Here is a 68,560-nt window from a genome sequence, read left to right as displayed (position 1 = left end):
CTCCTTTGTCTTTCCCCAGCAAGTTTGGGCACCTTGGTGTGTCCCCTTGTGTGACAGAGGGTGGGGATCTGCCTGGCTCCCATGCCCCTGTCCCTGCCCCACTCCTCCCCACCCCACAGGAGGGGCTGCAGGCCAACTCCCTCCCGACTCCCCCTTCACCAGCTGAGCCCCGTCACCCCCTGGCTAGGGGACCACCTTTGCCCTGGGCTCAAGGTGCTGAGACAAGCCACAGACCGCAGGATTTTGGTGGTACCTGCCTGGAGGGGACATCTGCAGGTTACTGGGTATTTGAGTTCACCAGCCATAGCTGTCACACTCCTGGCAGGCTTGGACCTCCGGCTCCCAGGGGCCAGCTTACCTGTCGCCCCAGGGATCCCAGGCCCACCTGTCCATCACCAGGCTCACTGTGATGCCATCCAGGTCCTGGTGGGATTGTGCTGTCTCCCACTCACGTTTACATCCTCAAGGGGGCTCTTCCCACACCCCCAGGTCGGAGTATGGTCAGAAACTGACAGATGCCACTGCTGGCCTTCCCAGGAGGTCATGGCTATTTCTGGCTGCTGCTGCTTCAATCTTCATTCTTTCTTGTTTTCTTGATAAACCTTTTCCAATTAAGATAACAAAAGTATGACTCCTTATTTGGATCCCGGGGTGGGGGATGAGGGGGAGAGAAGGGTGGAGCCCTAGTTGTCCCTGGGAGCAGCTGGACCAGATTCTGAGGTCGTGATGGGCACAGCATTCACTCCAGAACCTCAAAAGTTGGCGGGGGGAGGGCCGTGCTGGTGGTCAGGGCTAGCTGGGGACCTTTGGGTGGCCATGGACCCCAGCTCAATGCAGACCCTTCCGAGACCTCACTCTCCTCTTTTCTCAAATGGGTGGAGTCCTGCCAGGGGTTTGGCTCTGCTGCTCTGTGATCCAGGACTGAGAGTCGCATGAGGAAGGGACAGTCTAGACAGGGGGTTCGTCTCTCCAGGAGAGCAAATCCCAGCCTTGCCCCCAGGAAAGCCCAGTCCAGGAGAGGGGGTGGGACTCACCCTGTGTCCTTCCCCGGGCCGTCCAGTACAGGGTGCCTAGCCCTGCAGTGGCTTCCTGGTTGGAAACTGAGGTGGACCCCCAAGCTGTTCCCTTGGGTATGTCCTAGGCAGGATGGACAAGAATCTGTTTGCACACAGGAAAGAGGAGGCCTGGGGGGCTGAGGTTCTCTTGGGGGCAGTGGAGACTGGGTGGAGGGAGAGCGGCTGGGGTCCAGGCATCAGGGGAGGCTTTGGCTGGGCTGGGGGCTGCGGGAGCTCATGGCCGTGACATGGAATAAGGGGTGGCAGGTACAGCGGGTAGAGGCAGCAGAGGCTCCCTGATTGGGGCAGAGCGTCCTCAGAGGAACTTCTGGAATGGGCCCCTGGCCCTGGGTCAAAATTAGGTCAGATTTGGGACTTTCTGTGGAATTTTCCCCTCTCTCCTCCCTGCCCTCCTTCCTTCATTTTCCAGTCCATCTGAGGACCTTCCCACCCTTAACCTCTTCTCAGCTTCAACCTCTAGGCAGCCTTCTGTGCAGTGAGCTCTCTGACCATGGGGAGAGGTGGGGGTGAGAGGGTGGGCTTCCCAGGGCTCATCTGTGTTGAGTGATGGGAATGCTCTTAACACCAGTGCCTGGAGAGTCCCCTTGTTCACGCTTCCTGCCCTGGGAATAGCGTCGCCTCTTGTGTATCTTAAGAGGGTTGGCTACCTCCCACACCTTCCATCCTCAGGGTGAGGGGGCTTAGTCTGACACGTTTCTCAGGAGGGGCTGTACATAGGAAAAGTATCGAGATGTGAGCTAAAGGAAGGGAAGGACGGGCCAAGCCTCTGAGGTCTCTAGGCTGGGACAGACATCTGTGTGGTGGAAGCAGGGATGTCACAGCCCTTCCCTCTGTGTGGGTTGGGGTGCTGGGGGAATTTGAGATTGATTTGGGCTGACCAGCCTCTTTCAGCAAGGGCCGGGGGACCAGTGTGCATGGGGGGCCAGTCTGGTAGTGGCTGGGCCTACTGGCTGGCCTCAGTCACACGCCAGGCAGATGTTCCAGACTGAGCTGGACCCAGCTGCCTCCAGTTTCCTCCCTTGGGAGGAGGGTGGAAAACAAGGCCTCTCTTTCTGCCCTGGGCAGCTACCGGGACTTGGAGGTGGGGGGCAGGGACCCCGAGCCTGTCTTGGCCCAGCCCAGGGAAGGAGTCTGCTTTGTGGCCTCATATGGGGGTTGGAGAATGGGGATGGCTCTGTGATCCTGCACCCAGGTCCAGGGGCTCACAGGTGCATGGGCACACAGGTCACACCTGGCTCCACACACACACACATGCATGGTCACACGCTGACACACCTGCACTCCCAGCCACAGTGCAACAGTCACACATTCCCAGCCACGTCCACACTTGCCCACACCCACATGCATGTTGTCTGTCTCAGTCACTTTGTCACTCATAGCCCCACCATAGTCCTGTGCACGCAGGACTCATCCAGTGGCACACACACTCAAGTCATGCATGGCCACAAAGTCACACATGCACATAGCGAAGGTGCATACACACAGATGCTCTAGAGTCGGCCTGCATCACCTCCTGGGGGAACCAGTCCGGATCCTTCATTATCTGACACCACCAAGTTCAATTCCTCGTTGCACAGACGGTAAAACTGGCTATATCACCCAGTGGGGATGGGGTATGCTCTGGGGTCAGAGACCAGTTCCCAGTGGGCTCTGTGGCCTGGCCTTGGCCACTCCTGGGCAGTCCCTGGGGCCAGGCTGCCTCTGAAGGCCCCTGGCTGAACCCACTCAACAAAGCTCCAGGCATCTCACATCTAAGAGCCAGGATGTGGTGGGCAAGTCCCAGGCCTGGGCGGGAGGAACATTCCTGCACCATCTCCTCCCCAAGCCTGCAAGGACTGGGCCCGCCCTGCCTGCCCGCCCGCTGACTCAGGCCTCCAGGAGCCAAGCCGGCTTGGCTCCCTCACCCACCCCAACCCACCCCAACCTGCTTCCCCACCACTGTGGCTCTGCTCCCTCTCTCTGCTGCTTGGGGCAAGAGGAGATGGTGAGGCCTTGGCAAAAAGACGATGAGGAAGCATAAAAATTCACCTCCCCCAGATATAGCTCAGAAGGGCTGATTGTGAAACCCCGCTCCGGGCTTTGGCAAAGCTTTTTCCCTTTGGTTTTGTTTGGTTAGTCAAACCCCAGTGCAGTCTAGTCTGTTTAAAAAGCAGTGTCTCACACAGTTGAGTCCTCTTTGGTCCACATGGCAGCCCTGGTAGGCAGTTATGCCATTTCACAGACAAAGAGACTGAGGCTTGGCCCAAGAGAGGATGCGACCTGGCTAGGGTCACACAGTGGGTCAGGGGTGGGATAGACTTGAACCCAGCTCTCTGGCCTCATTCCCTAAAGTCACCTTGATTAACTCCAGAGGGGTTGGCAGATCTTAGCTCCAGAGGTGTGAAAGAATGGGAGGCTGGCAAACTAACTGCTGAAATGTGCAGGGACTTTGAGGGTGGGGTGAGTCCCGCCAGCCCCCCAGGGATGAAGAGGCTGAGGGCAGCATTGCACAGCGAGGTCTGCAGTGACTCAGGGTCTCCATTTACAAATGAACATGTGTGAGGAACATCACTTCATTTTTCTGTAATGACCTGAATTTCCCTTTTGCTTTCTCGTTAACCCACCCAATAGAAAAGTAATCTGAAATCAATCTTGGGACCCTCCTTTCCCCAGGGAGGCATGTAAGTTTTGGGGCTGGCACATTTGAAGACTTGAGGCAGGCCCCTGGCACTTTGAATTTTAGAAGCTGAATCCCTGATCCTATCACTCGTATGAAATTTTGCCTGCATTCTTCATTAAAGGTCATTCATATATACCTACTTGAGTTGGGTTCAGTTAATTACTTGACAATGTCTTGTCGTGTAGATATTTAATTAAATTTTATTCATTTTGATTTTGTCTTTATTTTCTTTTGCTTTTTGATGTTTTGCTACTTTTTGTCTACCTGGCTACAAACATTGTTGTAGGTATTGCAGAGCCCCTGGACCCTGGCACTGGGCCTGTGTGCCCACCGTGGTCCCAGGTTAGCACTGGACCTTTGGCTCATTTTCCCCAGTCTCCTGCCTTCTCACCACCTGCTCCTTTGATCCCACCCTTAAGCCTCCGTGTGTCTGGCCCTTTTTCAGTCTGGGGCACTCCAGGTTCCCTCAATTGTCCCTGTACCTTGTGGGTCTCAGGGAACCTCAAGCAGCTGGCAAAATCATTCCACAGCCTCCACCACACATTCAAGCATGAGGTGCTCTGGGAAGCTGCTTAAAGACCCTGTGGAATCCTTTGTCTTCTGAGGTCTGGTTCTGCCTGGGAAGGGGTTCAAGTCCCCACTGTGCCTGGATCTCCCAGCATCTGGGCCATCCACCATCTCCTGGGCAAGCAGTACCGTGGTGGACAATGGATGGCCAGTGTTTCACAACCACCCAACATGCAAGAGATAATCAGCATCATTTCACAGACCGGGAAATAAGGCCCAGTGAGGGAGGTGCAGAGTAGCAAAGCTGGTGTGAGTGGGTCCCAGGGTCTAGGCTACCTCTGGTGGGGAGGCAAATGACTGATGCCCGAGGTAGGAGCTGGGGGCTGGCTGGTGCCTGGAGGTACCTGAGGCCTCTCCTGGGCTGACTTAGTCCCTTGGCTGCCATTGGAAGGAGTGCTCTGGGTGAGGGTAGCATGAGGCTCCGGCAGACAGCCCTGCTGCCCCCCAGACACAAAGGCCCTTTCCCTCCACCACTCAGAGGCAGGACCGACGTGGCTGAGCCTGAGTACAAACCACTCCACACCTGCTTGTCGTCGGGATGTTACTTAATGCTGCCATGCTTCCGCTTCTCCATTTATAACAGGAATTCCAGATGGCTGTTAGGAGGGATCTATGAGCCAAACACGTCAGCCGGACAGTGCCTGCACATAGCCAAGGGCCCAGTAAGGAGAAGCTGGGATTACCAGCCACCAAGCAGCCCTAGAGACAGGCAGGACCAGGAATACCGTTACCCCACTACATGAGTGAGAAAACTGATTGGACGAGCCCTCTAAGGCCACCCAGTGGGTGTATGTCAGGGCTGGGCCCGAGTGCACAACAGCAGCCATTGAATGGCTGACACGTGCTGCTCCGTGCTGGGCACTGGCCTCAGTATTCCCGGGAACTGTCTCCTTGCTCACCATGGTCTGGAAGGTGAGAACCACTTCTGGACTTCTCCAGCAGACGGAGACTCAGAGGCAACGAGTCACCTGCGTGAGACGGTGCAGCTGCTTGGTGGCAGGCAGGACTGACTTCCAAGGCAGGTGCCCTTCCAAGGCTGGCAGGCTGGTTGGTGGGCTGAGGTGAGTGGGCAACTGTCCTGTGGTAGAGCGAGTGCAGGAGTGCTAGGAATCGAGGGGAATCAGTGGGGAGGTGGTGGGGATCGGTAGAGGTGACTGTGCGCCTTCAAGGCAGCAGGTGGAAGGGCAGAGGGCTTGGCCCACGGTGAGCGCTGAGCAAATATTTATTGAGCGATAATTTTCTGTGGGCTTCTCTGATGGCTCAGGAGGTAAAAGAATCTGCCTTAGGGTGGGGTATGGGAGCAGAATCTGGAGGCGACTGGACAGATGAGGCCGGGGGCAGGGGGCTGGGTTCTGGTGTCCAGGAAGAAAGTGAGTCAGGAGGCTCCTTGCTCGAGGGGCTGACATGGGAGGCGGTGGTGAGGGTTGGTAAGGAAATGCTAGGACTGCGGACCCTGTGGGTGCTGAGGCTGAGGTGGAGAGCACGGGGGCTGTAGTCCTGGGGCTTCTGTGTGGGGCAGGGTGGGGCAGGCAGGGGTGCTGTGAGGGCTCTGTGCCTGGTGTCCCACAGTGTGTGCATCCCCCTGTGTGCTTGCTGGGGGGCTGACGCTAGGTGTGAGGTCCCCACCCGGGCGCTCTGTGCCTGTAGTCAACCGGCTACACATGCTCCCCACTGTGTCCTCAGCCCTCACTTCCAAGCTTAGGTCCTGCTTTGGAATCACGCTTGAAAGTGAATGTGAAAGTCGCTCAGGGGTGTCCGATTCTTTGCGACCCCATGGACTATACAGTCCGTGGAATTCTCCAGGCCAGAATAGTGGAGTGGGTAGCCTTTCCCTTTTCCAGGGGATCTTCCCAACCCAGGGATTGAACCCAGGTCTCCCACATTTCAGGCAGATTCTTTACCAACTAAGCCACAGGGGAAGCCCAAGAATACTGGAGTGGGTAGCCTCTCCCGTCTCCAGGGGATCTTCCTGACCCAGGAATTGAATCAGGGTCTCCTGCATTGTAGGCAGATTCTTTACCAACTGAGCTATCAGGGAATCATGCTTAGCTCCTCTCTTTTTCTCGCTTCACATCCACCTGTGAGCAAAGTTCCTCAAAAGAGATCCCACACTGGATCTGTCCCACCATCTCACCATGAGTCCCAAGCCAGTGCTATGCTTGCCCAGACTACTGTAGTAGTCTCCAAACACTTCTGTTTCTCCTTCTCCTGAAGATCTAACAGGAGCCAGAGTGAGCTGGTTTTTTTTTTTTTTTTTTAATATTTATTTGTTTGGCTGTGTTGGGTGTATATATGTGTAGCTGCCCCATGTGGGCACCTCCTTGCAGCTACTACAAATACTCTAGTTGTAGTTTGTGGGCTTACTTGCCCCTCGGCACATGGGATCTCAGTTCCCTGACCAGGGATTGAACCCGCGTCCCCTGCATTGGGAGGCAGATTCTTAACAGTTACTGGATCATCATGGAAGTCTCCAGAGTGCTTTTTAAGACCATATTCTAAATCAAATCACATCTGTCCCGTGCTTTCAACCTCCAGGGAATCCTGCTGTTCTTAAGAGAGATTCCTAACTCTTATCACAGCCACAAGGCCCCTTTGATCTCACTGTGGAATCCTGTGTATTTTGGTCACAGAATTCCAGACCTACTGAGCTGCTATTTCTCAAGCTTGTTATACCTCAGGACCTTTGCATTTGTGGGTCCCCTCTGTCTGAAATGTTCTTTTTTCTGCCTTCTAACAAAAAGCTATATTTAGCATCTAACTTGGGCACTTTTAAGTACTTGTAGAGGAGACTGTGTGATATCTAGAGTTTGCTGGAAGCAAGGGATGCTGGGAGTAAGACACTGGCCCAGGGTTGATAATTGTTCTTCCTCCCAAATGTCTTGTGTATTTTGAACCTCAGTTAATTCAGGTCTTTGCTTAAAACGTCATCTCCTTGGAGAAGCCTTCCTTGACTTCTTAGTTCTAATGCTTTGTATCTTTACCCTGCCTTTCCCCTCCCTTCATTTTACTTATCAATTGCCAATAATATATGTACATGTATTTAACTTTCCATTTTGGAAAGTTCCCAGCATATGCAAAATAGAGAAGCTAATACAGTATCATGGATAGCTGTGTGTCCATACCTGAGCTTCAACAGTTAGCAACCCTGGGCCAGTATCTTACTCCCCCACATTTGTTGCTTCCAGAAAACTCAAGCTATCACACCATCTCCTCTGCAAGTTAGATGTTAAATGTATCTGTTTGTTAGAAGACAGCCTTCAGGGGACCTGGGGTCACTCTGTTGTGCCCAGCATGGTGCCTGGCTCATAGCTGGTGACCAGACATGGCTGTGTCTTGGGTCTCTGGGGAGAAGGTGTATGTGGGTTCTGGTTAGCACAGGTCGGCTGCTGTCAGGGAGTGGATCGGCACATGTCTGCGTGCACGGCCTCATGTGGCAGTCCCTTAAATTGTGTGTGTGTGCACACACGTGTGTGTTGCCGCAGCAGCTGATGGCTGAATGCATTCTTCTCCCCTGATGTCATCTCCCACACCCCCTAGGAGCCAGTGACTTGCTCTGGGGAGTCGTTCCCTCTTCCTAAACAAAGTGTGGGTGCGAATGGGTGGGAGAGATCAGATCCTATCCCCTGCCCCCACCCCCACCCCACCCCTGCTTTAGAGGGCTGGGTTCAAGGCCAGAGCAGAGAGCCCCTCCCTGTTCCTCTCTGGTTAGCGGGAGGCTGTGCTGTCCTAGCCGGCAGAGCGCGCAGCCTCCTTCCCTCTCTGGCACTGCAACCCTGCCCTGTTGGCCTTGGCTGGGTGGGGTGTGGGGTGCATACGTATGCGGGTGGTGATGTTTCAACCTGACCAACTCTTCAGGCTCCTCGGGTGACTCCTGGGTAATTGGGTAAACAGGGCCACTCACACTGGGGGTGACTGGGTGCAGAGCTCTGGTCCAGGTCTCAGAGCCCCCAACTTCCTACCCTGGTTCTGCATCATAAGGGGTGGACCCTGGGGGCACGGGCAGTGGGAAGGAGTGCTTCCAGCCCAGCACTGGGCTTACTCTTGGGGGCTGCTTCTGCTCAGACCTGGCTTCCACAGGAGCGTCTCTCAGTCTGCTCCCAGAGCTCTGTCTGCTCCAGGGCCTGTGTCCTCCTTGCTCAAGCTCTGCATCATCTTCCTCCCTCTTAATGCTCTGACTTAACCTCAGGTAAGTCCTCTGACTCAATGGGGAGGCGGGAGGTCAGAGTGGGGCTGCTGGCTTCTCTTACCCAGAACCTGGCCCCTTGCTGCACACCTCACTCTCCCTGCCCAAGCCCAACAAAGCACACGCTCCCACGTCCATCTTCTTCAGGTGGGGGATGCATGCATCTGGCCTTCCATGAAGACCGAACATTTGTTCAGCACCTACTGTGCACCAGGCACTGTGATGGCTGTGATAAATGACAAAGATCACAGCAACACCAACCTGGAAGCACCTACAACATGCTGGATCCACGCCAGGCAATCCAACAACAACTGCTGTTACAACAGAGACTCATCACAGTGTCGACATTTACTGACTGTTTACACACGTACTGAGAGTTCACTGTCCAGGGCTCTTCTAAGAGCTTTGCAACAGCCACGACCCTTTGAAACAAAGCCTTGGTCAGTTGCTCTGCTAGGTCCTAACTCAGGCAGAGGAACGGGAGCTGGCCTGGGCCTCTGGCTGGACACATTGCACAGATGCTGGAAGGGATAGGAGATGGGGCAGAAATGAAGCAGTGGGGCTCTAGGCAGAAAGCGGGCGGCCTGCTCCTCCCAGCTGGCTCTATCCTCTCCAGTGTCAATGATCCCATCATGAGTTACAACAGGTGGGTGGACTTGTACAAGTTTATTGGGCGGGCACAGTCACCATCTCTGCCCTCCCTCCTTCAGTTCATGGATTCTGCCCCCAGACTCTGAGGTCCTCACGGCAGACCGTGGGGCAGAAGGGCAAAGGTCCTGAGGCCTGGAACCTTCTCAGAGTCCTCAGACCTTGCCCCAGCCATCTGTGCAGGTGACACCCTCACAAGGCAACCTTTTAGCTGGGTTGACTCAGAAGGGGCCTTTCCGGCCTGAGTCACCGCCTTCCAGGAGTGCCCAGGCTCTGCCAGCCTCGCCCACCTGCCTGCTTGCTCAACAGCCCTTTACAATAGGCTCCACCTTCCTCAACAGGACCCAACAGGGTTCCCCCTGCCGCTCTCTGGTTCTTGGCGGTCTCTGCCCTGGTCAGCATGGCTGGCAGCCCTGGCCCACCTGCGTTTGCTCTGCTGCCTTTGTGGGAACCAGGAATCCCACTGCTGGGAGAGGCATCCTTGGCACCTGGAGGGGTTTGGAGACTCGAGGAGGCCCAGCTCTGCCAGCGGATTGCTGTGTGACTGTGGCAAGGCACTCCTGTGAGGTTGGGACTCTGAGCCTCCAAGCTGAATGCAGGCGGTCTCGCAGTGGTTAGACCAGCTGGGCCAGGAAGGTTCTGGCAAGGGGCTGGAGTAGCAGGGGAGCCTGAGTGTAGGGGTTCTAGTTTGTCTCCCCCTCCTGCCCTGTGTAATCCATTTTGACCCTCTTCGGTGGGCTTCCACATTTAACTTGGTCAAAGTGTTCTGCCCATGAGATTCTGAGCAGATAGAACCCAGGTGTCTGGGTGGGAGGGAGCCATGGTTCGGGTGTGGAGGGACAGAGAAAAGTCTGGGAGGGAAAAAGTCAAACCTGCCCCTTAGAAACCCGAGGTCTGCCTGGGCTCAAGAGGGGAGGCGGGAGCCGGAGCAGCAGCGGGGAGCCTTATTAGCTCTCCTGGGGGATGAGGGGAGCTGAGAAAGGAGGTCTGGGTGGGACTGGTGTGAGAGACCTCTGGGTCTGTGAGGAGGGGCTGTATTCTGGCAATAGATGTTTCCTGACCATCTTGGCATGCCTAGCATTGGGCTGACATGACCCTGCCCCGAGGGAGCACACAGCATTGAACTGTTTCCTACAAGGTGTAGACCTTCTGCAGGGGCTGCAAGGCTGGGACCTTCTCCCAGGCTGGGGGCCTCTGAGACCTGGGAGGGGAGGGGACCTGGGTGCTCCAAAGACAGTCCCAGTAGCAGGGAAGCACACAGGCTGGAGGTCAGAGTCAGCATTTATTTTGGTGGGGGCAGAAGAGTTAGCTTGGAAGCCTCCATCCAGCCCCTTCTGCTCCCCACCCTCTACAGGATGGAGAGTTCTGGGGAGGCCCAGCCCCACTTCCTGATTAGGCTGGGAGGTAGCCGGCTAGCGGCTTCTTCCCTCTTCTCCTGACTGCTGTGTCCCGCCCTGGAGGAGACCTGATGCACTGACCCGTAACCCTGGCTGGACACCTCCCTTCTTCGTCCCTCCTTCTGCAGGTGGGGAGGGGCCAGGGAGGGAAGGACGGGCTAGATCACAGACGGCTAGGTGCGTGAGCTGCTGCACTGTCCAGGGACCTGTCTGTCGCTGGGAGGTAAGAGTGGGAGTGGGCAACTCCTTGCCGACTCTCTTCGCTGGATCAGACCTCCCTGCCGGCCTCACCCTCCCTTGCTTCAAGGACTTAGACAACCTAGCTAATTTGGACTTCAGGACTGACACCTGAGCCCTTCGTGACCTCACAAAGCTTCAGAAGGAAGCCTTGGGTTTAGCTCCAGGCTAAGGGCTACCTGAGCTGGCAGTTCCTAGGTTGGGGGCCAGGGGAGCCATGTTAAGGCAGAAAAGTCACTTCTGGGCCACTGGTTGATTTACACAAGGGCTGCTTCTGTCTTTAGGGACTCCCAGGACATCTGAAGTGTGAAGGAACACAGTGCCATCCACCAGTTATCCTGGTGGCCACAGGGGGCTCTCCGAGGAGTTGGCACCTTTTATGACGACAACAGCTGTCTGTTAAATACTGTACCTCATTGCACTGAGAATGGACATGTGAGCAGGAGGTGGGTTGGGCATGCTCGGCATTAGCACTGCGTGCCTACTCCTGCCATGGAAAGACCCGGCGCTCTGTAAGGAGAAATGAAGCAGCCAGAGCCGGAGGCCCTCCCACTCTGGGCTTCCCCGCACCAGCCAGCTCACGCCACTAGGTTAGGGCACACATGGTGTGGTAGTTACTCACTGGCATGTCTGGGGCTCTTCAGGAAGGGCTGGGTATATTTCTGTTTGCACCTCCCACAGGATTTTTGGCACCAAATGCCCTTGCCAATGCCTGACTAATCCCAGCGGTGATTACCCAGGGATGACAGTAACTATGAGAGGACCTAGGATGGGACAGGGGCTACAGAGAGAGGGGTCCAGCACATCTGGTCCCCGCATCTTGGTTCCACTCACTTGCCAGGGCCCCCTCACATGTGCCAGCCAGGAACAGCAGACCCAACCTGAGAAGTTGGGGGAGGCATTGCTGCCCAGGGACCTCCAGCCCTTTAAGATCTGGAATCTTCAGGGCCCAGAGGAAGATACTAACACCCTTAGCCGTTCCCATTGGTCAGGAGAGATTGGTTGTGGGGAAGGAGGACGATTTCTCTTGTTTCCTATTGGAGGACAATGGTTCCAGCTCTGTGGGTTCTACAGCCACCCCAGCAACTCAACTTAAAGGACCAGCTCATAGAATGAGGAGAGGGGCTCAAAGGAAGCCCCCCTTTTTTTAGTATCTAAGAGGCTAAACCACTGAGGGTGGTGGGCAAGGCTTCTTCCAAGCTGGGGACCTGGGCCCCTCTGGTAAGCCCTACCCTGCTCCCCACACCCCTTTCCACCATCTTCCGCACTGTGCGGAAGTGAGTTTGGACCTGGTGATGGGCCGCATATCCCGGGTCCCACGTGGCCAGCTTCTGGGACTGTGGGAGGACTATAGGCAAGGGGCATTCAACTCTGGAGTTTGTGTACCTGTAAGTGCGTGTTTGTGTGTGTGTATAGGGGGTACATAGGCAAGTATGTATCTCTGTGTTGTGTTTCTGAAGGTCTGAAGGTGCACAGCTGTGAGCACAAGCCCACATTGTGTGTGTGTGTCTAACAGGGTCAGAGGCTCCCAGACATTCCTGAGTGCTTGTACACAGGCTGGCTACTATTCTCAGTGCCTGGGAGGAACCAGCTCCTTAAATGAAGGAATGGTGAGTTATTTTGTAAAGTGGGTAGCAACCTCCTTAAGTTGGGGGTGCTTATCTGAAATCTGCAAGGGGGTTTACCTAATAAACGAGGCCCCGCGTTTAGAATGGACTCTGAAGATGGTGTGCCAGTCAAAGACCCTCTCCCAGGTCCCGGCAGAGCCGCTGGCACAACGCCTGGGTGGCAGCCCACTGTCCAGCCCAGGCTTGAAGGAGCAAGAGCAGTATCGGCCTGTGCCAGCTCGCTGGGGGCAGGGCAGGCTGGGCCACGTGAACAGAGAGGGTGTCATCAGGCCTCCTGGGGGAACCCGAGCCGAGCCAGATCCTGCCTGGCGAGTCCGTCACCTTCATCTCAGCTTACACTCCCAGGGAAACTGGCTGCTCTGGGTGGAGGCTGGCCCCAGATATCAGGGCCCCGAGGATGCAGCCTAGAACTCCGGAGAGAAGCAGACCAGAGAGAGGGGCGTGGCATGGAGACGCCCTTGGCAAGGCCCCTGGGTGAGGCTGGAGTGGGGTGGATTGGAGAGGCCAGGCTTGAAAAGGAAGCTGGAGCCAGGACTTTGAGCTCCGGGTACAGAGGGATCTCTGCAGAGCTGCTACTTATGGGTCCTGGCCACCTTCCATGAGGGGGAGGCTTTCAATGTGGCAAGAGGAGCTGGCTGTGCTCAGGGTTCTGGTCTACCCAGTGCAGGAGACATGAGACACAGGTTTGAGCTCTGGGTTGGAAAGATCCCCTGGAGTAGGAAATGGCAACCCACTCCAGAATTCTTGCCTGGAGAATCCCCATGGACAGAGGAGCCTAGTGGGCTACAGTCTGTAAGGTTGCAAAGAGTCAGAATGAAGTGACTTAATACGCACGCATGGCTGCCTGCTGTGCGAGACTCTAGACAAGCCTCTTGCCCTCTTAGTCCCCCTGGGTCCTCTGGGGGCCCTTCCTGCAGTGACCTACCAGGATTCCAGGTTTCCTTCCCAAAACTTCTGAGAGTAGGGGAAGTCCTAGGAGGCTGGATGCTGAGATGTGAAGGGCATCGTGGGGAGGGGTGGTCCAGGGACAGCAGCGTGGTGGGGAGGGAATCTCCTCTCTTGCCCTAATTCCTGGTTCAGATGCTACAGATGTGGAGAATAGCAGAGAGGTGATGCTGCTGAGCTGCCAGAGGCTGGCTAGGGCCCTCACCCCCAGTGCAGCTGTGCTCAGGTCCCAGACGCCCCTCCCTTTACTCTCCCCTCGCACGTGCCCCCAGAGCTCAGACCACTTTCCCGCTGTTTTTCTCCTGAGGACTTCAACCTGCTCCCAGGGCCTGGGCTCTTCTCTGGGACCTTGAATCTGTCTCCATTGCCCACGACCCTGGGAGACCCTCTGAAGAGAAAGGACCAGAGAGCGGTGGCTCCTCGGCAACTCATGAAAGACCGTCTGAGGATGCTTTGTCTCAGATCTCTCTCTGGCTACAGGGACAGATGACTTTTTGGAACGCTTGCTGCTTGCTCTGCCTGTGAAAAGAAGCACTCTTGGTCCTCTCGTTAGGTCCTCTGTAGCCTGCCAGGCTCCTCTGTCGATGGGACTGCTTAGGCAAGAATATACTGGAGTAGGATGCCATTTCCTTCTCCAGGGAATCTTCCCACCCAGGGATTGAACCCTTGTCTCCTGCATTGACAGATGGGTTCTTTACCCTTGAGCCACTAGGGAAACCCTGTTGGAAGGGCAGAGACCAGCAGAAACCTTCCATGGGAAAATCTCCAGGGAACCGAGCGGAAGCACCTGTGATGGTCCTTCTCTATCCCTCTATCCCTCTATCCTCTCTATCCCATGCCCTAGCCTTGGGATCCCCAAGTCCCCCTCTGCCCCTGGCCCTGTGCCCCAGCCTTGGGATCCCCAAGTCCCCCTCTCCCCATCTTTGCTGTTCCAACCTCTTGAGAGGTGGACAGAGAAACAAGGCTGTGGAGCCCCAAACTCGGGCTAAGACATCTACAGCTGGGGCTCTGAATGTTTCTTGTTTTTGTTTTTCTTTCCTTCAAGCTCCTTGGAGAGGGCCTAGCTTATCTCTACTGAACCAAAGCCCCATCCCACAAAGACTGGCCCACCTGCCTGCACAGGTGGAGGCAGAGGAGATCTGAAAGGCTCCAGAAGGTGGAAATTGAGGTCCCATCTATCCTGGTGACAGGCCTGGGGGAGTGCAGGCTAGCGTGGATGGGGGCCCAGTGCATGGTCAGACAAACAACACACAGCTGTCCAGAACCTCTGAAGCACCTTTTATCCAGGCCTCACAGAGCCCAGTGCCCACAGGCATTGCAGCACTCCAGGGCCTGAGACCCTGTATGCTCCCCAGCTCAGCCCTCTTCAGGGCCACAGACCCACTCTCGCCTAGCCATCACCCATCAAGCTGGGGCCTTGGGAGTGAGCTGGCCTCAGACCTTTCTCCATCCCTTACTCCAGGGGCTCCATCAGTCTGGGCTGGCTCAGCACCATGTTAAATAGCTTCCTTGCAATCCCCCTTAAATAAAACCATCCCAGAGCAACCCACCCACCTGGCACCCTGGATATATGATTCCACTGCTTATGCTTTTGAGAGAGTAGGGGGGACCCTCTCCTCCTGCCCTCTGCTCCAGGGAATAGCATCTCCCTGAAATACCAGGGGAAGAAGTTTTCCTCCCCATCCTGGGGCAGAGATGAGGGGAGGCCTGGCACAGAGTGGAAAATCCAGGAATCCCCATCTGTCCCCGCCATCCCTCTCTGCTCCTTGCCCTCTTAGCAGCCTGGGTCAAGTGTGACTTACCCAAGGTCACAGACCCAGGACTCAGAGTCCTGTTCATCTAGGAGGTCGCTCTAGTTTTGATCACCCACACTAGCTCCAGGGCAGGGGACTGACTCCGAGCCTGCCTCTGTTCTCGGTCCCTTGCAGTTGTCTTGGCCAGAAGTGAGCTGGAGAGGTTCCAGCTCGACTCCACTCGGTCCTGGATCCCTGGGCCTTTCTCCCAGCACCCTCCACACCCTGGTATCCCCAGGACTCTCTGGCCCTGGGGAGACTCAGACAGCACCAGGGTATGGGAGCAATGGGACCGGGGCCCGAGCAAGCCTGTCCCTGGCCCAATCAGCATCTGGGCCCAGGCCAGGCCTCACACCCAGTACTGGCCGTTCTTGAGGGCAGGGTTGGCTGTCCGGCAGAACTGCAGCAGCTCGGGGTCAGGCTGGCCCCCTGGTGGGGGCCCCTGGCCAGGCACCGCTGTCAGTGGGATGGCCTGGCCTGGCTCCACCTTGCGGAAGGTCTCGGCGTCACTGGCCAGGCCATTTCGGGGCTTGGCGGTCAGCACCTGGACGTGGTGCTTGCCTGTCTTGTTGCGTTTGCGGAGGTAGCAGAGCAGGGGCACGATCAGCACCAGGAGCAGGAGGACCAGGCAGATGGGGATGATGACGCTGAACATGTTGGCCTCCAGGAAGCCCAGGAAGCCCCTGCTGGCCACGGGGGGCACAGGGCTGGAGGTTGCTGGGCTTGGCCCACCCGTGGGGTTGCCGCTCTCTGGCTCCCCGGCTTCGGTCCGAGCAGCCTCAGGCAGACTGAGCAGAGCCACTCTGTAGGTCCGGGCTGCGTTGAAAGGCTCCGTGGCAAAGTCCAGCGAGACCACAGCGGGAGGGACACCCCTTGCCCACAGCTCCAGAGTGAGACTGTCGCCCATGGGGCCGGGAGAGCTACCCTCTGGCCTGCCCACCTCCAGCCCCAGCCGGCCATCCTCAAGGTCCTGCTGGGTGAACTGCTCCACAAGCTGGCCGCCTCGCGGCTCTGTCCTGGCCTGGGGTACTCGTACCACGCGGCCGTGCCGGGGTCCCGCCAAGAGCCGGAAACGCGGCACACTGCCCGTGCGGTTGGCCAGCTCTCCCGCATCTAAGACAGTGGGGTCCAGGCGCAGGGTGGCACCCTGGGGCCACGGCCCACCTGTCCACACGTGCAGCAGAGCCCTCACAGTGACGTTCACCGTGGCGGATGCGTTGGCACCCCTGGCCAGTGCCAGGATGCTGAACTGATCGTGAGAGGAGGAGAAGTTGGTGAAGGCAAAGACCACGTCTCCCTGGTCTACCTGGAGCTGGCTGAAGGCTGTGGCAGGCTGCCCGCCCACCAGCAGACGCCCGTAACGGGGCCCCTGAGTGAGGCGGTAGGCTGCGTCTGGCTCTTCCCGATCGGAAACCACTCGGAGCTGCTGGCGGCTCAGGGAGGAGCGCCCTAAAGCTTGGGGCACCTCCAGGGGTGCCCGCAGCTGCACCTCAATGGCTGAGGGAAGGACGTCCACTGCCAGGGACATGAGCAGGGGCGGGCTGGCCCCGTCGGACACGCTCAGCTGGAACACGCCCACCACGCTGCTCCCGTTGGCCACGAATGCCAGGCGTCCTGCGTCCACGTCAGCCTGCGTGAAGCGGGTCACCGGCCCCGGGCTGGCCCCTGCCAGGCTCAGGAAGCCGTTGTGGGGGGCCCGCTGCACCTCATACTCAATCTCCCCGGGAGCAGAGTCTGGGTCCACCACGCTCAGCTGGGCCCGGGAGACAGGGCTACGGGAGCCCCGGGTGAGCCGGAGCGGGACGGAGGCCTGAGGCTGCGGCGGCCGCTCATTCACATCGCGCACCGTGATGGCGAAGGCCTCTGAGGTCTGGGGTCCCGCCACGGAGGCCCCCGCCGGCCCCTGGAGGTGGGCGCGGAAGCGGAAGCCATCCTGCTGGGTGCCCCCGCCGCCGTGGGCGTACACCAGCTGCCCTGCGGCCAGCTCAGACTGCAGGAAGTGGGGCCGCCCGGCGTGGAGGGGCTCCTCGGACACCAACAGCTGGCCGCGCGTGGGGAACTGCGTGATCTGGAAAAGCACGTCATGCTCCAGGCGCCGGGGCGATGGGACACTGGCCAGCAGGTTGGCGGCGTCAAGGGCTGCAGTGGTGATCTCGGCCCTCTGGCCTTCGGAGACCCAGAGACCTGGGGACGGGACACAGGCTGTGAAGGTCCCGTCCACCGAAGGGAGAGCTGAGGACCTTCAGACCAGAGTCTTCAAGGCCAGGTTGTCCCTCCCCGCTCAGACCAGGCACCCCAGCCCGGGGCTCTGGGTCCCAGTGGGATACGCCCCCTGCTGACCCCACCTGCCCATCCTCCCTGTAATGTACCAGGCCCTCAGAGGTGACATGAGCTGCTGACCTTTGGCCGTGTGCCCCCCACCCCCAAATTTGCCAGCCCATCATGCTGTTCACCTTTGTTCCTCCAGAGGCGGCTGGGGCGCTGGGGACAGGCAGCCTCGAAAGTCACGGTCACGGCAAGGGTGGCGACCATGTCAGGGGCAGGGGGTGAGGACAGCTGGAGCTCCAGGGTATCATGGGCCTCCCAGAAGGGCTCGGAGGGCATCTCGTGCTCATATAGAACGTTCCCAGCATATACCTGCAGGGACACCCCACTGGTTGGATGAGATCCTGCAGGGCCTGGGACCCCCTCCGAGGCTGGCACCGGTACCAGGCACTGGGGTCTCCCTGGCAGACGCCCAGAGCCCAGCCACCCTCGCGGCTCTCCCCAGTGTGCCTCGCTCTATGTCTTCTTCATCAACTCAGGGGGTCGCCATAAAACAGTCACACGACAGTGAAGAGCTAGGCTCTGGATCTGGACGCCTCTGTCAAATCCCAGCTCTGCCACCTCATCTCTCTGAGCCCCTGGGAAAGCAGTACTCTATCTGTGCTTCTCTCCACAGCAGCTTGGTCCTCTTTGGCATGAAATCCCTGTCCCTCTTCCCTACTGAAGCCACCGCTTCTACCAATGCCCATCTTTTTCCCACGGCGTCAGTGTCCCCCCAAACGGATCAGTCCCATCATTAGGTAACTATGCTATCCACCCATCTTAAAGAATAAACTTCTCCTGACTTTACTTTTTACACCAACATATGTTCTTTTAGGCTCTTTGCAGCAAAAAGCCAGAAGGAATAGTCTATACTCTTCCCCTGTGTAGTCTTGAGCACACTCTCCCCAGACTTTGGTTCCTGCTGTTGCCAAGGGGACCGTGGCCTCCATGTCACTGAATCCAGAGGCCAGTTCTCAGCAGCACTGGACACAAGTGAGCGCTCCTTCCTCCGGCCCACCCGATGGCTTCCGAGCGGTTCTGCTCCCTTGGTTGACCTCCAGCCTCACTAGCTGCTTCTTCACAGACTCTTCTACTGGGCCCACCCCTTCCCCGCCCGCCCGCCCCGTGTCTGTGGTTTGGCTTTGACACTCTGCCTACAGGCACTACCCATGCGCTCTCACTGGGTCGCACGTCCTCAGACACCAGCCATGAGACGACCCCTTTATTTGTCTCTCCAACCCCAGGCTTCACTCTCCTGAACTCCAGGCTCATAGCTACCTGCTTCCTTGGCAGCTCCACTGGGATGTCTGAAGGACATCTCAAACTCAGCCTATCCGAGACGACCTCTGACCTGCTCCGCCTCTCCCAGCCTTTCCACTGCGGAGGGCATGTCTCTGTTTGTCCTGTGGCTCGGGTCCCCAGACCCTGAGTCACCCCTGATTCCTCGCTGCCTCTCTTACAGTGTCATCTCTGGCCTGGATCATTGCTGGAGCCTCCTAACTATGTACTGTCTCTCTCTCTGGCCCCCACACATGTGTGCTAAGTCACTGCAATCGTGTCCAACTCTTTGCAACCTTATGACCCTAGCCTGCCAGGCTCCTCTGTCCACGGGGATTCTCCAGGCAAGGATACTGGAGTGGGTTGCCAGGCCCTCCTCCGGGGGATCTTTCTGACCCAGGGATTGAACCTGCATCTCTTAGGTCTCCTGCATTTGCAGGTGGGTTCTAACACAGAAGTCAGGGTGAGCCTTTAAAAATGTAAGTTGGGTTCTGTCAGTTTTGCTCAGACAGTGCAATGGCTCACCACCCTTTGGCTTCAAAGACCCTGTGTGACCTGTTACCTGTGACCTCACCTCCTCCCTCTCCACTCCAGCCACGCCCGCTATTCTCTAGGGCCAGCTGCATGTTAAACACCAAGGAATAGTCTCCACTTCCATCAAGAAATCCACTCCCTCCTCTTCTAATCCCAATGTGTCCTCTTGGCTTATCTTTTGTTTTCCCCTTTTAGAAGACACAGGGAACTATTTTCCTTCTCGTGGAAAAACAGGACTTGTGCAATAATGAGAAGGAAGCCGACTGGGGTCACAGTGTGGGAGGGTCTAGGCTTCCATCTCACTGTTGCACCGGGGTTGTGGTGAAGTGTGGCACCCTGCCCGGTCAGGAGGGGGAGCAGAGCTGGAGGTGCTCTTCAGAGGCTGGCCGGGAGAGGGGAACACAAGCTTTTTAAGAAACTGGAAATCAGGTTGCGTGTGGGTGAAATACCCCAAAGGTTATATCTTGACCACTAATTTAAAACCATTAAATGCATGCGCAAGCCAAATAAAACACATCTGTGGGCCAGCTGTGGTCCACAAGGACTGCCAGCTGTGACCTCTGGCCCGGGGCTGACCAGTGAGCAGGAAGGAAACAGAGACCCTCAGGAGCTGGAGTCTGGGTACACGAGGTGCTTGTGGGTCGGGGGGCTGTCCGGCTGGGGACGAGGCAAGTCACAGGCAAGGTGAGGAGGGGTCCCTGACCTCTGGGAACCAGCAGCATCCTTTGCTGAAAGAATCTAGGACTAGCAATCTGAAGGCACAGCCCCAGGATGGCTTCTCACTAGCTACGGGATCTGAATAAAGTCCCTTGACCTCTATAAGCCTCAGTTTCCTTATCTGCAGAATGGAGACACCTGGGCCCTGTCTCCTCTCCACCGCCCCCAGCTCAGAGTCCTGTGCCACCATGGCGCTGTCGGATCCCACCCAGTTCTGCCCTGCCCCCTTCACCAAGGGGAGGGTGTGTCTGCCTCAAGGCCTCCTCCAGCTTCCCTGGGTGGCGCTGCCAGCCTGGCCCCCTGGTGGCCATTCAATCTAGTCCGCAGGGTTGGGGAGGGGCCTGAGGTTCTCCTCCTGCTCCACCCTCCTCCCTCGGCATCCCAGGGATTCAGGGTGCACAGCTGGCCTGCTGAATATTTAATTGTGGGGAGGGCTGGGAAGCAGGGCCACAGCAGATGCTGGGAGCACAGAGAACTCCAGCCTGGGGGACGGTGATGTGAGAGAACTGAGAACCTCTTCCCACCCTCATTAAAGTTCCTTCCTGCCCTCACATGGAAGACATTCCCCCCACCACCCCCTGCCACCACAGGGAGAGCCTTCAGGGCGAGCCAAGGCTGCCCTGGAATGCTGGGCACCTAATGCACTTACAGGGACCTAAATTAAAATGATGGCTGCTGGCCCCATTGGCCCAGGTAGCACAGAGCGCTCTGGGACCCCAACAGAAGCAGCCTGGTGGTCTGCCTCTTCCCGTGGCTAGGAGTCCCAGCTTTCACTGGGGGCCTCTGCTGTCCTGAAGCTGCCCTGAAGCATGGGTGGCAGCTTCAGCCCAGCTCGACTCACTCAGCTGCCTGTGTCCACTCGTCTGCTTCAGGACCCACCCTGCTTCTTTCTGGCTCTTCACCTGAGCCCCGGGCTCACATCTCTGCCCACAAGCCAACCAGCTGCCTTCATCCCAAACTCTATCCCCCCTCAAACCAAACACTGTCCCCCACCAGCCACTGGGGTGTCTAGTGTCCCCTTATCCCCTAGGGTCCAAGTGCAGTTCCTCCTGGAAGCCAAGTCTGAGAACCTGATCCCTGCTCTGGGCCCCTAGAGCCCTGGTCTCCTGCATCCTCCTTCCTTTCCCTGGAACACTAAGCCCCATCCCTCCCCCATCCCCCAGCCTGGCGGCTTCAGAAGGTGGGCCATGCAGGGCCTGGACCATGGCGGGCCCAGGGAAGCTGGGGCTGGTACCCGTGTCCACAAGTGCGTCCAACGGGACAGTGGGCCTTAGACTGGATGGAGTCTAAGGCTTGAGTGGCTGAAGAGAGCGGCCCTTACCTCTGCCTGAGTGAAGTTCTCCAGGGCCTCCCCGGTGCTGCCCTGCTGGGTGTGGATGAGCCGGCCAAGCTGGGGGCCCCGCAACACCCGGTAGAGCAGGTGGTGGGGGTCAGTGCCCGAACTGGAACTGGCTCTCAGGCTCTGGCTGCTGAGCGGCTGGACGGACCCTGGGAGAGGCCAAGGGGGACTGTCGGACTCTGACCAGGAGCCAGGGCCAGACCTGCGGCCGCAGGGGAGGCAGAAGGGCCCTGGCATGGCTCACCTACCTGGGCAGACGGTCAGCGTCTGGCTGCCCTCCAGGGAGAGGAGCAGCTGCTTCTGGGCCATCACCCGGAAGAAGTGTCCCGCGGAGCTGTGCTCGCCGTCAGACAGGCTGAAGTGGAAGCCTCCGTCCAGGGCTCCTGGGACAGGAGGGGACTTGAGCCTCGCTGACCCGCACCGGCACCCAGCCTCAGGGCACCCCCACCCCTCGGCACCCACCTCTGTGTGAGAACAGCACAAGCCCGCCGTCGAGCTGGGCCTGGGTGAAGCTGTGGGTTTCGATGCCCGGCGCCGTACTCAGCACCACCCGGCCATTGCTGGGCCGCTCCAGGGTGTAGACCAGGTCCTCGGGTCCAGAGTCGCTGTCTGTGCCCCTAAGGGCCTCCGCTGGGATGGGCACCGTGGCCCCCTCCCACATCTGGGGATACAGGCCTGTGAGGGATATGATCCCACCAAGCCTACCCACTTCATTCCCCCCTGGCCTGGGGGTATCATCAGGGCTCCAACCGCATTGCCATCCGGGGCTCCCCCACACAAAGGGGCCCTCCACCCCATTCACTTTTCCCTGTGGGCCCAAGGTTCCCACGCCCAGGCTCCCTAGGGCTCCCTAGCGCTCCATCTGCCCTAGTCCAGCTTGTCCCTCAAGGCCAGCTCATGTACCCCTACCCCAGGAAGCCCCCAGCTTTCACTCCTCAGAGTCTCCCAACCCTGACCCACAGTGCCACCTCTGTGGTTCACTGGCAGGGCAGGAGTCTCCCTTCAGACCCTCCATGGTGAATCTGGGCAGGGGCACAGGATGGGAATCAGATCAGGATACTTAGGATTAGGCTCCTCTTCCGCGTGAGGGATGGGGAGGCAGGCTTGGTGAGCTGGAGAGGCTGGTGCCAGGCCGCTGCCTTGCAGCACCTGATGGGGGCCCAGGTGCTCCCAGTGCAATCACGAGGCCCCAGCCAGGTGGGCGAAGGCTTCCTGGGTGCAGGCAGCCCCTCCCCACGCTCAGGGGAGGGGGGACCCCACAAGCCTCTCTCCTGTCAGCACGACAGGATCCCATTCTGAAGGTCCTATTGGGTCAGCAACTTATGAGCAGTATTGGAGAGGGGGTTCCTAGAAAACCAAGCACTCTGGGATTCCCTCTCCCAGCCCAAGGCTGACCTCAGCCAGAGGTCTGGAAGGAGGGCCATAATGTATAGACCTGGCCTTAGCACAGGGCTCCTGGTACAAACACAGTGGACAGCACCACCTGGTGGCGAAATGGCACACAGCACCATCTGACTGTGGTCTGGCCGCCCTCTGCCTGAAACCTACCCTCTGCAGGCCTCCCCGGCACCAGGCTGTTCCCCACAGGCACATCCTATACACCAAAGATTCTCATGCCACAGACAGCCCACATCGGCCCTCTTCTGAAACCTTCCATAGCTGCTGCTGAGCCAGAGGCTATACCCTAGAGGTCAGCATTCAGCGCCCTGCCCGTTCACTATCCTGCTGTGTGGCCCTGGTCAAGCCACACTCTTTTCCATCGGTGACTTCCACTGTGACCCTGGAGAAGTCCTGTCACCTGTCTGGGCCTCAGCCTTCACCTCTGCTAGATGGGGACCCCACTACCCTGCAGTAGTGTAAGAGTCAGGGGATTGGGGGGTCCAGCTGTGGCCTGCACTTGCTGGGGGTGGAAGTGGGGAGCAGTTGGAGTCCACCCCTTAGGGTCTGAAACAGTTTTCTTCAGGAGTCCTGGTGCTGAGCCAGAGCAAAAGCTTCCTGCTGAGGGTGAGTCCAGGGAGCAATGGGAAGCATGTCCATTCACAAGGCTGTCTGCTGCACTTGTAAGTGGCCAATTACAGAGCCTCACACCTGTGTTCTATTTCCGGTGCCGTAGCTCTTCTCTCCTCCCAATAACCTAGGGCAGCATGGGGCAGGATCCCCATTTTACAGAGGAGGAAAGTGAGGCTCACCGCAGGGGAGCTTGGGGCTGGGCCTCTCTGGGGGGGACAGGGACAGCGGGAGGCGGTCCTAGATGCTCTCACCTGCAGGCCTGTGTTTGTGGTGAGGATGGGGGGCTGGTCGTTGACAGGCAGGATGGTGATGGTGAGGACCACAGGGTGGCTCTGGCGGTCCATCTCTGAGGCGTTGGCCACCAGGACAAAACTGTCTGCCAGTGTGTCACTCCCATCATGCACGTAGCGGATCAGCTGCTGTTCCACCTGCGGGCAGGCCCCGGGCCGGAGGTCAGGCCCCAGCAGGCCTGAGTCCCCTGGTGGGTCTCAGGCCCAGCACCCTTCATGCCCTGCCTTTGGCTATGGGAGACTGACTCCTTCAGAGCCTCTGTTTCTGCGGGCGGCAAAGGGGACTGTCATTTCTCCTAGAGTGAAAGAATGATGGAAATGGGGACACTCATTTCTCTCTGCCGGTGAAGGAGGGTGAGATGAGGTGCTCCGTAAATGTGGGCTCCTGCCTCCTCTCCCTGCACACCCCCAGACTTGGCCCCCAGAGCTGAGCAGCACCCTGGGCCTCCCTGACCGTACCTCTCTCCAGGAGAAGGCGCTGAGGCTCCCATCTTGAGGTCCCTCCTCTCTCTGCAGGGCCCCATGCCGGGGCGGCTCCAGCACCTGCAGGTGGAGGGCCGGCAGCGTGGGGAAGTAGGGCCCAGCGATGCGGAGCAGAGGCGGGGCCAGGGTGCGGGCTCCGCCCTCCGGGACACTGAAGTTCTGTGCTTCCAGGGGGATGGCGGACGGCAGCACCTCCAGCTCCAGGCGGACGCCCTCGAGGGGAGCACCCAGGCCTGAGGACACATCCAGGGAGAAGGTGTCGCTCCAGACCTCAGGGCGGGAGTGCAGGTACAGGACCCTGCCCGCATCCACTGCCTCCTGGGAGAAACGGTGCACGGGGTCCAGGCTGGGCGGCTCAGCTGCCACGGCGCCGGGGGACAGCATCACCAGGTAGCCGGCGCTCGGCGGGGTCTTCACTGAGAACACAATGTCCGCTGGTGGCACAGCCTCCTGGGCTGCCTGGTTATCAGAGGGGTCACAGGGGGAGCCTGTTGAGGCCTCTGAGACACACATACACTCTCGCCGAGATTACACAACCACACGGCCTCAGGTTCACTGACACGGACATACAGTCTTACCACACGCCAATGTGTGCACCCAGACACACGTATGTCACATACGGACATACACACTGATTACCCGTGACATGCTGATGCCACCAGAGGGCGCCCCATCCTTCTGAGCGACCTGGATTCCTATACTACGGGGCTCTATGGAGCTGGCAGACCCGAGGCCAGTCCAGGGCCTGGAGGGAAGGTGCTCCCTCATCTGATGACCCAGCCATAACAGGCTACACACCACCCCAAGCTTACATGTCTTATTCTGTCCCTCTGCCTGGAAGACTGTCCCCCTGCTCTCTGCTGTTAAACCCCAGACTCTTCAAAGCCTAGCTCTTCAAAGCTGCCTTCTCCTGGGCAAAGACTTCCAGCCACCAGACGTGTTTAGTCACCATCTGCCCCGAAGTCTCAACAGCTTCAACAACCACAAGAGGCTCAGAAGCTAGCAGCTTACTCTCAGTAGAAGAATAAGCCCAGAGAGGGCAAGTGACTGGTGTGAGGTCACACAGCAAGGCAGTGGACCTACCGGATGGCCTGTGGTTGCTCAGTGAGGTTCCTGGGTGGTCAGCAGCCCTCAAGGCCTGGTCTGAGGTCCAGGAAAAGAACTGAGGATGCAGGATCTGGCTGACGGGGTGGGTGTGGGGGGGAGCCAAACCTGCCTCTAAGGCCTGTAATCCTCAAAGTCCGCACCCATCAAAACCCTTCAGACAGCCCACTCCTATTAGAGTGCATATTCTCAGGCTCCAAATCAGGGTCTGTGGTCTGGGTAGAGCCCAGGAATCTGCATGTCAGCCACAGCATGTACATGTGTGCATGTGACATGTGGAGGAATATGCAATCCACAGGCAGCCGTGCATACAAAACACTGCCCAGAAACCCTCAGGCACACAACATACAGATGCACAGGTGCACACCCAAGGCACATACACACACCTGGTCACACCCCAAACCATCCAAGCAAGCATGCCTGGCATGACTGCTTGGGTTAGGGGCCCCATTTACCCGGCCCAGACCCCTGCTCAGGCCCCCAGCCCTTTACCTCCAGCAGGTCCCTTCTGATCTCAGCTGCCTCTCCCTGGAAGACATAGATCTTCTTGTGCTGGACCAGGTGCAGGGGGGCCACTGGCCCCTCGACGGCAATGGCCACTTGCAGGGTGGCTTCCGTGTGCACAGGCCCTGCCTCCACAGAAAAGGCCAGGGTATCACGGGGACTGAGGCTGCCGTTGTGGTTGTAGAGAATGGCCTTCTCCAGCAGGTCCTGCTGGGTGAAGCTGGTGACCGTCTGGCTGGCCCGGAGCAGCTGCCCCCAGCGTGGACCGGCTGTGACCTGGTAGTGGACCTCCTCTCCACTGCGGATATCTAGATTGGTGTCCAGGGGGAGCACGTCTGTGTCAATGGTGCCCTGGCCTCCTTGAGGGACCACCAGGCCGGAGCCATTGGCCACGCGGAGGTAGGGCTCCGAGGCCTGCACTTCGAGCAGCGCGGTGGCCTGGTGCTGCCCGTCGGACACCTGCAGCTGGATCCAGCCGCGGTCGGCCCCTGAGTGCACAAACAGGACCCGCCGGTTCCTGAGATCCTCCTGGGTGAAGCGGTATATGGGCTGAGAGGGCTCGTCCACAGCCACGATACTGCCGAAGAGGAGGTCCTTGCGGGTCAGCACCAGCTGAGCATCTGCAAAGCCAGAGTCGGCGTCGCTGAAGGCCACATCGTCCGTGGTCAGCAGCCGCTGCCCGCCACGAGCCACGTGGAAGACGCGGCTGATGGTCTGCACAGGAGCATGATCGTTCACGGGCTGGATGGCCACGCGGAAGACACCCCGTACCTCCTCCCAGGCCATGTCACTGCTGCCCTCGCCCTGGCGGGTAGCCACAAAGGGGATGTCATCTTCCATGGTCTCGGAGTTGTCGTGCTGGTAGACCAGCCGGCCGTGCAGCAGGTCCTCGTTGGTGAAGGAGGTCACCACGGTGGCCTCGTCCTGTGCATCTCGCCACACCAACCTGCCATGGCGGGGTCGCTCCATGACCTCGTAGAGGTAGCTGGCACTGTTGAGACTCTTGACGAAGAGGTGGTCAGCAGAGAGGATGCCCTCCCCGCCCTCAGGCACCGAGAGGAGGACATTGGTGAGGACGGGGGCATCCGGGTCACCGCCAACGTGGATGGGGAAGGTGTACAGCGGGGAGAAGTGCGGCGGGGCTGTGACGCGGAAACGGAAGGCGTCCTCGACTGCCTCTGAGGCACGAGCTGTGGCCCCGTAAGTCACCCGGCCAGCCCGCAGGTCGTCCTGGGTGAAGCTCTGGCCATCTGACAGCCGCGTGCCCTGAAGTTGAAGATTGCCCTTCCTGGGGGCCTGGACCACCTCATAGTGGAAAGTGGTGGGGCTTGGGCCTGCCTCCTCCAGGGTGGCCTCCAGGTGGGCTGTGGTGAGGGCCTCCTGCTGGGTGTTCTGGGTGTGCAGCGGCTCCAGTCGCAGCAGCCACACTGTGGCTCTCTGGACCGTCACTGGGAAGGTCAGATTGCTCAGGGCCTCCTGGCCCACCTGCACCTCTAGGGCCACGCTCTCCACTGTGTCCTCGGTGTGGTGCTGCGGGTCGGTGCTCAGGTACCTTATGCGGCCCTGCTCCACGTCCCGCTGGTGGAAGGCCCGTGTAGATCGCCACTCGGTGCCCTCTGCCCCACCTGCCCCCTGCTTCTGCAGCTCCCCCGACTGCAGGGCCCCGGTGACTCGGAACAGCACGCTCACATCCTGCCCCACGGCATTGGTCTCCACCGACAGGTTGGCGGGCAAGATAGGTGCAGCGGAGCCCTGGGCCAGGCGCAGCCCCGTGTTGTGGAGGACTTGAATGGCTGGCCTGACGGCCACCACCTTCAGCGTGACTGGGGGGCTGGCTTGCAGTCCATCGCTGACCCGGAATGTCAGGTCTGGGGCGGGCCCGCCGCGATGGACGTAGACTAGGCTGCCTGCCTCCAGCTCCCGGCAGGAAAACTCGGTTGCTGGCTCCCCAGGCTGGTCTCGGCGCTCCACGGGTAGGCCGGCAGGGGCACCGAGGAGCTGGAAGGTGAGGCCCTCACAGACGGAGTCTGGGTCGTAGGCCTGGAAGACCTCTGGCCCCAGGGGCTTCTGAGTGTGCTCCAGGATCACCATGAGGCTGCCGTGCGGGAAGATGACGCGAGGTGGGTCATTGACAGGGTTCACCTGAATGGGCAGGATGTATGTTTGGCCCCTGCGAAGGCAGGAAGGCACGGCCCCCCGAGTTGTCACTGACACCTCAAGGACCAGCTGGTCGGAGGGGTCCTCAGAGCCATCATGGACGAAGCGGGCCTTGCGGTTCACCACGTCCAGAAGGGTGAACATCTTCCGTGCCTGGGCGCCCGGAATGTCGAGCTCCAGCTCGCCGTGGCGGCCCCCGCGGCTCACGCTGAACAGTACCTGGGACTTGCGCAGCTCAGCCTCGTTCAGGTCCAGTGTGGGCTGCACGTGCCGCCACTCCAGCCAGGCTGTACCGCCCTCAGCCACCACCAGCGGGCTGACGGTCAGCAGCTGGGTGAAATTGGCAAAGACCAGAGGCAGCCCCGGTTCTGGCACGCAGGGCTCGGGCAGCTCCATGGCCGACCACACCTCGGGCGCCAGGGTGGAGAAAGCTTCGTATGGGCCGTAGGTGTCCTCCTCGTACTCATCTTCCTCCAGCCTGCAGCCGGCTGCCATGTTGCGGGTCAGCCAGGCTTCCCGGAGCCCCTGCCTCTGACTGTTGACACTGAGATCCTCCATGCAGCCCAGAAGGGAGACGTTGACAGCCAGGCCCAGGCGGTGCTCCTGGAGGTGGCGAGAGGCCTCAGCATCCAGCCCCCCAAGGAGGAGATTGCCTCGTGGCTCCAGGTAGCTGAGGACCCCACGGTTGGAAGTCCGTGTGGGGTACTGGTCCACAGAGATTTCCAGCTGGTGAGCATCCACATGGACGCTGACCTCATGGGGCTGCCCGTCGGCCACAGGCATGCTGTTGTGGAGCAGCACAGTGCCCTGGCCCTTCTCCACCACGGCCCGCAGGTGGCCCTCAAATATGTCCACGTAGATGAAGTCCCCCTGCCGGCCCCCAGCCTGGAAGGCCAGGGGCGCCTTCTGGCTCCGTGTGGTGAGTGTAAACTCCAGGGTGCCTTCGTCCCGAGTGCCCCAGGCAGGGAAGGCAGCCAGTGAGTAGGGCCCAGAGAAGCCCATGGCCACATCATCACCAGCAGAGAACTCCTCGGCACAGCCCTCAGGCACATCCGCCGTCAGCGGCCGAAGGAGGCTGCGGCCATTGAGGGTGGCTGTGTGGAGGCAACCCCGCAGGGGTCGGCTGGCTCTCGTCAGGTAGGGCAGGTCAAGGCTCCCCGTGCCCCCCAGGAAGAGCCCATAGGGGACCTCCAGGGGAGCGCCCTGGACTGGGGCTGAGGCATTCAGGAGCCCGTCGACTGACAGCAAGGCCCAGCCATCTGACACGGTCAGCTCCGCGATGTGCGGGACAGAGTCGCTCAGCAGCGTCTCTGCCGGGGTCTGCACCCTCACCTCCTCCTGGCCCAGGAGAAGTCGGACCTGAGGAGACACGGTGGGAAAGGAAGCCGATTGCAACCAGCACTTCTGCGGTAAAAGCGTACCTGGCTCCCCACACTTGGGGTCCCCCGAGCTGAGGGCCTAGGACAAGCACTTCTCAGGCCACTCCCTCTCTTTCCTGCCAGCTCTTTACTCATCCCCCAAACCCTCCCCAAAGTGATTTCTGAACCAGGCCTGGATGGGCTCAGGGGACCCTGATGTGAATCAGATGTGGTTCCTGCCCACGCAGACCTGTCACATGGCAAGATGCTTCCCTAGAGATTCAGCCTAAATTCTTGTATGTCTCCCCTCTTTCCTTAGGTGAGAGGTGTCTCCCCTCTTTCCTTAGGTGAGAGGTGCCAGAAAAACCACCTTGGAATACAGAGGATTCCTCCCCTGGAATAATGGACACCTGAGAATCCCTTGCTGTGTCCCCCAAGTAGAGCAAAACACCTTGGAATCACTGAGGCAGCTAGGCTTATTGTTCAGGGATGGGGCACCCAACCAGATGCTCTGTGTTTTGACCTGTCCAAGAGGCATGGTCCTTGGGGAGAGAAGGTTCTGTCTCTAGGACATTGACACAGAGCTGGCTCTGGTGCAGGGCTCCCACAGCCAGATGGTAGAATGGGTGGTGGCAGAGTATGGAAACTGAAAGAGCAGAGCCCTACGAATTTATGGCCTTAGGAGTCCGTGTATGGAGCGCCTTTCTAGGAGTGTGGCATCAATATACCTGGCAGGAAGAAAGAACATCAGTGCCAGGTTGTACCAGGCCATGTTCAACAGTGACACCTTGTGGCAGTGAGAAGCAATGGCAGCATCAGATGGACAGAGGGGACCAGAGTCCTCTCCCCACTGGAGTGTGGAAACAGATGGCTCCCCCAAAGATAGACTAAGACCTCATGTCCTCAAACTCTTCATGGTTAGGGGAAAGCCTCTAGAGACAGCCAGAAGACTCTTTGCAAATAAAACTTGTGGTGACTTGAACGATGAAATAAAATTAAGGAAGCTGTGGGGCTTCCCAGGTGGCTCAGTGGTAAAGAATCCTCCTGCTAATGCAGAAGACATGGGTTCAGTCCCTGGGTCAGGAAGACCCCCTGGAGAAGGAAATGGCTACCTGTTCCAGTATTCTTGCCTGGAGAACCCCATGGACAGAGGAGCCTGGCAGGCTACAATCCATGGGCTCACAAAAAAGCTGGACATGACTTAGTGTCTGAACAACAGCAGTAGCATTCTTGGTTGTTCCATCACCAACAGACAGTGGTGATACTGTCACAGTGGGGATAGAGGGTGGCCAGGGCTTTGCCAGAGGCATGCACAAGGGTGCTGGGACCCAGGAGAGGGGAATCCGCCCAGGTGAGGAAGGGGTGCCCATGCTGAGACTTCGTGCAGGGAATGAATGAAGCTTGCATCAGGCAGAGTACTGAGCAAAGGCCTGGCAAGAGCAAGAGGCCACAGGATGGCAGAGAATGGAGAGCAGGCGGGGTGCTCAGAACACCCAGGACAGGCGAGGGGTCGTGGTGAGAAGCGTGGCTGGAGAGCAGACGGGCAGAGCCGGTTCCTGAGGGGGCTCACACGACTGTCCATCTCAGAGCGGGGCGGCGGGGGGCAGTGAAAGTGACACGCTCAAGGTCACAGCTGGCGGGTGGGGGTGTGCACTGGAAGCTAGAGTCCAGCAGGGTGACATCACTGACCTGCAGGCGTCCAGAGTAGAGCTGCAGGAGCAGGTAGTCGGCCGGGCCTGCGGCCAGGAGAAGCAGGGCCTCGGGCTGTGCCGTGGAAAACTCCACCTGTAGGTGTATGCTGGTCAGAGCCGTGGCTACAGGCACCTCCAAGTGGTTCTCTCCGAAGAAGGAGGCTGTGTGAAGGAGAGAGCTGTGGTGAAGTGTGGCCCTGTGCTTGGAGGAGGAAAGGAGCCTCAGGGTGGACGGCCGGGCGGTAGGGAGGGCGCTTCAGGCCGGGGCTCTGCCTTGGTTCTCCATGGTGCCCCTTGTGGCCTCAGCTGGTCCCGGCGCCAGAAGGCATGGCCTTGCCTCATGTCCAGCCCGGACCCTGGCTCTGAAGGAGGTCAGACCCAGCAATCCCAAGCATCGAGGTCTCCTCCTTGGGGGTTTCTGGGGCCAGAGGCTTCTGCCAGCTCCGGCTCTCTTCTCCTGGGCCCTAGAGGAATCCCCATCCTGGGTCTGGCTCCTTCCTGGCTCAAAGGGAAACCATCACTGGCCTAATCAAGTGGCCTGATGGCCACAACCCCCAGGGATGAAACTCTAGGAGAACCACTGCTACCCAGACTGATGCCTGCTCAGATTCTTTCTCCGAGGTGCCCATCTGGTTTAGCTCCTGGACTGGCTGGCCACGGCTGAGCCCTGGTGGCGATGAGTCCACTGAAGAGCAAAGGCTCTGAGCCCAGATGGAGAGCATGTGTGATGCCAGACCCAAGAGGGGCCAAAGCTTCCTCCATCACCCTGTATTGCTTCCTGCTGCTTAGCTATTAATGGTTCCTGGTGAGCTGTCAGATCCGGCCCCATTATTTCCACCACGGCCCGGAAGCCAGGGTTCAGCTGAGTTCTCCAAGCCTGGGTCTCAGACTGCAGGCAAGGCCTAGGAGGGGCTGACAGTATGATGGGCCTCCCAAGACAGGAGGTCATATTTGGGGTTTCCCAGGGTCACTGTGTAGGCCCTACACTGGGACACCTCCTCTTTTTAAGTTGTCACCCCCTCCAGGAAATTTCTCCAAATGAGCTTCCCTTGGCCTCTAGCCTGCTGCCACAATTTCTGGTCCATTCCTTTCATGGAGACTAGTGCCAAATATAATACTGACTCTGCCTCCTTGATGTCCAGGGCTGGGGTGGGGTAAGGGGAGACAGGAGGGGGTTAAAAAGATGATTCATCCTCCTTGATCTTCTCTTAAATCCTCTGTGAGTCAGTCAAGGCTGTTGGCCTCATTAGGGATGATCTGGAACCAGCCTTCTACGCGTTGTTCCCCGGGGCGGGTCTGAGCCAGCTAACATGCACCTGAGGAAGCTGCATCAGCCACTGGAGGAGTCCCAGACTTGTGTGCCCTAAGGGTAGTCAACACAGCCTGTAGAGATGGAGGGATGCCCAAGAAAGATGAAGTTCTCCCCTTCAGGCTGAGCTGAAATCCCTTCTACTTATCCCCTCTTGCCAGCACTTGCTGGCCACACCAGAGCCTTCTCTAGAAAGCTAAAAAAAAATCAAAGCAAAAGTGCAAAGCCGTCTAGGTGGACACAGCCCGGTGGGCCCAGCACACCTCGGTGTCCACGAGGGACAGACCAGGGAACTGGCAGCTGGCAGGCACCTACAGGGGTGTTTTATCTGCAAGGTCACGGATTCTGAGGAACAAAACGCAGCACACTAAGCTGGGGGCAGCCGCAGCGCAAGGGGCGGAGGCAGGTGGCCCCCCGTAGGATGGAGCCACCATCACAGCGAAGCTCAGAATGGCTGGCAAGAGATGACCGTTACATTCTCAGGAATGTTGTAAGCCAGGTGATGCTGCCCAGTGAGCTTATTTATACCATGGAAAGAGGCAAAACACATCGATCAGGGCTCCCTGTCTTCCAGAGTGCCTGTTGTTAAACCCTCACTGGCTAATGTGCACTGGCTGGGGGTCCCTTTGCTTCCCAACTGTGTGTGAGTGAGCACAGCCCCTCACTCACACTCCCTTTCACTAAAGGTGGATGTCAACCTGCCAGGGCGTGGTCCAGCTGGGGACCAGGCAGGAACTGAAGCAGCTGGCTGGCTCTAACCGTTGAACCACCTGCCTGCAGCGCCCTTCTGGCATGGGGGAGTACCAGCCTGTTTGGTCTGGTTCTCCAGGCCAGAGTGGGAGGGCGACAGGAAGCAGAGGTGCTTTCCAGAGAGAGCTGGGGTCTGAATGGGCCCATTGAGGGGCTGGGCCCTGCTGTTTCCTGTGTGGCCACGCGGGAAGGGCTCACACAGGCTGCCTTGTGCAGCCGGGAGCACACAGGCCGGGAAGCCCCCTCACCCCAACAGAGGCCTATGAGGCCTTGCTGGCTGGGGTTTTGGAAACTCTGATAGTGCCATTCCCCCCATCCCCTGGTCTTCTGCCGCCTCTCTGTCTCTGATGGGTGGCAGTGGTAAGAACCAAGAGTCTCTGTCCTGGGCGGCAGACCGGGGGAACAGTTGGAGAGGGCCTTCAAATGGAGAAGGCAGGCAGGATAAAGATGGCATGAGCTAGGAATCAATCCTGGAGGGCTTCCTGGGGGAGGTGAGGGTTATGTAGAGGAGCGGAGAGGGAGGGAAATGGGCAATCTCAGAGGGAAGCAAGGCTAAGAGGCTGGCGGGGATGTACAGGTTCTGGAAATGCTGAAGACAGAGGAGTAGAGAGGAAAGCAGCAGGGGCCACACCAGGCTCGGCAGCCTGATAGGGATGCTAGGGCAGCACGGGGGAGAGAGGAGGCCTCATTACAGCCTGGAGGCCTGGCCTTGACTCTCCTGGGTCAAGAAGACCCATGATTCATCAAAACACCAGTTCAGGCATGCAGCAGCTATGTGGGCTCTCCTCTGGGCCAGAAGGGGCCCAATTCAGGCCTCAGTGTCACCATTCTGTAAAATGGGCACCCCTCCCCACTCTCTCCCACTCCTGTCTGTAGGGATTAGTCCTGGAAGTCCCTTTCTGGCCTGAGGTCTGCTCTCAAAGGTGAGTGTGCAGAAGGTCAATGGTGTGGGCTGCTTGGGCAGCTCCAAGCTTTTGGCATGGGGGGATCAGGATGCCTCGGAGGGCCTAAGGGACAAGCAGGAGGGGCAGGACGAGTGTCCCAGCTATGAGTTTCTCTGCCTGGAAGAAGGCACACCAGGCGGGTGTCCTGGGCTGCGCAGATGTGTACTCGCCTGTGTGTGTGAGTGTGTGGGTGGCTGCTGGGAGTGTGTTTTGGGTTTGCGTAAGGCTGTGTGTTTGTGCATGTGTGCGCGTGTGGGCCGGGAGCTGCCAGGACAGAGCAATGATTGTGCCCAGGCCTGTCTTGCCCCTCGGTGCCTGCCCGCCTTCCTGCTCCGGGTTCCATGAAAGGGGCAGTGTATTCCTGGAGGGCTGCCACCCCTCTCGCCCGGCACCCATCCGCCCAAGAGGTTTGCTGAAGGTGGAGAATCCCACAGCTCCCCGCCCTTCCTGCCCACGAACAGGGCGCTGCTGTCTGGGTTCAGGGCGGGTGCCTCCATCCCTCTTCCTGAGACGAGGGCTGGGGGCACAGAAAGAGTCTGTCTCCATCCCCGCCGCACCCCCTCCTTACACATGGAGATGAAGCCTAGGCCCAGGTCCCCCAACAAGCCACCCCCTGGCAGAGCATGGGTTATGCTGGCATCTCCTGGCTCCCTGGGCCACTCCTAGGATGTTTGAGTGAGGACCGGGTCCCTGTCCTTGGGGGACCCCAAACATGAGGCTTACTTGCATCGTGGCGTTCAGCCCTCTACTTGGCAGCAGGATTTTGGCCTCTCAGTCTCTCTCAGGCTCCCCAACCACCCCCCAGGCCAGGGCCAGGGGCTCAAGCAAAGGTGCCTTTCCAGTCCTGGGGCTGCTGCAGACCCAGCTCCTTCCAGGTCCTCGGAACCCCTGGGGCTGGCCAAGTTTGTCTCTCCCTCTGTCCCACGACTCCCTTGTCTCTGCCTCTGCTCATCTACTTCTCTCCTTCTCTTGGTCTTCAGCCCCCTCTTCCCCTTCCCATCCCGGCTGTAACTCGGGGCACCACCCTTGCCCTAGGACAGTCCAGAGAGCCAGACCTGCTCCCCCACCCAGCCCTGGGACCCCCATCCCTTGGTGATGGTTGTACAATATCAAGGCTCTCTGTGGCCCTTGCCTGGAGGAAGGCACTTGGCTTCCACTTACCAGACAGACAACTGAGGCTTCAGAGGAGAAGCAATTTGACAGGAGCTGAAAGCCTGTAGCTCTGGGCCTTGCTGCCTGTCAGAGCCCTGCCTGCCAGGCACCCCACCCCACCCACCCCGGGCAATCAATTTCTGTGTGCCCCGCTTCCATCACATTCCTGGTCGCCTGGGGGCAGCCAGGCAGCCCTGCAGCTGGCATGCGTCATGGGCAGCAGCAGCATTCCTGGGTGTCTGCTGCCGCCTGACTTTATAAGGGAGAAAGTTCGGGAGCCCAGAGCTGCTGGGCAGGATGGCCGGTGGGGAATGCCTGGCCCTGCAGTCAAGGGTGAGCGGCGGGGAACCTGGACCAGGGGATGTGGGCGAGGTTCAGCTAGTGGCGCTGAGATGGAGCAGGAGGTGAGAGGTGGGCGGGGAGAAAAGTGGGAACCCATACATTCACTCACTCATCATTCATTCACCAAAATAATAACATAGCGATGGGAATGGAAAAGGGGAACTAAGTCGAGAGACACAGAAAGCCTGAGAAAGGTATTAAAAGTGAGCTTAAAAAATAAAGACCCTCTCTCCTCCGCAAAGACTGAATTCAGGAATCCAGACGGAGGCCTGAGGTAGGAGATGGAGGAAGAAAAACCAAGAGAGAGCAGGCAGGATGTGGGACAGGAGCAGGGAGACCCGCCAGCCAGCTGGGGGAGGAGGGGTCCCACTCTGGGGTGAAGCTGGGCTTCTTCTCCAGGGCCTCTCAGGGTTTGGCCCCAGGGATGACAGATCCTATTTCTAACCAGATCCTGGGTAGGCAGCGGTGAGGCTGGGAGAGTCCCTCGGAGGGAATCCGAGGGGCTGCAGAGAGCGCCAAGGCAGGGCTGAAGGGCTCTCTGTCTCCCCTCGTTGGGGTGTGTGTGTGGCCCACCTGCGGGCTGAATGCGGCCCTGTGTGCGAGCAGGGATGGGCCGGGTGCTCTGCCCCATCACCCAGGCTCCCTGGACCTCATGCCTCATCCCCTCCTCTCGCGCCTCCAAGGGGCTCATTTTTTCTTTACCAGCACTGTTCCCAAGCCAGGGAACCTCTGGGGAGGCCCGGGTTGGGTGGAAAGTTCCCTCTGATTCAGAACCAGAGTTTCCGCCCCCAGGATTGCCAGCGAAGCTGATGTTCCCGCCACCGCCCCCTACCATTTCGGAGCTGGGAAAGCGAAAGTGTGGGGATGAGAACTCGACCCCACAAAGCACAGCAGACCCCCGAACGACCTCAGTGGGCTGCATGTGGGCATGAGTGTGCCTGAGTGCAGGTCAGCGCCATGCATCACGGCGGGTTGAGGGCAGGCGTGTGGGCAGGTGAGGATTCGGCGCCGTGGGCCCAGTCTGGCTCTGGATACTGGACCATAACTCCCTGGCTACACCTGCTCCTAGGGCCCCCAGGTGAGGGAGAAGCTGCCACCGCATCTACTCAGGTGCCTGACCTTCCCTCATCACATCCCACAGTCCCCCAAGCCTCAGCCCTCCCAAACCGAGCTATGACCTTCCACCCAGGCTGTTTCCACTGAAGATAACAAGGGGGAAGGTTAGAGCGATGACTTCAGGTCAGACCCAAAGGACAATGTAACCTGCCCATGGTGATGACACTGGGGTCATAAAGCCAAGGCTAGGTGGCTTAGCACCTGCCGGGGCTGGCGCCTAGAAGATGCTCACACACCTGCAGACCCACAGCGCTCACGGCACTGGCTCTGCTGCCCTGATTCCAGACCAGAGAGTGACCAGAGCCACCCCAGTGGCCCGCCAACCACCCACGCCTCTCTTGCCCGGCAAGCCATGGCTGTAGGAACAATAGCTTATGGGAGTCAACTTCCGCGTGGCTTCCCTCGTGGCTCATGGTAAAGAATCCACCTGGAATGCGGGAGGCCTGGGTGCGGTCCCTGGGTTGGGAAGATCCCCTGGAGAAGGGAACGGCTATCTGCTCCCAGTAATCTTGCCTCGAGAATCCCATGGACAGAGGAGCCTGGTGGGCTGCAGTCTATGGGGTGGCAAAGAGTCAGGCACAATGGAGCAACTTTCACTTTCACTTTCATGGGAGCTGAAAAAGCAGCCTTCTTCTTGGGAGACAATAGCTGTCTCCACAGAGTGCAGGAATGCTGGGTCCTCCTGCCCACCTCCCCATCTCAACACAACAGAGACCTCACTGGGGTCAAGACGACCCCGCCCTTCCTCACTCCAAGAACTCTTGAGCTCTGAGACTCCCTCTTGGGGTACTTAATCTCTTCAGTTGCCTTTCTGGCTCCTTGCAAGGCCCAAAAGGCCAAAGCAGGACAACAGTTTCCTTAGCTATTGGCTGATCTCTGACCCTGGTCACTGGCCTTGGCTATCATCTAATCAAGCATCCAGAGGCCACCTGCGCTGAGCGGCATACGCTGGGGAGCATTTCCAATTCACAGACCCCCTGTGGAAGGTGAGCACCCTGAAGAGGGATGGGTGGGGGTGGGAGATGCCGAGCTTGGTCCACAGGCACCAACAGGGGCAGGGCTGGTGCCCTGGGCACCCAGTCACGTGTTCCATCCCTGGGGCCACGTGGGGCACAGAGGAAGTGGGAGGGAAAATGAGAGGTTTTGCTGGAAGCAGCAGCCCAGCGTCCACCCAGGCTGGAGGGCTGGGGTGGGGAGGAAGCAGGGCCCTCAATGAAGTCTTTGTGGAGACTCTGCTGCTCCCTGGGGTGGGGCGGCCGCAGTGCGCAGCAATTCCCAGTGGCTTTTCCTTGCCTTGTAATTTGCCTCGTTCTAGGGCGGCTGGGTGGATTTCCATGCCCTTTTCCACATCCCCTTCCCTCCGGCTTTCTTGGCCACAGAAGCAAGGTGGGATCCTCATCTCAGTGGGCCCGGGCTGAGAAGAAAGATAGGGAAGGACCCTTGCCTGGCGTCGGGCCTGCAGCCCCCAGCCCCCATCAGGGTCCTTGTGAGGTTGCTCCCATTTTACAGGTGAGGAAACTGAGGCTCGACGGCAGTCGTCTGTGTTAGGGTGTCAAGATGGGCTGCGGCCAGGCTGGGATTCAAGCCCCCATGCATGTGGTTCCAGAGCTGGGTGCTGCGGATTCAGGGAGGGGTGTGTGCACATGGAAGCACGGAGGGGAGTGGGGTTAGTTACTGTCTGTGAATCGGAAGTGGAGCATCTGCTTCTGGCCCCAGCGGGAGGAGGGTGTGAGAGCTGGCCCCCTGCCTGGGCAAGACACAATTTTTTCCTTCCCTTCCTGTCCTTGGGGGCTCCCTCTCTCAGGGTTGAGGGTGGAGGTGGGAGGGAGTGAGCGGGGCCGGGGAGCATCTGCTTGCCATGGGTGGTTTGGCAGCCGGCCTTTCCCAGTGTGGCTGGCTTGGGGCTGGCCGGACCAGGGAAGAACCTTCTTCAAGGCTGGCTGAAGGCGGCACGTTCCAGAAACAAGTGATAAGTGCTACTCATGCCCACTGGGGTCTTGGAGGTCAGAGAAGAGGGTGGAGAGGCAGGGGTGTGGGCTCTGCCCAGGGTGAGATGGGGCTCTCTGGCGGGCCAGCCCCTGTTGTGGCCAGAAGCCAGAGCCCAGATGCCTGTTGCTCATCTCCAAGTCTCCCCATCGTTCTGGGCTGAGAAACCGCTGAGGGCAGGGCTGCCGGAGAGATGTCTCAGGGCTTCCCCCAGCCTGGCAGGCAGATCTTGGAGACAGTGAGTGTGCAAGCTGGGATGGGGATACTGGAAGCAGTGACTGTGGGTTTGGACAGAGGCCTGGCCCCATTTGGCTCAGATTGTGTTCAACAGGCTGAGTGCCTCAGAGAAGCCACCACCATCTGTGCCTCAGTTCCCCCACCTGAAATATACGATAGAGGGGTGGGGTGACCCCACAGACAAAAGTCCCACATCCAGGAGACTGGGGAAAGCAGAGGCTTGGATCAGGGATCACCCACCAACCTATACACACACCCTTGGCCTCTGGCCAGCCCAGGCCAGCAGAAAGTGGCTGCTGGAGAGGTGTGATCACTACAGCAGGCAGAGCACGGCCGCCTCCGGCCTGAGTGGCCACAGGCCTGGCTAGACTGGAGGCTCTGGAGGGCAGGACCCAGCCCCTATATCCGCAGGTCAGCTCATCTGCCATCCTGGAGGCTCACACACATGCACCAGCAGGGAAACATCGGCACCCAAGGGGATGCAGGGACAACGATGGGACGTGCCCGCAGCATGGCTTTCCCATCAGCACTGCTGTCTGACAGCAGACAGGCCGAGAAGCAAGTCCCTGGCGTTGGTGTTGTGCCCACAGGAGTGTGTGGCCTCAGAGGGTGGACCAGGAAACCTCAGTGCCCTGGCTGGGGGCCTCTGTGCTAACCAGGATCCACCAAGATCCCCAGACTGACACCCCCTGCCCCACCGCTGGGCAGGCCTGACTCCTCTTGGAATAGTTCCTAGCCTAGCACTCTCACCTGCCAGCTCTGTAGACCCCTCCAGCCTGTCAGCACCCACTGAGCTGTGCCCCATCCCTGGCCCCCTCTCTCCAGCCCCCTACTTCTCCCTGGGGTTCAGGGACTGCCTCTTTGCTCTGGTACACCTATCTGTGTCCCCAGCACCAAGTCTCCAGGGCTCTGGGCCTGCCTGCCAATGCCCTCTGGACATTTACACCAGGAACACCCATGGGGAGCCCCCCAAACCCAAGTCCACTTGTTCAAGCCAGACTCAGCATCATCTATCCTCCAACTTGCTCACCACCCAGTGAAGGGCCCATAGGCACCCACTGCTGGGCAGAAATCCAAAAGTCACTCTGACCCTCTCCCTCCTCCTGACCTTGAATGAACTTCCCATCCATTCAGCCCCTTCACAGTCCTTCAAATGTGTCTCCCATCCTGCCTCCCTGTGCCATTCCGCAAGACGATGGTCACCATCCCTCGCCTGGCTTAATGAATTTCCTGCCTCCCTTTGTTAATCGCAGCCACAGTTAGCCTAAACTGAGTCGCTCCATCATCCTCGCTCGCCTGGATGCCTTCTATGGCTCCCCAGTGCCTCCCACCGAGCCCCCAGTCCTCTGGTGTGGCATTGAAGATGCTGGGTGACCCTGTTCCCACCCTGCCAGGCTCTCCTGTTCACTCCTTCAAACACCCAAAGGTACCAGGCTCACCAGACCTCGGCTGTTTTCCCTCCACACCTGACAGGTCTGCACTCCGGCCTTTGCTCAGGCTGGGCCTTCTGCCCAGCAAGCTCTCCTTTCCCTTTTGGCTGTGAAATGCCCTCGTGCTCCTTCAGGAAAGACAGGCTCCCCACCCTTCTCCAGCCCTTGGCTCCTTTTCCCGCATTTGGGGTGCAAACAGACTCCACCACAGCTTGAGGAGTTGTGTGACTGTCACCTCTCTCTGTTAACACTGTGAGTCTCAGGGACAAGACTGGTGATGGGAGGTGGCGAGAAACGGAGGGGAAGGCCTGGCACGGCAGGAGGGGGCCGTGCTCCCTGGCTGACCCAGCCGGGAGGGGTTGCACCTGAGAGGCTTGCCCCAGCTCTGCCCCTCCAACTTGTCTTACCTCCGGGCTTGCTTCCAGTCCCCCTCTGCCCTCCGGGGCCCCAGTGCCTGCAGGTTGGGGCAGGGTGGGGAGGGGTGGGACACAATGGCTGGCGCAGCGAGGCACTGCCCCAGCCGGGGAGTGCTTTTCTGGGCCTGTGGTGACAGTCTGGTGCTTGTTTTGAAAGAAAATAGACTCTGAGCCCCTATTTATAGCTGGAGGCCACAGCCACGGACAGGAGATGGATGGACAGGAGATGGATGGCGTTTGAGGCTGTGCAGGCCCGTGCGCAGGCAGGGGCTGGGGGTGGAGCCATTCCCAGGCCCCCTGCCCCCCTTTCTCAGCCTCCAAGCAAACTGTCTGAGGGATCCTAACATTCCCTGGGACAGGATGCAGCCTGCGCTCTGGGGAGGGAAGGAGGGGGCTTGGGTGATGAGGATGGAAATTTTCTCGAAGAATGGGTCCCTGGGGCCCAGAGTCCATGGTGGGAATGGCTGGAGGTGAGGGTGTGTGATATCTAGGAGTCTAGGAGGTGGAGAAGGGCCTGCGGAGAGTGCGAGTGCCATCTGCCATTGCGACTGGGTGATGGAAGGAGAACAGGCCAGGGCCAGAGAGATGGGGCAGCCAGAGAGGGCCAGCAGCGGTGGGGAGAGAGATGGAGAGACAGCCTTGGGGAGAGATGGGGAGAGGCGGGGGTGCGGGGCCGAGCTGCGGCCCAGCTGACATGGTGAACAGAGGGGAGAGAGAGGGGAGCAGGGGAAGAGCTGAAGTGGGGGTTCTGTACCACAGAAAGTCTTCATGGTGCTCTGCGCAGACTGGTCAGTGCATGTCGGATCCAGGTGAGGAAGGGCAGGAATCAGGCATCTCTGTGGCCTGTACCCCAGAAGGCCAGGCCTCTGCCTGCTCCTACCACATCCAAGGCTGCAGTGTGCCTGGCAGTGCACGGCTGAGAGGCCCCGGGGTCTCTTTGGAGGCAAAGCAAAGCTGTGGGGGCAGAGCTGATGTTGAAGGGCTTTGTTGCCAAGGTCTCTGAAGGGCTGTCCTGAACAGGGGGGTGGGGTTGTTCCAGGACTGCTGGGGACAGGTCTGGGTTCTGACGTGCTGGGTGGGGAGCTCCCTGGGCCTGGAGGGGTTCCAAGCTGAGGCGGTGGCCAGGGGTCACACCTGCCGCTGGCTTCTATTCAGGCCCCTGCCTTGGTTGGGCCATTGGGGGGTAGGGGTGTCTATAGTCCCGGTCATGTGTCATGGAGTTATAGCCACAACCGGTGACTCAGACAGTTAAAAAAGGAGCAGCTCTGAGCAATGAGTCAACTGGCTCTGGAGGGGCTGGGTGGGTCTAGCTGGTACAGGATGGGGTGGTCTGGGTTTATTTTTGGTGGGGTGGGGCTAGGGCCAGGGGGCTGGAAGATGGGAACCGGGGGTGGAGAGGAGCCGTTGCTCTCATCCCAGGAGAACCCCAGGGCTCTGTGCCAACTTAGAAAAATGGTTTCTCCATGCCAGGGAGCTCTGGCAGCCCGGGCCGCCTCTCAGTCCTGTTCTAAGCCCAGTCTGCCTTGCTGTGTGGACCCAGACAAGCAGCTGGCTGTCTCTGGAAAGAAGCAGAGATCTTTCTCCTGCTCCGAAGAGGCTCGAGCTCAGAATTTTAGAGCTGACCTTGGAGAATGGACATCTGACCCAGAGACCCAGACGGACAGAGGTCTGCTCAAGGCCACACAGCAGGGCCACGTATCCCAAGGGCTGACATTACACATTTGACTCAAGTCCCTGCAACATCTCTCCTATCCCAGGGCTGTCAACAGTTGGAGGGGCAGGCTTCTGTTCGAGTACCTTCTCCTTGGAAGGGTTCAAGCTGGGCTCCAGATGAGCGTCTGGAAGCATAAGGGCCAGATGCTCAGAGGTGGAACCTGAGCTGGGGACAGGACCCTGGACTCTATTAACGTACCACCAGGGAGCTGGCCAGTCTTTGCCCAACAGTCTGTTCAGGGGATGAAGGCAGAGGATGCCCCCACACTGGGATCATGGCTTGCGGGGGCCAAGGCTCTTTACCCAGAGAGTCTGTCCAGTTGGCACTCCCCTAGGCTGCTCACCCCCGTCTGCAGCCATTTCCTGAGACCCTCCCTCATCTCTACCAACTCTGATCTCACACATCCACAGACTCAGGCATCACCTATACCTCTGGTGGGTCCAAGCAGCCCAGGCAGGGCGGAGAGAATCCTCAGTTTTCCATTCGAGATCCTCTTGATACAGATGCAGCCACTGCTGCTTGCTGAGTGGCAGTAATAACCACACAGGAGCTCCAGGGGAACCATCTCACATCACGGGGCCCTGGCCTCCAGCCCCTACCGTCACAGGAGCCCGAGAAGGGTGGGCAGAGAGCAGGGAGAAGACAGGCTTCCAGGCTCCCCACCCTATAAAGGTCTTGCTCCCCGCTCCTTCTCTCCATCCCCATCCATCTACTCCTGGGACAGGAGTCATTTGGTCACTCATTCACCAGATTGGTTGTGCTGCATCTTCGCTCAAGTGTCTCTATCCAAGGGGCCGTTAGGCTTTGGGGTGGGGCTCGGAGGCGCTATTCTGCTTCTCCTCACACAGGACAGGTGTGTGGACCTCAGCCCAGTGAGTCAATCAAATGTAGCCTTCCACTCACCCCCCTGTTCCTTTTGAAGGGTCCTGGGTTGGCTGGCAGGCAGACGCTGGCTTGACAGCTCCATTTTCCACATCACTTTGCTCCAGACAGACTGTCTTTTAGGGCCACCTCATCCAGTCCCCTGCTTTGGAAACTTTCTCAAAGATTCCTAAGCAGGAACCCCACACTCCCACCTTGCTCCAATGATGGGCCTGCCCCCCTCCAGAAGAAGATGGTAATAACGGAATATTAGCAACCTCAGGAGCAGGCACCTACTGAGCATTTACTCCAGACAAATCCTAAACACACAGGAGGTAGGAATTATTTATCCTATTTTAGAGAGGAGAAAACTGAGGCTCAGAAAGGCCTGGTCTCTTGCATCGAGTGGCTGGGTGGGAACTGAATTCTGAGCTGTCTTCTACCGTGTTCTTGACCAGGTGAGCCTGGCCTCCTGCCTCCCCCAGCCCTGCAGAGCTGAGGACTCAGAGGAGGGAGAGGCGGGGCCTGAGTCAGGATGCGGGGTGGGCGGGAGGGAAGAAGCTTACTCTGAGCTGCCCCAAGACGCCCAAAAAGGGTGATTCGTTCCTTCCCTCACGATGGTGAGAAGCGTGTGTGTGTGTGAGTGTGTCTGGGCCTGAGGCTGGCCTGGCTGACCTCCAGCTGTAGGAGAGCTGCGCCGGCCCCAGTCGCTGTACACAGGGAAGGGGCAGGGAGGGGCTGGAGTCATGGGAATCAACATCCTGGGCCCACTGATATTTATAGCTGCCCCCTCTTGAAATATGGGGAGGAGGGGCTGCTCTTAGGTGGGAACGGAAGTTGGTCTCCTTCTCTCCGCCCCCTCGATCTTCCCAGAGAGCAGGATGGCCCAGGCTAGGGGCCCTGGCTGGGTGGTGGAGCTGGGGACTGTATCCTGAGCTGGGGGCTTCTCCCAGACTGCTTGCTTGGGGGCTGGACACTCCTAACAAGCTCCTTAGCCAGGCTGTTGAAAGCACTCTATGTGTGTGTGTGCACGTGTGTGCAAGCATGCACACACACACGTGCACACATACCTACTAGGTGTCACATTGATGGAGGTCACAGAATAAGGGCAGGGTCCAGGTAAGAGTAGGGGGAGAAAGGCCTGTAACCCCGCAGAGATGGAGGGTAGGGCCCCAGCAGGGCGGCAGACCAGGCTGCAGCCCGCAATAATCAGTGGCTAGAAACGGCAGCCCAAGCAGGGGGTGGTGCTGGAGCTGAACCTTGAAGGATGGAGAGAAAAGGAGAGACCAGCTGTAGGCAACAGCGTGGGCAGCGGTGGAAGGGTCCCAGGGATTACGGATTGTTATCTGATGGTCTAGTGCACCAGCCAGACGATGGGACACAGCGTAATCCTTGAACGCGGATCCCAGCTGATCTGCTGGGGAGAGAGAGGGCCCAGCCACAGCTCTGGGTCCTGCAGGCAGGTGGCACCACAGCGGGTGCTGTAATCTTGATTTGGATTCTTTGTAAGCCAGGAAGTCCTCTCTTGTATCTGACCTGGCTCTCCCCTGCTCTCAGAATGTTTTAACTCAAAGCAATTAATTAGTTTTTACAGAGAAGGCAAATGGCACCCCACTCCAGTACGCTTCCCTGGAAAATCCCATGGGCGGAGGAGCCTGGTAGGCTGCAGTCCATGGGGTCGCTAAGAGTCGGACACGACTGAGCGACTTCGCTTTCACTTTTCCCTTTCATGCATTGGAGAAGGAAATGGCAACCCACTCCAGTGTTCTTGCCTGGAGAATCCCAGGGATGGGGGAGCCCGGTGGGCTGCCGTCTATGGGGTCGCACAGAGTTGGACACGACTGACGTGACTTAGCAGCAGCAGCAAGCCTTTTTTACAAAGCCACAGAACGCTTTATCAGAACTGTATCTTACACAAAACCTCCATCTATAAACACATGTTCATGGGACTGCTATGCATGAATCAGGGTGGCACAAGCATCCTGTATTCCCAGATATGGGAATGTAAAGTCCTGGAGCACCTCGGACACAGTCTGAAAATCCTTGGTTGGCTCAGTGATCTCTATGCCCCTTGTGGGCCCTGTCCTGGGCTCCGCAAGATTGGGGCGACCTCAGAGAAAAGCAGAGGGGAGGTCTGCCCTCTGGAAGCTGCTGGCCATATGGGGGAGGCCACATCCAAACCAGGATACAAGGACAAGGAGCCGAGAGGCCTACCACCCATCCTGCTAAGGACTTGCTGTCTGACTCTGAGAAAATAGCAGGCCCCTCTGGGTCCTGATTTCCCTACGAATATCCTGGGGGAGCTGGCCTGGGCTGGGGAGTCCCTGCAGTGAGGACTGGGAAGGGAAGCCACCTCACTGACCACCAGGGCACTTAAACCATGAGAGACACACACTGAAACAGTTTAGCCTGAGCAGTGGTGGGACGCCTGGCTGATACCCATTGGCACTGGCAGAGCTGGCTCTTTGGCAGGCTGGGAGCGGCAGGGGTGTGGGCAGGAGCTGAGTGGGAAGAAGGAATGGTCAACAGGAGAAAAGCTGTCCAGAACATGGGTGAGCCATGCCACCAAGCCCCTGTGACGGCAGCCCCAGGGCACTCCCCTGCATCTGAGGCCATCCTGGCTGTCAGGGGTGGGGTGGTAGGCATTCTTGAAGAGGATCTGCTTGTGCCGTGAGGAAGCGGGGAGGGTTTAGAAAGGTGAGGGGCAGTTGTTGGAGGGGTCTGCGGAGACGGACACAGAGATCTGGGGTTCTTAGGGGACTGTCTTTCTCCTAAAGACCTGTCTCTCTCCCCTGGTGGGGGGCTGCCCACCTGGCCTGAGCTGTTGTTGGGGTGAGTGAGAACACCATAGCCCGTGTGCCCAAAGAGTGGCCGGAGGCTAGTTCCTGAGGTTCTCAGAGTCTGTTTCCATATCTGTAAAATGGGAATTTTTCTGACTTGCAGAGCTGCCATAAGGCTGCAGGACAACATGGCCAGTGCCCACTCCAGGGCTTTCTCTGGAGTTATGGACCCTGTTTGGAGTTATGGACCCTTCTGAGAAGCAGAAAGAGCCACGAAGCCCTACCCTAGGGAGAATCCAAGTTCAAAATTGTTCATATGAATTCAGTTCATTCAAAAATTACTCACATATATTCAGTAATAATGGTACTACAGTTCTTTGGAAACACACCCTAAACCTGTACCTGGAGAAGGAGTCTTTTATTATTATATTTTCTTGGTCTCATCTCAAAGCATGTGGGATCTTAGTTCCCCAACCAGGGATCAAACCTGTGCCTTTTTCATTGCAAGTGCAGACTCTTAACCACTGGACCACCAGGGAGGTCCCTGGAGAAGGAGTCTTAACTCTTAAAGGCTCTATAGTACAGGGCACATGCTGGGTCAGGGCATGCTAGAAGCAAAAGGGCAGCTGGATGGGGCGGGAGCTGGGGAGAGGTAGTGAAAATGCTGAGGGACCTGGAAGGGAGGAGACTCAGGCCCCAGACCCAAAGGCCCCCTTGTTTACTTGCTCCTGGCACTGAATAGGAGCCCCAGTGCAGCTCAGCACCGCCTGCCCCCCATCTTGTCCTCACCTCTTTCCCTGAAGGCTCCACCCAGCCCAGGTCTGGGAGCTGGTTTTGTACACAGTTGCGCAGGCCCACAGCTGTGTATGCCAGTGTGTGTCAGGGCTGTTTCCAGTTCCCCCGCCCCCACCCGCCCCCTCCTGGGCAGCACGCCCAGTTCCCTATACACTTCCTCTGAGCGCTCTGCACACCCTACTCCCCTCCCGCCCTTCGTTGGCGGCCTGGCCCACCTGGCGCAGCCCCCTCCTTGGGCCCCCCAGGCGGGCAGCACTGAAAGGCTCTTCTTGTCTTGGTTGGGCAGGCAGGAGGGTGAATGTTGGGAAGGGGGGCTCAGTTATACTTGGTTTTGGAACAGCACTTTCAGAGTCCGGGTGGGCTGGGCCGAGGGCACTGGCCCCTGCTCCGCTCTAGAGCGCTGGAGCCCCAGTGTACACACACACAGACACACACACAGACACACAGACACAGACACAGACACACACACACACACACACGACTCAGAGGCTGTCTCTGTCTCCAGTCAGAGATGGTCCCCCAGACCATCCTTAGAGGCAACAGTCTACCCTGGCTCAGTTCCGTGCTTCTGATGCTCCCCTGCCCCCACCCTAGCCCTGCTCTTTAAGACACCCCCATCAGTTCAGGGCCCCCACCCAGATGACACAAGAACCCTCTCCACCTGGCACTCCCTCCTGAGTCCCACTTGTGCCCCTTCTCTTCTGCCTTTCAAAGTCAGCTATGCGAGGCAGGCAAGAGGTGCAGAGCCGCTAGCCCCGTATGCTCTGTAGCCACTCGGACCTCCCAGTTTTGCTTGTGCTATACCCCCCTCTGGAACCACATCAGCTCCAACTCAATCTCCCCAATGCTTGTGGCTCTGCCGGGACTCCCACAGGGCTTAGAAGGGAATGGACACCACACTTACCATGCACACCGGCATAGGGGCCCAAGCCTAGCTGACTACGCAGGTGGGGAGCTCCCACAAAGTGTGACTGGGGGGTTCCTCCTGGGCAGCTGGGCTTCTCTGCGGGTTAGACCACTTTGCTTCCTCCCTGGGCCCTCAGTTTCCCTGTGTGTACAATTGGAAGGTTGGCCCAGGTGGTCTCTAAAGGTGCTTGACTCTCAGGCCCCATGACCTGGATGCTCTGGAATGTTGACGAGTGTGGGGAAAGCATCCCAGTGTGCCTCACTCTGGTACCTGAGACTCAGAGGCTTTTGGGGTAGGCTTCTGGTGTCCAAGATGGGTGGGAGTGATACATTCCGCGGGTAGGGGCTGCCCCTATTGCAGAGACCAGGACAGGGAGCCAAGCCAGGCCTGGGGACAGAGGTGGGCTGCTAGAGGGGAGCTCAGACTGGGAGGAGGCCAGGGTACTAGCTCACCCACCCCCTCACCACTTCCAAATCCCTCCTAAAGGAAGGGGTTGCTGGATGTTTTTAGCCCCACTGGCTGCTCTCCTCTCTAAAACCTGCACTGGCTCCCTACTGCCAGCAGGGCTTAGGCTGTGAGCTGCATTTTGCCATTTCAGGTTTCTGTGCCCCACCCCAGTGGCTCTTACTGGCTTGTGCTCAAAATATACATGCCTTCCATCCAGGCTACTGGCCTCCTTATCTCCGCTCACACCCATCTCAGAGCCTGAGCTCACTGACCCCCTTCCCATCCTCCAAGGTTTAGCTCAAGGATCACCCTCTGTCCCGCCTTAGTTTGCCTCTGAATTTCTTTTCACCACACTCCTCGTGTGGATCTTTGCAGACACGGTAGGAGTTGCTGTTTGAGTTTTAATTTGCTTTTCTGCCTTCTGAATGAGTCCAAGTCCAGTCTGTATTTCTGTGCACTCCCGACTGCCCAGCACGATGTCTGCACGTTGCTGATGCTGGGAAGGTATTTGGGAACGGCTCTCAGTTGAAGCCCAAGGAGGTGGGTCCTGGAGTTGCTTCTTTGGCTAGAGGCTGGGGGCTGGGTGTGTACCCATCTCTCTAGCGGCTCAGATTCCCCTTTCCCATCTCTCTAGAGGGTCAGCCTATCACCCACCCCCTGAGACCTTGAAGGATGGGGTCCTTGGGGATGGGAACAGGGAGCCTGGGGATCAGCTCTGACTCACTCCAGTGGGGGGCTCTCCCCTGACTCATTTCCCTTTTGGGTACCGTGTGATTACTATCCATTTGAACCGGCTTCCCCATCTGATGGGGAGAGGGGTGTGGCCTAGGTCCTTGGAAGGGAGACTCAGGCCCTTCTTGGGCTCAAAGTTGTTCTTGGGAATGGTCCCGAAAGATGTAGGCTGAAGCACTGATTCATACATACATGGGTACTAATGACTGATGGGCCCTGAGGCCACAGTTCTTAAGGCATAACTAGACCATGCCTTCACTAAGGGAAGAATGCCATAATGGTGGGATTTCTGGCATTGGAATAGAGACTGGATAAGTCCTAGCACCTCTCAGATGGCATTCCATTTCTGCTGGAGTCAAGCACCAATGGCTGGGACAGAGAGGTGTGCAGGGGGTCGCCCAGGGCTGTCTGAGGGGCGCCAGCCCTGCCTCTAGGAGGCTGAAGAGTGGGTGGTCTTGTCTGTCACCAGCTAGGCTTTCTCAGTGAGGAGAGAGAAGACAGGGAGGGGAGGAGGGAGTGGTGGTGAAGACAGAGAATGCACCCGGCAAGAGGAGCAGGAGCAGAGTGGGGCGCAGCTGGAGGAGACCCAAGGATGCTGGAGGAGGTGGCAGCTGGGGTGCATTTGGGGCCCCACACAGGGTGGGGAGGGTGGCTTCCTCCCTGCCGCCCACCTTGCAGCGCTCCCCGTTCCTGGCCTGGGTGTTGGAGGTGGGGTCGCCCTGTCACCAGGTGTCCTTTGGACACTGACTCGGTCACAGAGAGCCTGCTGGACACGGGGAGCCCAGGCGGCACCAGGGCGTCCCCTCTGGGTCTAGAGGACAGGCCTGCACAGAGCCACGCCCTAGGCAAGCGACCCAGGGGGAACCTCAGATAACCAGAGTCCACTTGGCCCCCAGATGGAGAGGTGTCGCTGGGGATCCTGCCTTCCCTGGGTGGGGGGTGGTGCTGCCAGAGACCCCAGCCAGGGATGGCAGAAGTGTAGCCCCCTCGTTTCCCCGTCTGGGGGCCACTCCTGGGTCCTCCTGTCCCTTTTCTCTGCCTAAGAAACGCTTCACCACTCCGCCAGTCTGGGTCGGGGTCTCCGGCCCCTCACTCACCTGTGGATGCTGGTCCCACCAACACAGCGAAGGTCAGAGCCAGGGCCAGGTCGAGGGCTGGAAGCGGGACCCGGGGACCCCAGCGCATCGCGGCGGCGGGCTGGGCAGCGGGAACTTGCGAGGAGCGGAGTCCGGAGCCTGGAGCTTGGACGCCAGAGTCTTCGAGTTGAGAGAACTGGCGCGGGCTGGGGCTCCCGGGCGTCCCGCCGCCTACTTAACGCCGGGGCGGGGCAGGCGCCGACCCGCGCTCCAGTTTCAGGCCGGGGCTCTCCCGGCGGCCCCCCCACCCCCAGCCGTCTTAAAGGGCCCGTGCAGGTTCTCCTCCCCGTCGAGGGTGAGAGGATCCTTACAGCTCGGTCAGACCCAGGCTCCAACTTAAAGATTCAGAACGAAATCCCAGAGGAGCCCGGATTCCCCGGGGCTCCGACTCAAGGGCTCCCGGGAGAACTCCTCTGGGAGGAGATGTGAGCTGGGTTGGTCCCCTCGCTTCTCTGCCCTCTGCTCTTGCAAGGACTGTGGGTGGGGGGCGTCCTCACGCCAGGCCCGGAAGGAAGGACAGACGCTTTCCACTGCACGGGCTGCTCTGGGGCTGCTTTGCCTCTGAGGGGTCTTCAGAATGCCATTTGGCCATAGAAGCACCAGCCTGAGGTTCTGTACAGCTCTGTGCCCACTGGCATTGCCTCTTTGACCTTTTCTGCCTCAGTGACTGAGTCTGTAAAGGAGAGATGTTTTAGATTCTCCCACAAGGCAGGAGGGATTCTCAACTCCGTGGGATCATTTGCCTCAAATGGACCCTGCCAAGTGGCTGTCAACCACTCCTGCCCTCATTTCATGGAGGAGGAGACTGGCTCAGAGCTGGAAGTGGTTCTCGAGAGGCCCCCAGATGGATAGTAGATACCTGGTCTTATGGGACCAGAACCCAAGGGCTCCTGAATCTGGTGTTTCAACTTCCTCTGGGGCTGCCTCCTGGAAATCTGGCCCTGGATTTAGCACCTACCTAACAGTTTCAGGCTGGGGCCCTGCTCCTCTTGGCTCCCTCCCAGGCAATAATCTCAGCCTTGTCCCAAACAGGAGAAAGGGCAATGTTACTGTAGAGCTTCTGGCATCAAGAGGCTCTGCTTGCCCTCTGTCTAATCCCAGCATTGGCATCGCCTGGCCTCGGTTTCTTTGTCCAGCAAATGGGTGGAAGAGAACCCCTGGAGTGTCTCCCCTCTCTTCCTCCATCAGAATCTGTTACCCTTGCCTGCTTTAGCCCACCCCAACCCCATTCCACCACTCACTCTGTCCTCAACCCCTCCCCTTGCCCAGTGACAGTCCTACCATGTGTGTACGGCCCTTCAAAGTTTGCAACAAAATTGTGCCCCATTCTGCAAATGAAGAAACTGAGGCTGAGGGAGGTTAAGGGACTTGAGCAAGTCTACACAGCTTCCCTGGTGGCTCAGACCCAGTTTTCATTCCTGGGTTGGGAGGATTCCCTATAGAAGGGCATGGCAACCCACTCCAGTATTCTTGCCTGAAGAATACCATGGCTAGAGGAGCCTGGTGGGGTACAGTCCATGGGGTCACAAAGAGTTGACCACAGCTGAGCGATAAACACTTTAACTGAAACACAGCTGCTAGGAGGTAGAGCCAGGTCTTTGGCCCCAAGCCCACAGCACAGTGGTAACTGGGGCTCTGGGTTCAAATCCAAGCTCTCCTGCTTAGCTGTCCAACTTGAGCAAATCACTTCACTTCTCTGTGGTTTCCTTCTTTGTAAAATTGGCTTTGTGAGGATTAAAGGCTTTAACGTACCTCAAGTGCCTAGCCTGGGGTATACAGCAGGTGCTCAACGAATGCTTGTCTTTTTTTCCCTCCTTGCCCTGTAGGCCTGCTGCACATCTTCCCTGGGTCTCACAGTTTGCATGTAACTTCCAGAGGCAGCTGTACACAGTAGGTACCCAATAAATGCACGCTGGGATTGACTTAGAAGCCAGTTGCTGCTATTCTGGGGGAATTTTGGCAAACCTAACAACTCCCCTCCAGTTCACCCTTGGAGGCCTGAGGTGGCCAGGCTGTTCGCAGCTGGTCTTGGTGGCAGTAAAGCCATCAGTTCCATACTTGTCCCTTGTTTTTCCTTCTCTCCAAGTCAGCAAGGCACCTGGTCCTTGTTAGGGACTAATTACTGGCCGAGTGTGGGCCCCAAGTTGCCGGGGCTGCTGAGAAGACAACGTTTGGAGGAAAAGAGCTTTCTTCTTAGGAATGAAAAAAAAGAAAGGAGGAGAAGACTTTTGCTTCTTTATGAATCAAAATTATGGGTGGAGATTTCCAGCCACCCCATCTGCCCATCCTTCCCCCTCCCCATCTTCTCCCATTTCCTCCCCAATCCCCACCCACTCAGATTTACCCACAACTACCAGGAATTATTAGTCTGTCTGTGGAGCCTCCCACCCACAGCTTAGATTCAAGTCGGGATTAGCTTGCAGCCTCCCCCTGCCTGGTTGCTAGCTGGGGAGAGAAACACAGGCCTGGAAAAATAATGGCAACTGGCAGGGCAGTAATAACCCACTGTCACTTCCCTGCTCGGGCATCTCAGTTTACCGAACATTCACCTGGTCTCTTGACAACCCTGGGAAGTGTGTGTGTTGGGGGACAGTGTTCCCTTTTCACTGATGAAAAAACTGAGGCTCTAGCGGTAAAGGGATGCTGGGGCACTGGAGCATACCTGCCAGGCCTTTGTTTAGCCTGTAGCCTGGGACTTGAGCCCCGGATTGGTGCTGAGCAGCATCATACCAGGGAGACTGGCGGAAAGTTGAGGCCTTTTGTCTTGAAACTGATCCCTGACCGCCTCTTATCATCTCAGAACAAAGGCCATTGTTGAGCAGTGCCTGCTCCTCAATTGTCCCTCCTCCCCGCCAGCCTCCTCAGCGTGCCCCCCACTAAGGCCCCTACATCCTCATCTTGAGTAGAGTCCACTAGGACCTCCCTAGCATCCTCAAACTTCTTCCTCTGCCTTCTGACTTTCTCTGGCTTGGGTTCGCCAGGTGTCCCTGGTGGCCATCACTGACCGCCCCTGCCTCTCTGGCCATATCTCACCATCCTCCAGGAAGTCCTTCCAGCCTTCCTTCCCACCCTGACCTCCCTTTTCACAGACGCCCTCTGTATTCTCCTAGTGCTGCGGCCTCCCCGCCGCCTCCCCGGGGCACGCCGAGTTGAGACAATACTTCCTATCTTCTCAGTAGATTTATTCCCAGCAAAGCACAGGACAGGACACCCAGGATGGGGGGAAGAGGAAGACCTAGGACACACTTGAATGAAGAAGGATGCCCATGGCTGAGGGCTGAAGAAGTCAAACTGCTGCCTTAGTTTCTCCAAATGATGGGCCTCCGGGAGGACAGACGATAGAGCCTCACATCATGGGCTTCTCCACTGCAGAGTTCAGTCAGGCGTGCTGGCCAGGTCCTCCCAGTCACTCCCATCCTTAGGCTGCTTGGATGAAGAGTGCCCGCTCTGGCTGTGGCTGTGGCCGTGGCTGTTCCATGCCTTGGGTGGGGCTTGGCACTCTGGGTGCCTCTGTGTTTTGTACCCTGACTGCCTGGGGCCCACCCAGGGAGCCTGTGGCCAAAGCCAGATTGGGGGTAAATGGCGGGTGCTTGTGCCCCAGTGGGGCAGAGCCTCAGCTCCTGTTGCCCAGGTCCTCACCTCAGGGAAGTTGCCTTCCACCATGAAGGATCTAGAACCCAGGGCACTACTGTGCAGTCGGGGCTTTTGCCCTCAATTCCGTGACCCTGCAGTCACGTGGCCAGGAGCTCCATGATGGTGGGCCCCAGGCCTGGGCCCCTGACCCGGGGCCTCGGCTAGGAGTGGCCTTGCTCCCGCTCCTGGCTGGAGGCATCCATGGGGCTCCTCCAAGTGCAAGGCAGCCAGGACGGGAGGGGTGGGGCCTGCTATTCCCAACAATTACACAGTTCAGGAGCTGAAAAGTTATGTTTGCTGCCCTTGGTAGCCGGCTGTGGGCTGTGGATGGGAGGCCTGTGGCAGGGTTTCTCCTGGCCAGGCGCAGGCTCTCCCCGGGTCCAAGCTGTCCTGGGGAGATGTGGGTTGGGGGAGGTCGAGGACCCTCTCAGGGCCTCTGTTCCCAGGAGCAGCACTCATCTTCCACACCACGTCCACAAAGGCTTGTGGCTTCAGTGGCTGTGACCAGCTGGCCGCAGCTGACTCCTCCTGGGGTTGTGCTATTTCTAAATATTGGCTCAGGCTGTTAACCCCTGCTCTGCTCCATCCGTGGATATTCAGCTTGGCTGCAGAGAGAGCCTCTGGGAGTCTTCGTTTGGATGGAAAATATTCATGAACATATTTGCTCAGGGTTTAGTGTGGGGCAGATCCTTTTGGGGGCTGGGGTGGGGCTCCCAAAAGAAGGGTGAGAAATACCTGCTTAGGACCGGGGATGAGGCTTCAGTGGGTGTTAGGAGACATGGGTCTGAGCTGGCAGCTGGGCAGGGCAGTGGAAAGAATGTGGGGTTAGGAGCCAGAGGTCTGGTCCTGCCAAGCCTTTTCTGTGTGGCCTCAGGCGAGTCACTTCACCTCTCAGCACCTACAGCCTCATCTGTGAACTAGAACCGCTATGGTGCTTGGATGACGCCCTCCAACAGAGGCGCAGGGGCTGTATAAACTGTGAGGGGCAGCACCTGTTGGTTATGATGAGGGAAACTAGCGATGCCAGGGTTGTGCTCTCTGCACATCCCCCAGGAAACCTTTGAAGGAGAGACTCACAACCGAGAGGCAGCTGGAGTGGGCTGGCAGGGCTGCCTGCAGCCTGTGCGGGGTTTAGTGCAGGTCCACTTCGTCTAAGGGTGTAGAGCTTGCGTTTCAGCCCCTGTTGGTCCCCTTAGCTCGGGGACCTTGTACAGTGACAACTCTGTGGAAGCCAGCCTCCAAGATGGCCCTCATCTTCTGACATTCGCAACCCTGTGGAGTCACCATCCACACTGAATAGGGCTGACCTGAATAGCCAATGAATGTGTCAATTGCTCAGTCGTGTCCTACTCTTTGTGACTGCCTGGACTATATAGCCCCCAGGCTCCCCTGTCCTTGGGATTTTCCAGGTGATAATACTGGAGTGGATTTCCATTCCCTTCTCCAAGGAATCTTCCGGACCCAGGAATCGAACCCGGGTCTCTTGCATTGTAGGTGGATTCTTTACCATGTGAGCTACCAGGGAATGGCCAACAGGGCTTTGCAGAAATGATGGAGTATGATTTCCAGGATAAGTCACAAAAGAGATGGCAGCCTCTGCCTTGTTCTCTTCTGATTACTTGCTCTTGGGAAAGCCAGCCACCATGACGTGAGGACAGTTGAGCAGCCTGCAGAGAGCTCCTATGGAGAAGAACTGAGGCCTTTTATCAAAGGTCAGCACCGACTCACCATTCAATGTGAGTGAGCCATCCTGGAAGTGTATCTGCCAGCCCCAGTCACACTTTCAGATGACTGTAGCTCCTGACTGCCACTTCTGGAGACATCTGGAGCCAGAACCATTCAGCTAAGCCACTTCTAAACTCCTGACCCACAGAAACTGTGTGTGATGACAAATGTGTATCACTCTTTTAAGTTCTTAAGCTTTGAGTATAATTTGTTACACAGCAAGAGATAACTGATACAAACTTCCATGAATGTAAATTGTAGTCTAGTCAGCAAGACTGGGCCTCTGTCTGGGTTCAGAAAGTAGAACTCTGTTCCCATGAGGAGTGATCTTTTTCTTGATCAATCAAGGGATCAACTCATTCATTTATTCCACAGACATTTCTTAAGCACTTACAATATGTCAGGACACTTTGTTGGGGACTGGAGCCCAAGGGTAAGTGACAGGAGCCCTGCCTTTGGGAACTCATAGTCTCCCTAAGTGACTTGAGGATTATTGGATGTGGGGAGTAAGGACAAGAGAGATGTCCAGGACGAGCCCAGATTTCTTGCTTGGATACTTAGATGGGTTATGGCATCATTCATTGAGATAAATGGGGTCAGGGGGCATCTCATGAGAAGAGCTCTGAGCATGGTAATTCTTAGATGTTTTGAGAATTTCAAGTGATGCTGTGCAGGCTGTCAGATACACGGATTTAAACTCCTAAGAAGGGCTGAGCCGGAGATATATATATATTTGAGAATTGTTGGGATACAGATAATGGGAATGAAGTAACAGAGGAGATGAGAGTTCCCAGAAAGAGGAGAATGGTGGGAAGGGAGAGGAAGTTCCCAAGACTGAACTCTGAGACACCAACATTTTTTTCTAAAAAAAATTTTTTTTATATATTATTTCAGACTTAGAGAAAAGTAGGAAGGCCATTACAAATATTTCCCACATACTCTTCAGCAAGATTTCCCAAATGGTAATATTTTATCACATTTTAAATTATTTTCTATGTATAGACATATTTGTTGCCTATAAGAATCTTTTGAGAGTAAGTCACAGACATAATGCTACTTATCCTTAAATGCTTCACTGTGTATTTCCTGGGAACAAGGACCTTCTCTTTCCGAACCAGAGTACAATGACCCAAATCAGGAAATTAAGGTTGATATTATACTTTAAACTAGCCAGACTTTTTCTGGTTTTGTCAATTCCCCAATAATATCCTTGACAGCAAAACAAAATTCTGGCTCCTGCATTACACTTAGTTGTCCTGTTTCTTGAGTTTCCATTATTTTAGAAAAGCTATTCAGTATTTCTTTGTCTATCGTGATATTGTCATTTTGGGCAAGTATCTGGTCCCATCACTTCATGGGAAATAGATGGGGAAACAGTGGAAACAGTGTCAGACTTTTTTTGGGGGCCCCAAAATCACTGCAGATAGTGACTGCAGCCATGGAATTAAAAGACGCTTACTCCTTGGAAGAAAAGTTATGACCAACCTAGATAGCATATTCAAAAGCACAGACATTACTTTGCCAACTAAGGTCTGTTTAGTCCAGGCTATGGTTTTTCCTGTGGTCATGTATGGATGTGAGAGTTGGACTGTGAAGAAGGCTGAGCGCCAAAGAACTGATGCTTTTGAACCGTGGTGTTGGAGAAGACTCTTGAGAGTCCCTTGGACTACGAAGAGATCCAACAAGTCCATTCTGAAGGAGATCAGCCGTGGGATTTCTTTGGAAGGAATGATGCTAAAGCTGAAACTCCAGTACTTTGGCCACCTCATGCGAAGAGTTGACTCATTGGAAAAGACTCTGATGCTGGGAGGGATTGAGGGCAGGAGGAGAAGGGGATGACAGAGGATGAGATGGCTGCATGGCATCACTGACTCGATGGACATGAGTCTGAGTGAACTCTGGGAGTTGGTGATGGACGGGGAGGCCTGGCATGCTGCAATTCATGGGATCGCAAAGAGTTGGACTCGACTGAGGGACTGAACTGAACTGATAGACCTGTTATTTTGTAACACGAATGTTGATTTGAGTTTATCTGTTTTCTTTGTAGGTTCAGGTTATGTACCTCCGGTGGGAACACCGCAGAAGTGATCCTATGTCCTTTTTTTAAAAGCGTTTTATTTGGTTGTGCCGGGTATTTGTTGTGGCATGAAGGAGGTTTAGTTGCGACATGCAAACTCTCAGCTGTGGCGCATGGAATCTAGTTCCCTGACCAGGGATGGAACCCGGGCCCCTTGCATTGGGAGTGTGGGATCTTAGCCACTGGACCACCAGGGAAGTCTTGATTCTGCGTCCTTCTCAACGCATCCTCGGGAGGTACACAGCACCTATTTTGTCCCATTGTCGATGATGTTAACTTACAACACTTGGTTGAGGTGATGCCTGCCAGGATTCTCCCTGTATTTTCTTATTTCTCCCTTTGCAATTAATGAGCATGTGCCAGCACTGAAAAGTCAGGTTGAGGAAGAAGAGCCAGAGATTGTGAAGGGGCCGTGGGGATATGGGAGGAAGACCAGAACATCTTGGAACCAGGAAGAGGCATTGCAAGAAGGAGGGAGTGGTGGGCCACTGTGGTCCAGTGCTCCTGGGAGGCCAATCTGACGAGGCTGAGAAGCGGCCACTGGCGGCAGCTTCCACAGGCAGGTCACAGTTGAGGTGGAGTGGTGGGTCTGAAGCCAGCTTGTAGGGAGTCGGTGTTAAAGGGAGGTGAGAATGAGGCAGCAGGGAAAACGCCTCTTAGGGCAAGTTGACTGGGGAGAGGTGTGTGCGACCAGGGAGGTACTTTTTATTTTTTTAATTATCTTTTTTCCTATAAAAAATTTATCTTTTTGTCTATAACAGCAATTAAAAAAATTTTTTTATTCAAGTGTGGTTGATTTACAATGTGTGCCAATCTCTGCTGTAGAGCAAAGTGACACAGTTATACACAAATAGACATTCTTTTTTTTTAAAAATTTTTTCTGCTGTGGTTTATCATAGGATATTGAATATAGCTCCCTGTGCTAGATGGTTTTTAATAGATGGGAGAGGTGCAGAGTATATAGGATGTGATGGGAAGGGCCAGATGAGGGGTTAAAGCAAGGAGAGGGTGGCAGCGGACAGTGAAATATTCTCGAGATGCAGAGGAGATGGGAGAGGGTCTTCCCTCCTAAGCCCCAGGAGGGAAGCAGGAGCAGGTACCAGTGGAAGCTGGTGGTTCTCACAGTGTGGGAGGGAGGCTTTGAGTCAAGGTCAGTCTAACGGCCTCTGTGCGCTCTGTGAGCAAGACGCAGAGCAGAGGGTTGGAGGGAGGGCCAGGTACCAGGAGGGGAATAAGCCATGTTTGAAATGGTCTCTGGGGAGAGGGAGAGAGCAAGCTGACCAGCACGGAGGTGGGTGGCTGGGTAGAATGGACTCAAGTCCAGGGTCTGGGGGCCGTGAGTCTGTTCCCAGCAGGTCTTGCAGGAGGGCAGGTCAGACGTGGTGACTCAGGGCTGGGACTTCTCAGCAAAGGAGTTGGTAAAGGTGGGCAGCCTGAAAGATGGGCGGGGAGAGGTGCTGGGTCACTGATGGGGTCTTGGTGATAGAAGACAGTCTGTGCAGTGTCAGAAGTGGAATGGTGAGAACAAGGGATGGTGTTCCTGATAGGAGGGTGAGAAACCCAGAATGCGCTGGGAGGGTGGCTGGGAGGGAGTGGAGAGAAGGCATTTGGAGACTCTGGGAGAAGGAGGTCTGGGAACTGGGAAGCCCAGGGAGTGGTCAGTGGTCCCTGGGGAGGCCTAAGTGACCAGGGTAATGCAGGAGTTGGGGATGGGGAAGAAGACCATGAACCAAGGCTGCCAGGTTTGTAAGTCAGGACAGATGCCAATCCTGAGAGATGAGGAGGGGCACCCTGGATACTGGGTTCTTCACAGAGCCATGCCCTTGTCAGGGAGGGGACACTGCCTGGGTGGATACCCAGGAGACCAGCCACCCGCTCCACCTTGAGCTCAGAGGGACAGAGCAGTAGCTTTGGAGAGAACTGAGGGCTGTCTCCAGGGTCAACTAAATTTCAGTTAAAGTTGGAGGGAAGGGAGCCTTTGGAGCAGAAATGGGGTGACCTTCCAGGGTGGAGAGTGTCTCAGTTTCCCTAAAAGAACCAGGCACAGGGATGGCAGACAGCAGCAGCGTGTGTAGTGGGGTCAGAAAGGCTCCTTGGGCCTGAGACACTTGGAGACCACCACTCTCCACCAGCCCAGGATGGTGAAGGCTGCAGCCCAACATCTGGCCGCTATCAGTACGAGGGGACCATCAGGACTTGGGCCCAGAAGGCCGCAACTTCCAACAGGAAAAGCTGGCAAGGATGAGGGTGAGGAGGCGGCACCGCCCGTGGCCCGGGCCCAGCTGAGGCTGGGCCAATCCCAGCCTTGCCCAGCCCTCCCCTTCCAGAAATCAAAGGCTGTGCTGCCCCTTGGGTGATGAGAAAAACACAGGAAGGAACTGCTGTGCGGGGTGTGGGCACCCTGTCCTCTGTTTCAAGCCTTCAGCCCCACAAGTCGGGGGCTGAAGCACGCAGCATACCTGGCTGGTCTGTTCTGAGTCCTCATTGTGCCTGCTGGTTGGAATGAGTTCAGAGCGTGGTTTGGTTTCCATTAGATCAGAGGCTGTGATCCAAAGAGAGTTCTGGGTTCTGGTTCCATCTGCTACTAATGTGATGGGAAGCTTTGGGCAAGTCTTGGGCCCTTTTGAGTCCTCAACTGTATTATCTGTGTACCGGGGCTCTGACAGACACCCTCTCTAAAGCCAGTGGTCATCTGTGCCCAAGATGGAAACCACTCTAGATCATATCCCTGGTCTGAGCTATGAACTGGTAGGTGAAGCAGGCCCAGGGTCCCTGAGCCTCCTGTTTTTTTGGGGTGAGGGGGTGTCGAGCATTTCCTCAGCCCCGGGGCTCATCCATCAATCATAGGGCAGCTAAACATCTTCCCTATTCTTCAGTGTTTTCTCTTACACTCCCACCACTCAGGGGATGCTCTTGACCACAAGCACAGGAAGTAGCTTCTTCTTTTTTAAAAAAGTAATTTTATTTATTTTTGGCTATGCATGGACTGAAGCATGCGAGCTTTTCTCCAGTTGCAGCGTGTGGGGCTTACTCTGTAGCTGCAGTGCGCGGGCTTCCCGTGGCGATGGCTTCCCTTGTTGTGCAGCACAGGCTCTAGGGTGCCTGGGCTTCAGTGGCTGCGGCACATGGGCTCAATAGCTGTAGTTCCCACGCTCTAGGGCACGGGCTCAATAGTTGTGGTGCATGGGCTTAGTTGTTTTGAGGTGTGTGGCATCTTCCCGGACCAGGGATCAAACCCGCATCTCCTGCATTGGCAGGCGGATTCTTTATCACTGGGCCACCAGGGAAGCCCCAGGGAGCAGCTTCTTGAGGCCTCAGCCCCAGCCTCCACCCTCCTTTATTTGCACCCATGCCCTGCCCGAGATGTCAGCAGCAGTCAAATATCCCTAGACATGGATCTCTAAAGACACCATCCCTGGCATAGGAATCTGAGAAGTTATCAGACAGTCACACCTTACTATGAAATAATTGGCTTGATACTTTCCCGAGAAAAAATAGACTGCTATAGAAGAGGGGGGCATGTCCAGAATCTGGGGGATAGGTGGGAGGGGCGGAGCATAGACGACCACTCCAGGGGGCTGTGCAGGTAGCAAGAATCCTTCACCCGTGACCTGTCCACTCTTTCACCACCTCCAGGGCACCCACCAGGAGTGAGAGTCCCTTGGAATGCAAGGAGATCAAACGAGTCCATCCTAAAGGAAATCAACCCTGAGTATTCATTGGAAGGACTGATGCTGAAGCTCAAGTTCCAATACTTTGGCCACTTGACGTGAAGAGCTGACTCATTGGAAAAGACCCTGATGCTGGGAAAGATTGAGGGCAGGAGGAGAAGGGGATGACAGAGGATGAGATGGTTGGATGGCATCACTGACTTGATGGACCTGAGTTTGAGCAAGCTCCGGGAGAGAGTAAAGAACAGAGAGGCCTGTGTGCTGCAGTGCACGGAGTTGCAAACAGTCGGACACAACTGAGCGACTGAACAACAAAGCCGGAGTGAAGAGCTGGGCCTGTCACTCCGCTTCTCCCTTTCTGCTTCTTGATCCAGGGTCCTGGGGCCCCTCAGGCTACTTAGCCAGGTTGGGAGCAGGGACAGTGGGGTTGAGTTCTCAGGGTTCCACAGCTGAGCTGCCAGCATAGAATTTCTACACCGCAGTCCAGGCGCCACGGCAACTGGAGGAAATAAACACTCTGGGTTTCACAGTCCAAGTTCTGCAGTGATGTCATCCTCAGCTCCTGCCTGCGGGGCCCTGCAGCTGGCTGCACCCAGACAGCCTCAGCTGCTCAAGTAGGAGGATTGCTTTGCTTCTCAGCCCTCACGCCGCCTGTGGCGTTGGGGAGAGAGAGTGAACACAGGGGCTTGGGCAGGGGTGCCCGGAACAGGTCTCACCCAGGCCCAGCTCCTTGCCCGGTGCTCCACGTCTCTCAGTAGCTGCTCTGCCCCCCCGCTTAGCCCCAGACATGAAAGTGCCCAAGGGTGTCAAGAACCCTGTGTTTTATGGGCAGCAGCCAGAGAAAAAGGTGCCAGTGTCCTCAGGGCACGAGATAAAGCAGACCCCTGTGGTCCTGGCGATGCTCAAAGGTGAGAGCAGGCCCCTGACCTGGGCTTGGGCTCATTCCTCTCTCTGAAGAGAGGCTGAAGGTGTGCTAACCTTGAAGCCCTGCCTCCCGCAAAACCCCTTCAGGCTCTTCTCAAAACCACAGAAGATCTGCACTTCTAAGCTAAACTCCACAAGCAGAATTAACTGCTGGGAATTTGGGGAAGGTGGTGGGAAGGGGTTTGAAGTGAGGCCAGTTTTGGAAAAAGACTAGGGATTCAATGGCATCTTTAGTCCATATTAGCTTTCCTCACTTCCCTTGAATCTTACTCTCAACTGAAAGCAGACAAACAAATTCTTACTACATTGTTGATGACTGAGTGTTGCTGTACATGAGGGTTGTTTAGTATGTGATTAAATGTGTGGGCTCTGTTGGCTACTGTCTTAGAATTTTCACAGTACCAGCTTGTGTGACTTTGTGTGAATTGCTATTTCTAAGCCTCAGTTAGAGGCTGAACATCTGTAAGATGGGAAAAACAAGAATATGTATCTCACAGAGTTCTTGAGAGGGTTAACTGAGATAACCCGTAGAAAATGCTTAGCATGGTGCTCGGCACAGAATAAGTTCTCAGTTACTTGTAACTATTACTTTTCTTATTATGCATTGCCTGTCCAAGGGAAATTGCATTTTGTCTAGGAACATTGACTTTCCCCAAAGGAAGTGTCTCAATAGTGGGATTTGTGGCAGTGTGACATTAGCAGGAGCAAAGACCCCAGTGTTCTTTTTTTTTAATATTAATTTATTTGGTGGCACCAGGTCTTAGTAATGGCACATGAGATATTTAGTTGTTGCATGTGAACTCTTGGTTGCAGTATGTGGGATCTAGCTCCCTGACCAGGAATTGAACCCAGGCCCCCTGCATTGGGCTCCCAGAGTCTTAGCCACTGGACCACCAGGGAAGTTCCTGCAGTGGTCTTAAGCACACTGTATTCAGGGTTTTCCCTGCCTCTGATCTCTCAGGCCCAGGCTGAGGGCTTCTCTCTCCGTGCTCACAGGTCCGGGGCCTGCCCAGTACCTCCGGCCATCCTGCACGGGCTATATAGACCACGATGTCTCCATGTTCCAGGAGCCGGCCTATACCCTGCATGCCCGGCACTCGGAGAAGCGTGAGTGCTTGCCACACCCGTTGTCCCCGAGGGCGTAGGGTTATTACTATTGGATGTTTGGGGCGGTGTGAGAGGGGAGGAGTCATTACCTGTAGCCACAGGCCCCTGGGAGCCCAGGCCTGCCTTGAGTGGGACACCCAGGTGGCCTGCTAGGTCCAGAAGGAAGTCGGCAAGGGGCCAAGTTACCTGTCCCTCTGAAGGCACCTCCCAGCTGGCCCTCCTGAGGGAGCTGTGAAGTGACCTGTTGCATCCAGCTGGCAGGGTCTCCTTTCTGACTGGTCTTTGGCTGGCACCCTTCAGCTTTGACTGCTGTGGGTTCACTTGCCAAAGCAGCTGGGCAGGAATAACGGGGATGGGGTGGAGGGAAGGGGGTGGTGGTGGTGGACTCAGGGCCTCCCAGGTGGCTTAGAACCCCCTGGAAGGCAGGGAGCCGAGGGCCGGTGAGAAGCTGGGGCCGATGGCCACAGCTGGTGAGAGGGTGGGCTGCGGTGTGTATCTGGGGGTCTGATATCCAGGCACCTTGCTGGGGTAACACACCCTTCTCAGCAGGGGACCCCCCCTTTCTGGGGCTGGATCCTTTCTTTATGCTAATAATAGCCACTATGGGCTTTCCTGGTGGCTCAGCGGCAAAGATTCTACCTGCAATGCAGGAGCCGCAGGAGACCTGGGTTCGATCCCTGGGTTGGGAAGATCCCCTGAAGGAGGGTATGGCAACCCACTTCAGTACTCTTGCCTGGAGAATCCCATGGACAGAGAAGCCTGGCGGGCTACAGTCCATGGGGTCGCAAAGAGTTGGACATGACTGAAGCGACTTAACACATACACACACACACACACACACACACACGCCTATTATTGTCCCCTTGGCACCAGTCCCTGGCAGCTGTTACTTTATCTGTTCCTCTGAACAAGTTCTAGAGAAATGTTAGGTCATGTGTTAAAAGATCCATTTTACAGATGAGGAAACAAAGGCTCCCCAAATCCCCAAGAGCCCAAGGCATTAGGAAGGTGCCCTCGGTCCTTTTCTTGGGGAGGGGGATCTTGCCAGGAGACAGAGGCCAGACTCACCCTGGGGCGGCCTCTGGGGTGACCGGCCCTTTCCTTGGCTGCCTTGCAGTGATCGTGGACATACGTAGCCCCGGGCCTCGCTATTTCTTGGATCCTAAGGTAACTCGGTTTGGGATGGCCAGCTGTCCTCAAGTTCCCATGGCAGAGCACATCTCTAACCCGCGTAAGATGGGCCAGAAGAGGGAGGTTGGGGGTGGGAGGTTGGGGGTGGGAGGTCGGGGGTGGGAGGTCGGGGGGGTGGGAGGTCGGGGGGTTGGGAGGTCAGGGGTGGGAGGTAGGGGGTGGGAGGTCGGGGGTGGGGGTCCACACTTAGGACCCAGGCAGGAGCAAAGGGGTCATGCATGACTCCCTTCGCCAGGTGTGTCTGCAGATGCTGGCCTCTCCCTGCAAGGTCACTTCAAGACACCCATGTCACCGTGTCTGGTCACAGTACTTAATGTCTGGAGGCCAATGTTTCATGTATGTTGCAGGGTGATACGGTGAAAATATCACAGGGCTCGTGTTATGCTAATGAGCTCACAGACTACTGATCCCAGCACGTTTTCTTGGTGCTGCCACAGGGACAATGACAACCAAGGGTGACGTTCTGATGATGCTCGGGGTTTTTATATTATGAAGACAGTGTCACAATCCTGATGCCAGGATGGCGAAGTCCCTACCCACCCTCGTCCCAGAGCCCCATGCAAGGAGGTGGTGTCCCCGCCCAATGCTAAGATGGTTATAGTAAAGTCACACCCGGCTCACCAAGGCCTTGCCCCTCCCTAGACTCGTTAGTTGGTCACCAGGAGATTCAGCCTGGTTCCAGCCCTGAGACCCCTCCCCTTCATTCACCTACATTCAGGTCTGAGCCCCACCCCGGCCCCCTGCCATTACCACCTGGAGAAGACCCACCCGCCTGGGGAACGCAGGGCTCCTGAGTACTCATTTGGCTTCCGGTGCCCATACCGAGTGATGGACCCCAATCCGGGCCCCAACCGGTATCAGATGCCACTCCTGCTGGGGCCCAACCTCCCTGCCAACAAAGCTGCTCCTTGCTATAGCTTGGCCCACTTGGACAAGAACTGGTTCTACAAGAATATGTCAAGAGGCCCCGGACCGGCCGCACACCCCCGGCCAGAGCCGTCCGTCTATCAGAACCGCAGCCCCGTCTATAGCATGGCCAAGCGCTTTGGCTACCCGGTGGACCACACACCTCGGCCTGGCCCCGGCTCCCACAACGTCCAGCAGGTCACGGCACACAAGCCCCGCCCGCCCGCCTTCACCATGGGCATCAAGCACTCGCCCCACCAATGCCCGCTGGTCATCGACATTCGTGACTGAGGCCCCTCCTGGTGCACTCCCCCCACCACCCTGTCCCCGGAAGTTATTTTTCTGTACCGAATTGAGCGACTTACCCAGATTTTAAGTAGCAGAGCTGGTGCCTGCTGTGTCCAGCACATAGAAGGCGTTAGATAAATATTTTCATTTATTTATTCCTTGGTTTTCCAAACACAGCTGCTTTCTTTGGGCCCTGCCCTGGTTGAGCAGCTGGGGATACTGGGAGGTGTGGGAGGGGTCCTTGTCCAGGAGATGTTCTGCTGTGGCTCACCAGGGGAGGCAGCTCTGGGTCCTCCAGGGAGCCCCGGGTAGAGGCTCCGGGGAGCTGAGTTCCAGCCCCGCGTCTGCCCTGAGTGTGCTGTGTGGCCTTGTGCAGCTCCCACAACTCTTTGGGCCTCCGTGAAGGGGGAGGAGGCACCTAGAAGATGGCCAGTTTCCCTCCAGCTCCTGAACTGTTTGATTCTGATCCCTGATGGTGGCCAGCATCCGAGAGAGGAGTGAGGAGCAGGGTGAGTGCATGTGAGCACAGGAAACAGGGGCCATGCGGGTTGGGGATGGAGGAGGGCAGTTTTCCTGGGGGAGGAACCCCAGGAATGAGCAGAGACAGTGAGTAGCATGGAGGGTATTCTTGGTGGAGGTAAAGATGAAGAGGACGGCACACAGGTGGGACCAAAGGGTACAAGAGTAGGGAACCAGGGCAGGCGCAGAGGGCGGGCACCTAGGCTCTTGGAGGCTGGCCTGAGACCAGATAGTGGGCAGCTTGAAGGGGACTCAGGGTTTGTCCTCAGGGTGATGGGGCTGGAGGAGATGTGGTCTATTCAGAATTCCTTGGGCAGTGAGAGCAGGTTGGGCAAGACAGGCAGAGCCTGGAAGCTAGGGATCAGCGTAGGGGGGACGGAAAGGGGAAGGGAGCTGCTGGGAGGAGGGTCTGTATGTCACATGCTGTCTTTGGAGAGTCACCTGTGTGTCCCCACCCCAATCGGTTAGCCCTCTAGCGTCTGGTGGCAGAGGAGAGGAGAGAGCTGTGAATAACCGGTAGGGGGCAGTGTTGCCTCACTCATGAGTCCGGGCAGTACCCAGAGCCCCCACCCCTTCTGGCCTGGCTGCTTTTGAACTGCCTGGTGCCCGCTCTCCTGCTGGTCTCTGGGGAGGCTGGGGTCTTGGGGGCTGATGTTCGTCCTTCCCTAATTCTTGGTATCCAGATCCCCTGTTCTGATCGCCCTCACTCCTGGGACAAGCCCCTCTCCTAGCTCCGCTGGCCGCAGGAGATGTGGGGAGCACTGCTCCCGCTGCTTCGCAGCCCCTGGAAGTGAGGAAGGGGAGCAGGAACTGTTGAGGGAGAAGGGTTCAGGGAAGCACGAGAGGAGGTTGAATCTGCCCCAGACCTGATGGCTCAGGCAGAGCACGTTCCTCTGCAGCCTCTGTCCCCGAAGCAGAAGGAGGCAGGAGGAAGGGGCCACTAGGAACCAGTGTCTGATGGTTCATCCCTGTGAATTTGAGCAGTATTCAGGTTTTATCTTTGCTTTTAAATTTTCTCACTCATTTTTGGCCATGCTGGGTCCTTGTTGCTGCGTGGGCTCTTTTCTCTAGCTGCCGTGAGTGGGGGCTGCCCCCTAGTCGCAGTGCACGGGCTTCTCACTGCGGTGGCTTCCACTGTCGTGGAGCACGGGCTCTAGGGCACATGGGCTCATTGGCCACGGCACATGGGCTCAGTAGTTCTTGGACCCTAGAGTATGGCTCAGTAGTTGATGTGCACAGGCTTAGTTGCTCTGCAGCAGGTGGGATCTTCCCATACCAGGGATCGAACTTGCGTCTCCTGCGTTGGCAGGAGGATTCTTTACCATTGATCCACCAGGGAAGTCCAATATTCAATTTCATTTTAACTGAAAATGAAAATGGTATTGAAGAACTAACTTTAGGTAGAAAGGAGCAGAGACTATCTTTGGAATATTAAAAAGAAACAAACAACTGAATATTTTAAAACGGGGGCTTGTAGAAAACCCCAGTGGGGTCGTTCCTGACTCTGGGGCTGAAATGTCCTCCCCTTCCCACCCCAGTATGCAGGCCTGGGGTATTGTGTCTGTCCTGTCCTCCGTACTCCTCCACAAGTCTGGTCTGGGCAGGCTCAAGAGATAGCCAGCGAGCTCAGGGACCCATCTGTCTTGCAGCAGATTAGAAAGACGTCGTTCTGCCGACAATGCCATTTATCATGGTGGCTGCAAAAATTAGTGATGCTTGGGCTGAATGTGTTGGTTGGGGGTGGGGGCTGGCAGGTGGCAGTGGCTGATGCTCTCCACTGTCACCAGGTCGGGGAAACTACAGGCCAACCTCTGAGTAGGGGTTTTCTGATTTAATGATCAGTTTATCCCAAGGCCCTCCATTAGAAAAAAGAAGAAAACTGAGGCCCAGAGCCAGGGAAATAGCTTTGGCCAGATGACAAAATAATGGCCTGTCTCTAAATAAAGGTCCAGGCTCAGTTCATGACCAAGGTCAGGGCGCAGTGTGTGACCAGGATCAGGGCGCAGTATGTGATCAAGGTCAGGGCTCAATGTGTGATGGGGTCAGGACTCAGAGTGTGATCGGGTTTGGTAAGCAGAGTCAGGGCTCAGTTTGGGGTGGGTTATTTTAGGACTTACATAGTCTTAATATGGAGAAGGCAATGGCAACCTACTCTAGTACTCTTGCCTGGAGAATCCCATGGATGGAGAAGCCTGGTAGGCTATAGTCCATGGGGTCGCTAAGAGTCAGACATGACTAAGCGACTTCACTTTCACTTTTCATTTTTATGCTTTGGAGAAGGAAATGGCAACCCACTCCAGTGTTCTTGCCTGGAGAATCCCAGGGACAGAGGAGCCTGGTGGGCTGCTGTCTATGGGGTCGCACAGAGTTGGACACAACTGACGTGACTTAGCAGCAGCAGCAGCAGTCTTAATATATTATATTAGGACTAAATGTTAGTTTTTGCCTCTGTGGCTCGGTCTGGGGCAGACCTTCAGCCTCGTGGCCCCAGCTGTTACCAGATAAGGATGGGCCGGGGCTGGGTGTTCGCCCCAGAGCTAGAACTAACCCTTGGTTTGTG

The 68,560-nt window shown here is 57.2% G+C and overlaps 3 protein-coding genes across 3 annotated transcripts in view; 2 read left to right on the top strand and 1 right to left on the bottom strand.

Annotated features, from left to right (window-relative positions):
• The window catches only part of SNX33 (sorting nexin 33), a 10,753-nt gene extending 10,013 nt beyond the window's left edge, over window positions 1–740 (top strand). Inside the window, exon 2 of the mRNA XM_052659777.1 lies at window positions 1–740. This exon is cut by the window's left edge and continues 866 nt beyond it. The gene's annotated coding sequence lies outside the window, so the exon portion shown is untranslated.
• A 13,812-nt stretch (window positions 741–14,552) lies between these two features.
• On the bottom strand, window positions 14,553–50,087 carry CSPG4 (chondroitin sulfate proteoglycan 4). Its single transcript, XM_052659769.1, has 10 exons — window positions 49,921–50,087; window positions 30,904–31,067; window positions 25,688–29,215; window positions 24,068–24,550; window positions 23,570–23,746; window positions 21,771–21,969; window positions 21,557–21,691; window positions 21,291–21,457; window positions 17,587–17,770; window positions 14,553–17,317 (listed from the first exon to the last, which is right to left on the bottom strand). The coding sequence occupies exons 1-10, from the start codon at window positions 50,006–50,008 to the stop codon at window positions 15,483–15,485; spliced, it is 6,960 nt and encodes a 2,319-aa protein (XP_052515729.1). The 5' UTR covers window positions 50,009–50,087; the 3' UTR covers window positions 14,553–15,482.
• An 11,765-nt stretch (window positions 50,088–61,852) lies between these two features.
• On the top strand, window positions 61,853–65,484 carry ODF3L1 (outer dense fiber of sperm tails 3 like 1). Its single transcript, XM_052659787.1, has 4 exons — window positions 61,853–61,973; window positions 62,986–63,096; window positions 64,214–64,327; window positions 65,006–65,484. The coding sequence occupies exons 1-4, from the start codon at window positions 61,853–61,855 to the stop codon at window positions 65,482–65,484; spliced, it is 825 nt and encodes a 274-aa protein (XP_052515747.1).
• Window positions 65,485–68,560: the final 3,076 nt, after the last annotated feature.

Source organism: Budorcas taxicolor, chromosome 21 (genome assembly GCF_023091745.1).
Source record: "Budorcas taxicolor isolate Tak-1 chromosome 21, Takin1.1, whole genome shotgun sequence".
Classification (NCBI taxonomy): domain Eukaryota; kingdom Metazoa; phylum Chordata; class Mammalia; order Artiodactyla; family Bovidae; genus Budorcas; species Budorcas taxicolor.
This window is presented reverse-complemented; position numbering and strand designations above follow the sequence as displayed.

Excerpts from the sequence above, each read along its gene's own strand:
- ODF3L1 (XM_052659787.1), top strand. The coding sequence starts at position 61,853 with ATGAAAGTGCCCAAGGGTGTCAAGAACCCTGTGTTTTATGGGCAGCAG. Across the intron at positions 61,974-62,985 it reads GGTCCTGGCGATGCTCAAAG|GTCCGGGGCCTGCCCAGTAC; the intron begins GTGAGAGCAGGC and ends CCGTGCTCACAG. Across the intron at positions 63,097-64,213 it reads TGCCCGGCACTCGGAGAAGC|TGATCGTGGACATACGTAGC; the intron begins GTGAGTGCTTGC and ends GCTGCCTTGCAG.
- CSPG4 (XM_052659769.1), bottom strand. The coding sequence starts at position 50,008 with ATGCGCTGGGGTCCCCGGGTCCCGCTTCCAGCCCTCGACCTGGCCCTG. Across the intron at positions 29,216-30,903 it reads TCTACTCTGGACGCCTGCAG|GTCCGACTTCTCCTGGGCCA; the intron begins GTCAGTGATGTC and ends GTGTCTCCTCAG. Across the intron at positions 17,318-17,586 it reads CCGCCTCTGGAGGAACAAAG|GTCTCTGGGTCTCCGAAGGC; the intron begins GTGAACAGCATG and ends TCCCGTCCCCAG.